This window comes from Onychomys torridus, chromosome 7, assembly GCF_903995425.1.
Source record: "Onychomys torridus chromosome 7, mOncTor1.1, whole genome shotgun sequence".
Classification (NCBI taxonomy): Eukaryota; Metazoa; Chordata; class Mammalia; order Rodentia; family Cricetidae; genus Onychomys; species Onychomys torridus.
In genome coordinates, this window is record NC_050449.1 from 76,896,684 (window position 1) to 76,968,772 (window position 72,089).

The 72,089-nt window shown below is 42.9% G+C and overlaps 1 long non-coding RNA gene across 4 annotated transcripts; it reads right to left on the minus strand.

Annotated features, from left to right (window-relative positions):
* Positions 1 to 472: 472 nt before the first annotated feature.
* On the minus strand, positions 473 to 37,082 carry LOC118586605. Of its 4 annotated transcripts, XR_004945389.1 has the most exons (6): positions 36,754 to 37,082; positions 31,891 to 31,935; positions 23,951 to 24,019; positions 10,173 to 10,234; positions 3,799 to 3,936; positions 473 to 1,209 (listed from the first exon to the last, which is right to left on the minus strand). It is a non-coding gene; the product is annotated as an uncharacterized LOC118586605 (long non-coding RNA). The 4 variants fall into 4 exon arrangements; XR_004945390.1 differs by lacking the exon at positions 3,799 to 3,936; XR_004945388.1 differs by lacking the exon at positions 473 to 1,209 and having other exon boundaries at positions 3,653 to 3,936.
* Positions 37,083 to 72,089: the final 35,007 nt, after the last annotated feature.

Here is a 72,089-nt window from a genome sequence, read left to right on the forward strand (position 1 = left end):
GAAAGAAATAACTAATGAGATAAGAATAGAAGAGTTTAGGAAGAGCATGGGTGTAGACGAATTTCTAAACGGTCTTATTAAACAAGAAACACAGAGCCAAATACAGGGGTGCAAGCTATAGAGATCAGAGCAATAGCCGCCAACTAACCTCAGCTCACCACGCTGCCACCATAGCTTCCCCAAAGAACCAGCTTCTTCCGGTCTAACCTGTGCCTTTATTACCTTGCTGTTCTGCCTTCTCATTGGCTCTTAGCACAGCTACCTCACTTCCTTGTCATTTCCTGTCTGTCTGTACAGACCTCCAGGTCTCTGTGGTTGGTACTGGGATTAAAGGCGTGTATCACCACGCTTGGCTGTGTCCTTGAACACACAGAGACTCTGCCTACCACGTGATCGGAATTAAAGGTGTGCGCCACCACCACCTGACTTCTGTTTATGGCTGGCTATGTCCTCTGATCTCCAGGCAAACTTTATTTATTAACATACAAATAAAATCACATGTCAGCACAAATAAAATATCCCCACACATGGGGCTTGGGGCCATGCCATACATGGTTGTGCTGGCCCTAGGCAGTAAGGACTTTTCTTTGAATGAGATGGGAAGCATTGGAAAGACAGAAGATGCAATGGTACCTACAGGTGAAAGGTGACCTAGTTCCACAGAGGCCAGGGCGGTCCATGGAAGGAGGGCAGTGGCTGGGGCCAGACTGACCACAGTGAAGGGGTCAAGATGTCAAACTCTGGAGGTACGCAGGAAAAGAGCACATGAAATCTGGTGGTACATGGAATGAACTGTGTTTAAAAAAGAGAATGGGGATAAAGCTAAGAATGTTTGGGGACCACGGAGGTGGTCTTTGCTAGCTTCATTTGAACAATTAGTAACACGGTGTCTGAAGTTTACATTTTTCATAGCCTCAGAGGGGTGTTGGAGGAACAGTGTGGACCGAGTCCAGGCTGTGGGAGCCAGTGGAGTGGCTGACCGCTGGCTTCCCAGTACTCGGTGGTATGACCCTGGAAAACCTTTCTTAGCTAGTCCCACGTTGTAGAAGAGAGGTGGTGAAAGGCTGTTTGTTGTCAGGTCAGGATGCTCAGAACAGAGCTTGGCATGTTGTCTGGCTGTGGACCTGAACTCAGCTACTACTCACGTCCATGCACGCTCCTCAGAGGTTAAGAACGCTGACCGAAAGGACACAAAGGAAAGGCAGCCTCCTGAAAAGAGACAAGACAAAACAGAAAAAACGCCTCAGCAGGACTCATCACGCAACTTACATGGCCATCTGTGAAAAACAAAAATGTAGAGCCTCCGGACAGTGAGTGCAAGGCCAAGGACGGGGGCACATGCCTGTAATTCCAGCGGCTTGGGAGGCTGAGACAAGAGGATCCTGAGCTTGAAGCCAGCCTGGCCACACAGTGAGACCCTAGGACCCTATCTATATAAAAAGAGAGAGTGTGTCAGGTACTTCTGCCTGGCTGACAAGCACAAAATGTAACCGGAAACAGAAAATTACCTACTGCATTCCAAAGTTAGAAAAGGGTCATGATCCATGTACGGCCTGGGCTTGGATTCCAGGGAGTTTATTTCTCTCCCATCTGGCTGGGTGTAAGAGGGCATTACCAGCACAATTTGTGTGGGGGTGGGGCTCTCTTCGCCACTAAAGGAAGAGATCTCTTATTAGACCGGATCGCAGTGAAGGGGTGCTGACGGGTCCAATTTTCCCACAGAATGTGGAAATGTAAACATGCATTATTAGCATGATTAAAGGAATGTAAACAGCAACTAACCCACCATCCTCCACCACCATTCATCAGTGTTTGCAATTAGCGCTCTCTCCTTATTTGTGGCCAGAGGAAGAAAGAAGAACCAGGAATAGAAGAAGAGAAACCTCAGGATGACAGGCAAAAGCAACGACGCGGATGATTGATGCAAGCAGACAGCTCCCCTGTGGTTCGCGTTATTAGTTTCTTCTAAATGCATAGGCCTAAGTAATTATTTCAAGATTAAATCAAATATTTAAATTAAGATAAAGATAAAATTAAGGCCAAATGACTAGAAGCAGAATGGCTACATCAACTAATCAGCTCAGCGTGAAATTTGATCCATATTTCTGGATTGCCGCCGTACATAATGTCCTGATCTGATTGGTCTGAGTAACAGTTCATGCTGTTTTCATTTGCATGCCTCTATTGTCTCCCCGTCCCCTTTAGAAATTAACCGTGTGGGTTTCTTCTTTTATCAAGCAGCCGGTGAAGTGCTTTGATATTTTTTTTCCCCAGTGTTTTCCATTGATTTGAAAAAAAAAAATTCTTTGTAGAATCGGGGCCATGTTTGTAATCTTTTTCCTTTTAAATAGTTGCAAGTATATTTTTCCCCTCTTGATGTAGATTTTTTATGTTAGGAGTTAAATACTTGGGGGCTTGGGAGATGACTCAGTGAGTGAGGCGCTTGCTATGTATGCATGAGGACTTGAGTCGGGGGTCCCCAGCACCCATGGGAAAAGCCAAGTGTGGTGACACAGGCATATACAGCCATTGCTGGGAGGCAGAGGCACAGGATTCCTGGGGCTTCCTGCCTGCAGTCTGGCCAACTGATGAGCTCCAGTTTTCAATGAGGGACTGTCTCAAGAAATAAAGTCAAGAGCATAGAGGAAGACACCTGCTGTTGCCCTCTGTGTGTGTGCATGGGCACGCATGGCACACACACATATATGCAGCACACACAAACACAAACAAGAAAAAGAAGTTGTGTATTTTTTATATATGCAATTGTTTCTGTTTCTTTCATTTTTTTCTATATAGTTTCAACGACATATCAGAAGACTATAACAACAATAAAAACCCCTGTATCCTCACTTACTTGATGTTTACTCATTCATTAAGTGACTATGAGGTCATTTCTAGGAGGCAGGGACTACTCAGGCAGCAGAAGTGTGGTGACAAACAAGTCAACCATGTCCTCACTAGTGGAGCCTGGCTCTTCCTCTACTCAGATCTCGGGATTCCAGCAGTCTGCACCAACCAGGGCCTCTGTAGCTAAGCTCCCAAGGGCTGTAAACAAGGCCCACATGTTGCAAATTTTGACAGTTTAAGTTCAGCAGATGGTGATATGGATTCACAACACGCCCCCACAGTTGGGCATGGTCATGCATGCCTGGCAGGACCTGGTCACTTCCGCCTAGTCATTTCTGGGTCAAAACGTTTGTCGTGACCAGGACCCTGTGGCTGTGTGTGTGTGGTTGCATAAAGCATGCAGTGCAACCATGTGATCTACGCGCATGCGTGGAATAGCCACATGGGCCTGTGTGCGCAGGCGCCCTCAGCCTTTATAAGCTGGAACCATGATTCCCGGTCCACTTCACTCAGATGTCTTTTCACAGGCCTGTGCACATCTGTCCCTCTCCCTTATCTTAATAAAACTCGGGCTGGAGAGATGACTCAGAGGTTAAGAGCACCTACTGCCCTTCCAGAGGTCCTGAGTTCATTTCCCAGCACCCACATGGTGGCTCACAACCATCTGTAATGAGATCTGGTGCCCTCTTCTGTATACATAATAAATAAATCTATTTAAAAAAAAAAAAGCTGGGTGGTGGTGGCGCATGCCTTTAATCTTAAACAAAAACAAAAGCAAACAAACAAAAAACTCTTGTTAGTGGATTCTGTCATGTTTCGTGACGTTTCCTTGCAAGGTAAGAGCGCCGCAAAAACCAACAGATGGCTTTTTTTCTGGTGACACACCGGAACCTGGATTGCTGGCTGTAAGTAATCTTGGAATCTTCTGGAAGAGTGTGGAGTGCTACTGACCACTGATGGAGAACGCTTGACAGAGATGCTTTTGCTGTTGCCATGTTTTTGTTATGCTGTACACTGGAGAAAAGAGCCATGTCTGATCTTGCCTTCAGCCTTGGCACCGCCTTCCAAAAGAAAACTGTGGGTTGTATCCTGTGAGGAAAAATGGAAAGTGACTAAATCTGCATCGACACCGAAAAGACGTGGATGGATTTGGGTCTGCACCACAAGGAAGGTTCTATGGAACCTTCCTGAAGACTGGTGGTCTTCGCTCGTCCACCTTTTGGCATTCTGTGTCACAAAGTACTGTGGGGAGCCTTTCAAAGAATTAGAATGTCTCGGGTTTTCACTTAACCAAGAATTAATAGAGGACATTGATCCCCCTTGAATGGTGAGCCCGGAGATAATCCCACCACCAGCTGGGGCCTCTGACCCAAACCAGCAGGCACAGGGACACCTGGGCGAGTTGCACAAGCAGAAAGCCAGCTGCAGGAACAGCTCAAGGGGCAAAATGACTTTGCCACATTGCAAAGGGCAACGATGAAAATCCTCCTCCTTCAGCCGACAGGGCTCTGCCAGAACAATGACTGACCGCTAAAACAAAGGCTTGTGAGGAAGCATGCGTCAGACCGAAGATGTGCCACCAGCACTGCCACCAGAACACCAAGACCAGCTCTGCCACCGAGGGTTAGAGCTCCAAGGCCTGACCTCTCTATCTGAGAAAGCATTTATCAAAAGGGGATTTTTATGATCCTCCCACTTTAAAAACCGATTTTTTGTGTGTGTATGTGTGTGCATGGAGTATATGTATGTGCAGCAGATGTTTGCAGGTGCCCGAGGAGGCCAGCAGAGGGCATCAGGTCGTCTGGAATTGGAGTTACGGAGATTTGTTGGGAACTGAATTGGGTCCTCTTGAAGAGCAGCAAGTGCTCTCAGTTGCTGAGCCGTCTCCTCAAACCCCTCTCCTGATTGCTTTAAACGGAATGATCGGTTCCAGCCTTTCCCAGACAAAAGACTCCAAAGGAAAAGGTAAGTTTGGGGATCCGTTCAACACTTCTACTGCTATTTCCAATACACAGGCCAACCCAAGCAATTTTTCTAACTCCAGTGTTTAGTGTTTAGGAAGGTATGCCTGGATGGGCAAGAGGGAATCTGAGTGACAGAAAGCAGAGGATGAGTCTTCAAGAATAAGAGGACTTAGGATTGGCTGTTGGGAGTGATCCAAAGTGTAAAGACTTCTCTTGTCCTTTGACTGCAATACAATATCTTCCTGAACACTGGTATTTACCACATGCACCAAAACTACCAGTCAGGGACTAGAAAAGATGACCCAGCACACTACCTGCTCTTCTAGAGGGTCTTGATGGATTCCTAGCATCCTGTATGTGGTTCACAACTATCTGTAACTCCAGTTCCAGAGGATCTGATGCCTTCTTTTGGCCTCTGTAGGCTCTGCATGTACATGGTATATATACATACAGGCAAAACACCCACACACATAATTAATAATAATACTAATACTAAATATGCACCTGTCAGCATGACTAATTTCTAAAACCAAAAACAAAGTATAGCTTAAAAAAAATCTATTGCAAATATTTTTTGTCTTCCTCTAAAAGTAGTAATGCCATCAGACATTCTCACTTGGCCCCTGCTCTGGCCTGCGTTTGCTGCAAGTATTTTGCCACATTGATTTGTAAAGCCACAGCCCCCAAGCTAAATTCCTCCTGCAATTTAGGGGAAGCAGTATCAGGCAGCACTACCTTTGTTCTAGAATTATGCTGTGGGGTTCTTAAGGTTCACAGTGTTCTCCTCTGGTTTTAAAGAGGGAAAGGGAGGAGCATACTGCTTTTCTTATGGCCAATGCATATTGGCTAGTTGAAGCTCTGTGTGTTTTATGGGGGTTTGCAGTACTGGGGATTGAACCCAGGGCCTCAAGCACTCTACCACTGTGCTGCACTCCAGTCTAACTTGATCTTTAGCCACAAAGAGAATATCATGCACAGCTCAATTGTTCCACTTTAAAAAAAAAAAAAAAAAAAAAAAAAAAAAAGATGCCCTTGACTGAACCATCAGGTTCAAATTTAAATGCAAACATGAAAGCCACTGTGAAGAGATGCCATGACCACACTGATTTAGTCCATTATCCTCATGGTGGGAAGCATAGTGATATGCAGGGTAACATGCTGCTGGAGAGGTAGCTGAGAGTGCTACATCTGGATCAGCAGGCAGCAGGAAGAGAGAGTGACACTGGGCCTGGCTGGAGCATCTGAGACCTCAAAGCCCGCCCCAGTGACACACTTCCTCCAACTAAGCCACACCTATTCCAACAAGGACACAGGTCCTAATCCTTTCAAATAATACTACTCCCCATGAGCCTATGGAGGCCACAGCCTCATATGTGAAATAGATTTACATATACTTTTTCCTATCTTCATGACGCGCGCGCGCGCGCGCGTGTGTGTGTGTGTGTGTGTGTGTGTGTGTGTGTGTGTGTGTGTGTATACTCATGCCATAGCACAAGTGCAGGGTTCAAAGATACCTCGGATGACAGTCTTCGTCTTTTTACCTTGCTTGAGACAGGGTCTCCTGTAGTTCACCACTGTGTACTGCAGGATAGTTGGTCCCTTACTTTCCAAGGCTTTTCCCATCTCTCCTCTTTTGTTTCCCTAGAACACTGGGGTTACAGATGCATGCTATTATAGCTGCCTTTTTCCTGAATGTTAGGGATCTGGATTCAGGTCCTCATGCTTGCACAGCAAACACCACTGAGCCATCTCCTCAGCCAGGGAAGTATATTTAAAAAAATATTTCCTTCTGGATTTAAATGCCTTTAGGTCATCATACACCTTTCCATGTGTTTGCTATTTGCAAAACCGGCTTCTTAGAAACGAGGTTGATAAATATTCATTTTAATCCTGGAGAGTGGAGAGAATTTAATCACTTAAAACATGTCCATCAAGGCAGAGCCAGGCAAATCTCTGTGAGTTCAAGGCCAGCCTGGGCTACCAAGTGAGTTCCAGGAAAGGCGCAAAGCTACACAGAGAAACCCTGTCTTGAAAAACCAAAAAAACAAACAAACAACAGCAACAAAACAAAACAAAACAAAACAAAACAAAAGAACAAAAAAGATGCCCATCAGTCCAGGGTAAGGCGACTTCCGGCCTTCGCTGTAGCGCTGTTCTTTTCAGTCTGGGAGAGGCTTATTCTCAAACGCCAATGGAAAGGGGCTTGTATTGTATATATTTATTTTTTGACTTAAAACAGTTCATCTCCTGTCTTAATCATTTTTACCTATATGAGCAGCAAGCTAACAAAATGTTTGCTAGCTTTTCAGTTGGTAGGAAAAAAGCTTGCCAAGTAATTAGAATTCTTCTTGTATTAGAAGCTCATTTTTTGTTAAGCTGACCTAGAAGAAAAGTGGGGTTCAGACTAGAGTGTGAAGAGGCTGAACACTGTACAATAATCTGATTTTCTTGACATGACGTGCTGAATGACATAAGGTATTGGATACCACAGTGTTTGGGGGAAAAAGTACCCACAGGACTAATTAAAATTCCCTGGGGTCACCACGTCAAGGCGATCTTTATTTGTCTTAACCAGAGTAATTTACTGCTTGACCTATAAATAAATACTAAAATATTCTAATTCATTTCATCCTGAAATGGTGGTCCCTCCCCATGGCCTTTCCACACATCATTTAGATGTTTAAAACCTGCTTCACACAGCAAATCTAAGTGACTTTCTTGTCTATCAACTTTTTTTTGTACTTTTAGTAAGTGGGACGGTTCACTCGAACCCTCATCCATTTGAAGCACCGTGCATAAACTGATCTAACCGTCCTTTGCACTGAGGGAACAAACAGATGTTTGAAATGCTTTCAGAATATTTTTAAGAAAACCCTGGGAAAATGAAGTGCCTGTAACTTATGCCCACAGAATTTGGGTGTAATACATGCCTGCTCATTTTATGATGTTTAGGTGGATCGTACAGGTGTTTATCTTTTGTTAAAATACATTACTCAGTGGACCAGCAGAATGTCATGGTGTGCATATGTTATATGGCTGTATCATTTCTTCATGCTCATTTGTGTTTTTTATTGTGTTGACTCTGGCACCTGCCTGTGCTTGTTCTTGAAAGGGACATTTAAGTATTCCTGATGCTAAGTGGCATCATCTATTTACCGGTTCAGCTATCTTTGGACTGAATCTCCCCTTATGTTTCAAACTTACAGCCTGTGGTCTTGAAAATAATAAACTTGAAGTAATAGTAAAACATTAAAAAGTAGAAAAGAGCCAGACTCACGCCATCCCCTTCCTCTGGAGAAGGTGGGGCCTGAGATTGGCCGTTGAAGGTTGTCATAGTCACAAGCAATGGATGAAAGCTAGGGCTGTTCTCCAGGTGTGTGTGAACAGCACCACAAAGCATGTATGTCTCTAACAATCATGAAAAGGCGCAGTCAGTACAGAACACGGAACATGGACTCAGCCCAGTGCCTTCTGGGCCTCAGATCCCTGCACAGGGTCCACATTCTCCTCTCTGGTTTTTTTTTTTTTTTTAATTTTAAATACATGTTTTGTCTTCAAGACACAAAGCTCTTTTAAAAAAAATTCCTATTTCATTTTCTACAAATAAATAAGAAGTAGCATAAATTATGTTAGGCTAGATTCTAGGGTCCCTTCCTCGAAATTATTTGTATAGAAACCTTTAATTGGGCATGGTTGATGGGTTGATAATAATCGATATATTTGTTCCACTGTGAACTGGGAATCAAATCCCTCAGTCTGAAGGAATCATTTATGTCTCTTACAGATTCATTAAATAAAGCAAGCAAAAAAATCCATAGCTGCACAGTATTACCAAAACATTTCCCAGAATGAATTGTGATTCTTCAGTGGCTGGTGCAGTAATTAAATCATATGCTGTAAAGTAATACTGAAAATGAGTTCATTCGTTTTTAATGAAATTCATTATTTTCAGCTTTAGACATTAAAACTAGAAAATTTCTCTATTTAAGGCCAAGTGCTTTCCAAGCTAATCCCAGGGAGCGGAATTCTTAATGTGGCGGAGTGATGCGAAGTTCCTCCCCACCAGGCCGCTCTGAAGCCCCAGCCCCAGCCCCCAGCCCTTTTATCGGATTCTGAAACTGCCTCACACATAATTGGGTTTCTTAAGACCCGCTTCCTCACTGGACGCGACTGTGAACAAAGAGGACTGAACTGCGGAAATAATTACTTCTAATGAGAGAGACACTGGGGAAGAGTATGAGCGGCTTCCTCTGTTCTCTTTGATCTAAAATAATGAACGCTCATGCAGCAAATAGAGCGGAAAGATTACAGGCAGCGAGTCCTAAACACAGGCGACGCTTTGGGGTGGGGAGGGTCTAAAAATCTAATGAAATCTCTTTTTCCTCAAACGATGTTCACCACGGGGTTTGCTCCACCACGACCCAGCATCCTGCAGCTTTGGAATCCTGCAGCTCTATGAAATACATTCTGTCAGAGGTGCATGAAGGGGAGGGCCCGGGTCTTTCTCTTTCTTTGGGGGGCCACAATGTGGGATTCTCCCCTCTCAATGTTTAAAACCTTCTTTTGTTTTATTTAATTTTTCAGCGTTTGCCTGAAGAGTATTCTACCCGCACTGTCTTCTGCGGTGAAAGAATTATGAGCCTCCCCCGGGTAAAGATAACGCCACCCTCATCACTGGATCCCATTTTACAGTGCTGGAGCTGATGGGCTCAGTACATCTTCGTCCAAATGCATGCTGTAAATAAATCACTCGTAAGCCCACCACTGAAACGTGTCTTCTGTCCACATTTGGTTGTCTTTGGACCTAACCCTTTGTAAGTCTGAATGTATCAGCCTGGAGAGACTACACAGGAGGAACAAATAAGCCTTGGCATCTTGGAGGCTAAACGTTGTGTTCGGTTTGGGGGCAGGGGAGATGGCTCGGCAGTTAAAGCAATTGCCCCCAAGCCAGGACGACAAGAGTTCAGATCTCCCAGAAGCTGTGGCCATGCGGGTGGGTGTGGTGACCCACCCCTATGTAATTCCAGTCTCACAAGATGCAGGCGGGATCCTAAAGGTGAGTTGGCTAGTAAAGCCCTTTGTATAAGGAGACTCTGGCTTTGACTGAGAGACTTTGCTTCAAAACATAAAGTGGGAGAGCAATCTAGAAGAGTCCCAACATCAGCCTAAGGCATACACACACCCCTCCCCTCTCTCACACACACACACCACATGCTACACACATGTATATCCCCATACATGCAAACATGCATACAAACATGTACACCATTCACATATAAAGAAGAAGATAATAAAAAATAGTTTGTTTTTGCTTTCCATGATAATGCAAATGCTATTGTGGACAAGGTGACTGTCCCTTACCTCTCCAAGCAGTGACTCAGGAACCCAAGATGCTTCCATTCAAGGCCATGTTACTTCAGCCGCTGAGGGGAAGTAAGAGATGGCACATGAAACCGGACTTTTAACTGTGTTGACCTAGAAATAACACACTTGATACTCTTGGTCACCCCACGCCTTACTGCCCACCTAGCTTCCCCAGCAGTTGGGCTAGAGCCCAACATTCTGAGAGTGAGTTTGCCCTGGAGATGTAACTTCCATACAGTATTCTGCCCTAGAACTATGCCACGATTGTTTAAATCAATACTTTATTGTTAGAAATGATGATTATTTTAAATTTTGCATATTATAAAACCATATGCTGTGGATTCCAGAGGAAACTCAAAAACTAATGCAATTTCTGGTTATTTCAGTGTAGTGTATTAAAAATACATTGACTTCCAAAAGTAGGTTTCCTCTCTGAAGGAGCAGAACCCTATCTAGGTCCAACCTTGTCTCCCTGGGCACCTTGAGCAATGTATGGGAGTGTTTTGGTTTTCCACCTAGTGGGTAGGCACATCTGGCATCTCTACCCAGAGTCGAGGCCAAGCAGGGATATATGGAATGTTTATGCAGTCCAAACATCAATATGAAAGGCATCAGCAATCCTTGTGTGATGGTGAGAGATACAATTTTAATACTTCAAATTGCAGCCATCTTCTGACTGCCTAGCCCAAGAAGGACCAATGTTTGGATCACCAGAACCAACACAAAGCAGGCCCTGTGGCTGCCTATATTTCCAGTGCGGGGAGGAAGAGACAAGAAATCTTTAGAGCAAGCTGGCTAGCCAGACCAGCCTATTGGTGAGCACTGTGTTCAACTGAGGGGCCCTGATTCAGTGAATAAAATGGAGAATAACTAAGGAAGACTTCTTCAACCTTGGGTCAACCTTGGGTCTCCAAATGAGAACACATACATGTCCATTCCCACTACCACACACATTTGTTCCCATACATGTAAACATGAATGCATGCACATCACACACATGCCCCCCCCCTCTCACACACACACATACACACACAGTAACCCAGAGATGACCCAGAGAACACAGTCTTTGATTGGCACACAAACAATCAGAAATGTATGGAATCTCTGATTCCATATGTGCTGGCAACTAAATCCAGTTTTCTGGAAGCTGCCTCAGGATTTATTGCACAGTGCTCAGCAGCTTCGGGTTAGACAGCATCCTGGCTTTTCGCTCTGTACCTTAGTTAGTGAGAGTGACCCTCAGCTCCTGGGCACAGAAATAGATTTAGGATATGTACCCCTAGAAGATGCCTGCTTCTCCCCACAGTTTCTGTAAACTTACTGGATACTGTGTCATGGAAAATGGTAGCAGTAATGAGGTTAGGTTTACAGAGTCCTTACTATGTACTATCTTGCAACAATTGTGTCCATTGAACATTATTGTACATATGACCCTTTGCATATATGAGAGAATATAGCATAAAAGCATTTATTTGTAATCTCCTAAAAGCAGAGTCTGAGTACACATTTTTCTTTTTTTTTTTTGAGCTGAGGATCGAACCCAGGGCCTTGCGCTTGCTAGGCAAGTGCTCTACCACTGAGCTAAATCCCCAATCCTGTGAATACATTTTAAAGCTTTGTATTATAAAACAAATTCAGACTCACAGAAAAGCTGTAAGAATAAATAATTTTATCCTAAGCCATATGAAAGTGAGTGGCTGACATGATGCTTCAGCTCAGGCCCCTAAGTATTTTATAAGGCATTCTCCTTTCTATCCACAAACACAGCCATCAGAATGAGGAAGTTAACCCTGGCACACCATTCATCTCCGATCCCATTCAGATTTATCAATTGATTCAAATGGCCCAAATATCTAAAGGATCCGGGTGGGAGTCACAGGGTGCAGTTAATTTTCTCTTCAGTCTTGTTTAGGCTGAAGGAGTTCCTCAGGCCTTCCTTACCCATGTGACTTTGCTGCTTCGAAGGTCAGGTATTTGATAGTCTCTGGACCGGGGTTCACACACTATTTCCCTGTAATTGGATTCAGGGTGCAGCTTTGCACACGTCACAGATGCCATGCTGCTGCTGTCATTATGTCCTATCAGGTGGTACGTGATCCAGCCTGTGCTGTCGGTCACTCTGCTGGCTCTGCCTTTTAAGGGAGTTGATCATGTCTCTACTGTAAAGCAGCTCTTCCCCCTTTCAATAATAAGGATTTTGTGGGAAGGTATTTTGGAGCCATACATTATTCCATTTTTCTTCAAATTTCAAATTCATTCATTTGTTCATTCATATCATTACAAACACTTGGATTCAGTAGGCTATAATTCATTAGCATCATAAATTATTTTTATATTTATTTATTATTGGTGTGGGTATGTGTGTGTATATGCTCGAGTAAGTTTATGGGCACCATGTGCATGAAAGAGCCTCAGGAGGTCAGAAGAAGGCATTGGATCCCCTAGAACTGGGGCTACAGGAAGTTGTAAGTAGCTCTGTGGGTGCTGAGAACTGACCTCGAGTCCTCTGCAAGAGTTACAAGGGCTCTTAGCCACATCGCCATCTCTCCACCCCATAACTTATTTTGATTCACTGATTACCCCACACCTGTTCATCCTACCCAAGCTGCCATTGTTTTGGTACACACTACTTTCAATCTTTAAGCACTTCTTGCTTTTGGCATAATAAGATAATTCAGGCTTGGTTTCTACTTTTCCTGCCTAGATCTGGTACCATTTGCACAATGATCTTTGGCTCTTTTAGTACTGAAAGCTGTTTATAAACCAAAATCTAGACACTAGATATGTTTATTGCTACTAATACTGCAGAGTTTTCTGAGTTCCTAGTGAACAGAGAGAGTGGGTCTATGGTCAATCTATAAATAGACAGGTGTACATGGATGTACACACACATACATGCACTTGCACACTGTTGTGTAAGTTTCCTCCAAGATTGAAATAGTCCATGCTGCAGGGATACTTCTTTAGCAGGAAGGTAAAGAACTCAAAATAGCTTAAGGAAGTCCCTGAAACTGACTAGATTCACTAGGCCCCTCTCTGCCAGAGTAAGCTATAAAGGCTGAGAGTCCCTCTCAGAGGAACCACACTCAGCTGCAAAGAAGACTCTGAGACCAGCTACCTGAAAGAAATAGAGACCAGTGGAGCTGCCTGGAAGAAACAGAGACCACTGGAGCTGCCTAGAAGAGGTTTAGACTAGAGTCACTTAGAAGGAACACTCGCCAACAAGGAGCATGCTGTTCAGTGAGCTCCAGGTTCCCAGCTTTTGTGAGCTGCCACTCATACTGGGGTGGACTTTAGTAATGCAGTTGTCTTTGAGTTATTTCTGCTTCTGTAAGTAATCCCTCTCCCATTTCTGTAACTAACCCAAATAAAACTCATAGTTCACCAAGCTGAACTTTGATATATCAGTACTTTGGTGTGTTGTAGGCTCCCTATCTGGGGTGAGTTAAACATGTGTGTTGCATCTCCCCAGGAAAAGTTTTGTCACACAACACATGCACACACATATAAATTCTACATTTACTTGTTCCTATAACTATTGGCAAAAATTTTAAATCCTGAGTTCATGCCAACATTCCCAAGTCCAATTCAAAAGCATGAGGTTTATTTTAGGCTCCTTCCAATGGCTACCACTTTATTCTCCAACCACAAGAACCATATCTCACAGTATCCTCCATTTGTTTACTAAAGTGATCAAAACCTTCAGCATGCTATCATTTTCTGTATAGTTCAGCTAGCATTTTCCTACTGACTATGTGTAGACATCATTTTTTAGGGCTTTGAAACCTTAAATGTCTATTCTTATATATGCTTCCTTCTTCTCTGCTTGCTTGCTTGAGACAGGGTATCACTATGTCACTAAGGCTCTCCATGAACTCATAGGCTCACTACACTTCCTCTCACAATTGACTACAGAAATGGGACAATAAGCCCATGCCACCTCGCCTGACTTCTGTGTAGTTTTGAGCCTTGTTCTGGGCCAATCCTAAAGACTTCTTTGTCTGGCTTGACTCTGGGACCCTGCCAAGCACCTCCACACTCCATGGATGACTTCCCCATTTCAACTTGGCTCTCATGCCCTATAGTGGACAGCTGTTACTCCCTTCTCACCCTGCTTGGATTCTTAACTGTGTATATGTCTTGGAGGCACCTCTCCTTACTCTGTTCAGACTACCCCAACTGGCTCATCCTATTCCTGCATTTTAGCCTTATCTAACACTCTATAAAGCTTAAATCTGGAATGATTTTGTTCAGCTGCCACTCAGGAATATTCTCCCAGTTTACATCTTATACCAGTATTAAGAGTACCTACCTCCCTGCACCCTCACAAAGCATTTATACCTAATTTGAGAAGTGAAATTTTTATATATCTCATTTTACCTTAAACTGTACTTGATGGAAAATAAAGTACTTCTAGAAAAAGTGGAATGGATAGTCTTAATAAAGCCCCAAATTACTATCTCACTAGGGTTCTTAATCTTTAATAATAAACACCAAAGTTTATAAAACAATAAATTTACTCAGCTGTATAATAACATATTTCCTTGCTAATAACTAAATGGAGTCCAAGAAACATATTGTGGGACCCAGATTTAATTGAAATAATTAGCAAATTTAAATTCCAAATGGGACAAGAAAAACAACACATGACAGTCTGTTTTGACTAGAACAGTTGTCAAATCAATAATTAATTATTTGTACTTATGTTACTTTGCCTGAAAAAAAAAAAAAAGATTGAACGTAGGGGTTTAGGAAGAGCCCATCACATAATAGTAATAGAAGATCACAGTCATGTGATCTTGTGTTCCATACTTTTGAAGCAAGTTACAGTATCACAGTGTGTCCACATTATGAAGTTGCCTGTAGCCTATATTTCATGAGAGCCAGCAGAGATCTCTGTGGATTGTGAGTGGCTTCCTTGTGGCAGCATCATTCATGAGGAAGCGCTTGGCATACCACCAGCCATCTATTGAGGGCTGTTCTCTTTATACCTGTAAGTGGCTCTAAAGCATAGATTTCCACTGGCTAGACCAGAGCAGACTGATACAGTGACCTGAACAGACCACAATTTTATACTTCCAAAGTGTGGCAAAGCTGAGCATGTATGTTTCAACATCTACAAATGAAATGTACTAGTTCCCAGGAATTACGCTATTTGTATTTACAGTTAACAAAATCTTAAGGAAATAAGCTTTAAATCCATGCTTGACAGTTCTTGTCCGAAATCCAAAACTTGAGAGGCACAAAGAGGAGGATAGCCATGACTTTGAGACCAGCCTGAGCTACATAGTGAGTTCTAATCCTAGCCTTGGCTACATTGTAAAAACCTCTCTCATCAAACAGTGGGGCCAGGCATGGCAGTGCATATCTGTAATCCCATCACTACAGAGACTGAGGCAGAAGGATCACGAGTTCCAGATCAGCCAGAAACATCACATTACTCCTTAAAAATGTACTTAATGATGTATTAAGCTTTGCATAACTTTCTAGAATTCACCAGGTATTCAGAGATTGCCCAAGACTGTGCATTGTGAAAAGATATTCTATCAACAACCTTGCATTTGAGTCTCACATGGGTGCCATGTGGTACTCAAGCACATCACCTGGTTCGCGTTCATGAAATTTTAGAGCTAGAAAATAATTTAAGGATTATCCAGTTTAAAGTTCTCACTTTTCACAAAAAGAAAAATACAAGACACTAATATTAAGCAATATTCCCAAAGGTTTAAGACTTCTTGTCTCAAGAAAAATGGGGGAAGATAGGCTATTATCAACCACCAGCCAGGTTATAGCTTCATTTGCTGTGTGCAAAGGTCAGGTCACAGGCCACTGGGGCAAAGTGCAAGAGGTTGTAATCAGGTGATGCAGTCAAGGTTGATGGGAACTCAAAGAATCTGGGATCAGTGTAGAGTTGGAAGACAGTGATGTTTATTGGACAATTCCTACTCATCCCTCCAAATTTGTCTGTATATTTCTTCTTAGTAGTTTGTCCAAGATCTGTCTCAGAACCCATCACTTTGTTGTGTAAATATGTGATCTGAAGGAAGAAGTATTATTGAATTAAATATTTGTGTCCTCTGAACACCCAGAATGGTCCAAATATACAGTAGAACTCAAAATTTATTAGTTGAATAACTCAATAAATATAAGGAAATAAAAAATGAAGACAAGCTATGGTTTGACTCATTCTAAACAGTGATTGGCTGAAGATAAATCATCTGGGGAGACCTTTCCTCTTGTATCTAGGCCATACAGACTTCCCAGTTGCCATTGGTTTCATTGCAGTTTTATTGTTAGTTCAAAGTCCTAGAAACTATGTTTATTAACTCATTAGTGCTAGAGAGAAGAGCAGCATCAAGAACCAGAGATGCCTGGATACTTGCTGAGAATCTGCCATGTACTGGGTGCTCTTATAGATTCTGTCGATGTAACGAAGGCTTGGGTCTTACCTTCTGGTGGATACCACAATAGACAGATGAATAACCCATCATCCTTGGATGAATAAGATGAAGACTGATCAAACATGTTAAAGGGCTTGAGAAAAGGAGAGCATAATGTACTGGATAGTTTTATGTCAACTTAACCCAAGTTGGAGTCATCTGAGATGGGGGAACCTCAATTGAGAAAATGCCTCCATAATTTGTGGTTGTAGGCAAGCCTGTAGGACATTTTCTTAATTAGTGATTGATGAGGGAGGGCCCAGCCCATTGTGGATGGGGCCATCCCTGGACTGGTGGTTCTATAAGAAAGTAGTCTAAGCAAGCCATGAAGAGCAAGCCACTCTGAAGCACCCTTCCATGGCCTCTTTATCAGCTTCTGACTCCAGGTTCCTATACTGTTTGAGGTCTTGTCCTTTCTTCCTTTGATGATGAACTGTGATGTGGGAATATAAGCCAAATAAACCCTTTCCTCCTCAACTTGCTTTTGGTCATGGTGCTTCATCGCAGTAGTAGTAAAGCTAAGACACCTAATAGTTGAGATCATCCATTTGGTGAATAACATCTCTAAGAGGAGGTGCCTTTGAACAAAGATCCATTTTGTCCTGTATATCTCAGGCTTAAAGTCCCTACGCTCCAGGCTGACTTGCTCTAAACTGTCTTCTAGACTTGCCCAAATCTTATTTCCTGGGCATTCTATCTACTGGTTGACTGAGATCATACTGAACATAGTGGTGATGACCCAGGCTGGCAGAACCTAAATGACTCTTTTCCTGGTTCCTACAAAGCATGGAAGATCTCCCTCCCACCCATTGTTTGATACTCTCAGAGTTCACTGCCTCCTATAGCCTGGCAAAGCCTTTGAGATGCAGACCAGGAAACAAGATAGAACTTCAGACTTGGTGAAATTACATATTAATGTGTGGTGGTATTGTATTCCCCCAAATATTGTGCACCCTAATAAACTTATCTGGGGTCAGAGAACAGAACAGCCACTAGATACAGAGGCTAGAAAATGGGGGGGGGGGGACTCACGCCTTTAATCCTAGCATTCCAGAGGCAGAAATCCATCTGGATCTCTGTGAGTTCAAGGCCACATTGGAAACAGCCAGGCATGGTGACACACACCTTTAATCACAAGAAGTGAGCCTTTAATCCCAGGAAGTAATGGCAGAAAGCAGAAAAGTATATAAGGTGTGAAAACCAGGAACTAGGCTGGTTAAGCTTTTAGGCTTTTGAGTAGCAGTTCAGCTGAGACCCATTCAGATGAGGACACAGAGGCTTCCAGTCTGAGGAAACAGGATCAGCTGAGGAACTGGCGAGAACTTTTAAGATTCGTGCTATATCAGTGCATATAGCAAACACCTAAGATCATTATGATTTTCACAAAAGAGTGATACAAGGTCCAGGAGAACAAAATCCAAAGCAGCCTTCAAGCCTGGGAACTGGGAAAGATATTTAAAAGAACAGATGCTAAAGATGTCAAGGCACACTATTTCCAAGTAGGGCACCTGCTGTGGGATGTCTTTCTGTATGCTGTGAATATGTGTTGCTCTGATTGGTTGATAGATAAAGCTGCATTGGCCTATGGCAGGGCAGGATGGAGCCAGGTGAGAAAATTCAAGAGAGACAGCGAGAAGAGAAAGGAGAGGAAGGAGACGCCAGCTGCAACCAGGAGAAGCAAGATGTGAAAGTAGTGGTAAACCACGGCCACGTGACAACCTATAGCTTAATAAAAATGGGTTAAGTTATAAGAGCTAGCTAGCAAGAAGCCTGCCATATGTCACAGAGTTTGTAAATAATATTAAGCCTCTAAGTGATTATTTTATTTTATAAGTAGCTGCAGGACTGCTGGGCATGACAGACCAGAGGAATTCAGGACCAGAGAAAACTTTCAACTATAGGCACCTTGAGTTATTTAAGCTGAAGGAACCTCAGGAAGACACAGAGACGGAAGTGTCCCCACTCTTTTTCCTGAAGGAGGTCATAAAACTTTCTTTCTTTTTCTTTTTTTAAATTTAAACCAAACTTCCCCCTTCCTTTCTTCCCTCCAGGCCCTTTAATTTACCCTCTCTCAAGCTCCCCCATGCTCCTCACTCTCAAGTTGATAGCCTCTTTTTCTTTGATTATATACATACATACATATGTGTATATGCATTCACAAATAGGTATAAATAGATTCCACTGGTTCTGTTTTGCTGTTTGTGTGTATATGATTTCAAGACTGATCACTTTGCACTGGACTACCAATAAGGGGCTCATCCCTGAGAAAGAGTCTGTCCTAGAAATGGCTGCATAAGCAAGACCAAAACAATAGCAACGTCAATGGACATATGTAGTCGGATTGCTTTTGGACAGCCAGCTCCCAAATAATAACACAGAGACTGCTTATTAATTATGAAAGCTTGGCCTTAGCTTAGGCGTGTTCCCAACTAGCTCTTATAACTTAAATTAACCCATTCCTATTCATCTATGTTCTGCCACATGGCTCATTACCTCTCCTCCATTCTGTACATCCAACTCCATGTATGTCTTGCTGGTGAATCCCCCCTCTCTTCTTCCCACAGTTCCTATCTCTGTCCAGAAGTCCTGCCTATTCTCTCCCACCTAGCTACTGGCCATTTAGCTCTTTATTAAATCAATCAGAAGGTGTGTTGGAAGAAAGTGCACAAAAAAATTATCCCACAACAGATATATTAACCTAAAAGGGGGGAAATTTGAGTGGTTCTCACTCTACACAAAGAACCATAGGCAACTAATGAGTGCCGGAAGAGGAAAATAAGATGTTCTCGTGAAGTTCCCTCATTAGAGCCAGGAAAAGGTCACATTCTTTTTTCTGGAGATGTAGGGACACAGAAAGAAGTTGAAACAAACAGGTCTTATCAAATTTCTCCCTGTTTGCTACACTGTCATTACACTATGCCTTAGTACACTTCTCAGAATATCTACCCTTCATCAAACCCACTTCATACATGAAACTCTCAGGCTTGATTGTTTCCTTAGATTTTTCTGTTTCTTTTTCTTTCTTTCTTTTCTTTTCTTTCTTTTTTTTTTTTTTTTTTTTTTTGAGCTGAGAATTGAACCCAGGGCCTTATGCTTGCTAAGCAAGCACTCGACCACTGAGCTAAATCCCCAACCCAGATTTTTCTTTTGAAAAGATAAAACATGAAATAAATTTGCTAACTTTTCCCCATCTTTTGTAGTAGAGGCTCAGCATAAACCAATGAGAGTAACGGAAAAGATTTTTCCTTCCTGCCCAAGCTAATATGTAGAGGAAAACTTAGTGTTTCCCCACCTGTCATTGGCACAAACCAAGAGAGGTGACAACCAAACGAACTAATAAGAAATTCTCCTTGGGCCTGCAGGCTTGTAGTCTACTTCATTCAAATCCTGTGAGGCAGACAAAGGAAGCACAGTTAGTGATGTGACTCCAGGGATGAGTATGGTTTAATTGTGAAATAATGGAGCTATATGGAGCCAAGGTGTAGGTCATAGTAGAGTTGAGAGTTGGCATACAGAGTGATCCTTCTTATAGAAAACCCCCAACATTATTGGGGAGATTGTACAACACACATATAAACGTTACACATATAGTCATACCATACATCTTCAAGGTAGTACAGTCACAAAAAGTGTTAGGACAACTGATCCAGCAGGGGTAGACTGCATGAACTAGGGATGAGGGAAGACTGAGAACTGAAAGGCTGGTTAATTAGCTGTTGCCATAGTCTTTGAGTGGCTAGTCAGGATGTCCAGAAAATGAAGCGAGAACCATTATCATTATAACATCAAAGCATCAATGCCAAAGCTGAATCACAGTGTTAGTTAGGCCTTTACCAGGTCTGGTATGCATAAATGAACACTGCAACAAAAAAAGTTTTGTCCCTAATGAAACCTCATTCAGCTGGGAAGAAGAATGAAATTATGCCATTTGCAGGAAAAGAAGGAAGTGGAGAGCACTACATTAAGTGAAATAAGCCAGATTCAAAAGGACAAGTGTTGCAGGGTTAACAATAACAAAACATTACATTTTCTCTTACATGTAGAAATGTGTATACACACACACACACACACACACACACACACACACACACACACACACACACAAATATGGAAACAGAAGCAGGTTGCTGTAGTAAGGAGGGGAACCAGCAGGAAGAGGGAAGATGGATGGTAGAGGGTTGTAAGAGGGTAAATACAAAGTACAGTGAAAATGTCACAGAAATCTACCTTTCTACACTAAAACATGTACATAACAATGAACAAAACAAAAAGGCCATGTTTCCTCTCTTCCTCCTATCCACCACAACGTGAGCAAGCTTTCTGCCACCATGCCCATTCATCATATTTCTGCCTTGCAGGGGGCCTAAGAGCAATGGTTAGCCAGCTGGTCAACCAAGATTCTGAAAACGGACCCAAAGGAGAGCTTTCCTCCCTTAATTGATTTTGCCATGGTGACAAAAGTCACTAATAAGAAGTGGGACTGCTGCCCTGACTATCTGACAATATGGTTGAGAAGCTGCAGTGACTGTCTGGTCGGGGGAGTCAGGAAAAGACGTGGAAACACGGGCTAGAATGCAGTCGGGCTTCACAGAGAGCTCTGGTGTTAGCTCAGAAGAACAGAATTCTGACAAACGTGGACAATGATGACGGCTCATGAGCTTTCCAATGGGAACAAAGACTCTACTAGGAGTTGAACTAAACTAGACTACTAAGAGTCCACTCTTGCTATACTCTGTAGAAAATCATGTCCACAGTTTATTCATATCCTGAGATTTTGTGGGAGTCTGAGTTTACAGGTGGCAAATTAATCTGGTGGAGGCCATTTTGAGGAATCCCGTCATTCAGAGTATGGTATGGGCACTGCCAGCTGCTTTCATGAGGATTTATAGTGAGGATTAGAATCCCCCCCCACACACACACACAAAAAAAAACTAGAGTGGAAATTTCTGAAAAACTTACAGTTGCTATCCACCCACAATAATATATTTTAAGCTGGGACTAAGAAAAGTATTGTTAGCTGAAGAAATTATTACCATTAAAAATGAGGCAAACACATTGCCCTAAGACAAAAGGAACAATGTCTGGAGGTCATCTCAAGAATTGACTAGACACTACTCATTGTAGACTCTAGGTATAAAACTTGGAACTCGTTTCAAAAGCTTTGTTTTGAGAAGAGACCTCCAGAGTGCCCTGCTTGCAAGGGGCTTTCTAGGAAAGCGTTTTCTCATGCTCTGCAATCCAGGCATTCTAAGGTCACTATAGCCATGGTCCAAGGGATGCAGTTACCAATGCTAGCATGGTACCAATGCTAGCAGTCTTTGGTGCCACCTGTGTGATACTGTTTTTTCACAAATCCAGAAAGCAGAAGTTGTGGGCTTCCAGAAACCTCCACAAAGATTTCAAAGAAGGCTTAGAGGGGCCTGTGATGTGTGTCTGGGCCAGGATCCAAGCAGGCAGTTTCTTAGAGGTCAATATGGTAGGTGGTGGTTTATCCCCACATTGCTAAAGATGCAGTAGAGACTCCAGCAAGTTGGAGAAGTCAGGAATGTGGAAAGTCTGTCAAAGAACACAGAAGGCGATGGGCAGGGTCAGCCCAAGAGGGTAGCCATTGTAAGGGATTGCAAGTAAGGCTATAGGAATGGTTTTTCCTTAGGCCTTTGAAGCTCACATCTTCCCGCATGTGCCTTAGATATCAGAAGTGAAGATAGATTTAATGTTTTCCATGGTTGGTCTGATCTTGACTTGCCAGTTTCTCATTCTTCCCTTCGGGATGGGAAGAAGTCTCCCATCTCATGCTTGTATGTTACAAGCATGTAACTCACCTTTTGTTTTACAGAGCCTCATGACTAAGAGTTAGGAGACATTAAACTTGGATTTTTGAGCAATGCTGCTGCTGCTGAGCCTTGGGGGACTCATGGAGACAGACAATGCACTTTTCATTATGAAATGGACACAGCTCTTTAGGAAACATGGGCAGAATGTAATGGTATGGATATAAGATATCCTTAAAGACTTATTTGTTGAAAGAGTGCCCTCCCATAGGTGGTATTGCTGTGAGATAATTGGACCGTAAAGGTGTCAAGTTCATCAGTGGATTCATTCAGTCATTGATGAATTCTTAATGGATGCTATTAGGAGGTGGAGCCTAGTCAGAGGACTTAGTGGGGATAATATCTGCAGCCTTTCCTTCCCCTCCATCTGCTACGAGGTGAGCAGCTTCCTGCCTCACCTCTCTCCATGATATTCCTGCCTTGTCATGGAGCTTAGGCTCTGGAGCCAAGGGGACCGTGGGTTGGCACTTCAGAAACTGTGACCCTCAATCCATCTTTCCACATTGAAAAGAAAAGGTTCTGCCTACTTTTTCTCCTAATTCTCAGTTTCCCCTCCTAAATATAAAAAGACACCCTGGCTATTAAGTTTCAGTACATACTACAGAAGGTAAAATTTTCATTAACTGACAAATGACAGCTGTGCATTCTTTCCTGCCTGTTAGGCAATATTTTAAACAGGAAATCAAGACGTTCGGAGTCTGGTTTCACATGGCTGCTTTAATTTCTTGTCTGTCAATGTGTATAGATTTCCATGCTGTACAAATGAATAGCTGCTGGGCAAGACAGCACAAGAGTGCCTGTGATTCCTTCTAGGGAGCTGAGAGAACGCTTTCTGCTTATATTTACTGCAGACTAATTTTATTCACCTACACAACTGATGGAAGGAGAAATTGCCCCCCAGTTCTTTGGCTCCCCCAGTCCCTGTCCTTGAGCTCTTATGAAACAAAGACAACTGTGTCTAATGTGAGACGCTTCATGTGTCAGAACAAAATGGAAAAAAAGTTTAACATCCTCTGGAATTATTCTGGAATCAGTAGGCTCGTGGTTGAATTTAGACATGTCTGTGCGTCTTAAGCACCTAGCATATAAGTCAAGAAGGGCATTTAAAAGAGTCAGCAAATTCAACTCATCCATTCCATTGTCTGTCTTTCCACAAACATGTGCATGGGCACTTAGCAAACATGCTGGTACTTCCCTCTCTGCCTCTCTCAAATGTTCCTCTTTATAGCAAAGAGCCAATTGTTTTCTCTTAGCAGCAAATAGCACATCCAGCCTCCTTCAGCTACCCGTGGAAGCCCAGACTCTAATAAAGACTGAAAGCCAGTGAGTGAGGCTGATGGAGTGGTTAAAAAAAATCACTGCAATGTCAGTTTCTTAAATGGGTTAAATTAGGTTGAGGACTATATTACAGAAGCAGTTTCTGTTCTGAAATAACCTAAATTATTTCAACATTTCCTATGATAACACTTCCTAAATAGAACTTGAAAGACAATTATGTACTTACTAAATGCCATATGTCAGATATGTCAGATATCAGCCTGATATCACGTAGGTCCACTGCCCAAGGTCGACTCTGCAGGATAGCAAAGACATAACTCCTTGTAGACACCAGTACAGACACGAGACTAGGATACCTGAGAGGTCTTTGAGATGCGAGAGGAACTTGTTCTCTCCTCTCTGCTCATCCACTGGAGTTTTCCCTTCTGTCTGTATGACATGTGTCTGAGCGGCGGACCTCTGCCACCGCGCTGAGGCTATCCTAGAAGGTGGTATTTGTCTTAGTGGGAAGAATGAGGCAGGACCATGTGATTTTGCATTCAGCACACCAGTCAGTAGTCCTCAGAACTTGTGTGCACATCAGAATCCTATGGAGGACACTGCCCCAGGCTTCTGAGACAGTGAATCTGGCTGGAATAGAGCCTAAGAGTTCTCAATTTCTAAAAAAAATCTCAGGGCTGGAATATGGTTCATGGTAGAGTTGTTGCCTACTAGGAGCAAGGCCCTGGGTTCCATTTCTAATGCCTGCCTGTTCCTCACCTCACTTCAGGTGATGCCAATTGCATCACATAGTGAGAACCACAGCACTACAGCATCCCTTTGGATCCCTTTGGAGAACACTAGAGACAGCCAGGTCCAGCACCCAGGTCCTTCATCCCCTTGAGTATGATTTTTCTTCTCTCTCTCCCTCTCTCTCCCTCTCCCTCTCCCTCTCCCTCTCTCTCTCTCTCTCTCTCTCTCTCTCTCTCTCTCTCTCTCTCTCTCTCCCTCTCTCTCTGTCCCTCTTTCTCTCTGTCTCCCCGCCTCTCTATTGTTCCTTTTAGAACATTGGATCATCTTTCTGTTTCTTTACCTCTCTTCTTCCATTCTCAAAAGCTCAAGCCAGGTCCTATGCTCCATGAAAAGATGGTTCAAAGCAGCTCAAGTCTTCATCTTTTCTTTTTCTTATTCTGGGTTTTGTGCTCTGTAGAAAACTTTAATTATCCTCAAAATGACTCACAGGGCTTCTCTCCTCACAGAAGCTCTTGTGGAAGGAACTATTCACAGATAAAGTAGTAATAATTTTTAACATGCTTAGCATGTGCCGTGTTAAAACAGACACTAGCCATTTTCCATATATTAACCCCATTAGGTATTATTACTATCATTGCTCCCTTTCGTGAGTGAAGAAGACTGAAGGGAAGAGAGGATGCATAATTCACTCAAAGTCGGTCACACAGGAGCAACTTGCTGGGATTCAGGCTCTGGCCACCCGACTTCTTTGTAACCATCAGTGACTTTGTTGTGACAGCCCCTGTGCACTTAGGAAATCACCTGACAGTGGATGATTTGTGACTTGTTCAGCTCTCAGTAAACAGCCATCATGACCCCTCCAGGGGAAGGGCCAACACCCAAGTGGTTACTGAGGGAGCTGACACTCAACTTCCATTCTCTTGTGACCACCTCACATTGATCAGTGTATTTGACATTGCTTTAAGCAAACAGACATGCAGCTCACAGGACAGGTGGGCACGGTTGCTGTATAAATCTTAATTGCCTTGTACTACGTTAGTCATCTTCTGTCATTAGCATGGACAATGGCCCCCTGTTTGAACAGTGGGAGAGAGTTATAAAGGCAGACACTATTTAATAAATGATGAGTACATGGTAAACGTTGTTGCTCATTTGGGGCCCCAGTTAATAACCTGGACTTAATAGCATTGCAGAGCACATGGACTATGCCAGTAGCCAGGGGTGACCACAGAGAGTATAACGCAAAAATCCGTGCTTCTGCCTGTTCTCATAGCAGCATGTTTACAAGTTAAAGCGCTAACAACAGTGCAGGCCACTGATAGTGGGATACTCACTTGGTGAACTCTGCAAAACAGCTGTTACTATATGGCTGTCTCTGCGCACAACTGAATCTCTTCCTCTGGCGGATCTAGTGCTTTCCCAACAAATAAACATGTTTGCAGGTTCACTGAAAGCCTGCAGTCATAGTTGGAGTGGCCTCTTTTAGCCTAAGAAGACGTAACACTCTTAAATCAGAAACCAGGATTCATCACACATCAGAATTGTGAAGACACAGGGCAGTTGTGTTTGTCAGCACAGCGATCTTTCCGTACAGATAAACAACTTACTGAACTCAGACTTTTCAGTTCTACAGCATTCATTTCTGTGCATGGCTTCCTTCTGCTCCAAAGAGAAAATGGTCTTAAAGGCAAGAAGCACTGAAGCCATAACTGGGGAACACATTTCAATCTGTCACTGGACAGTATGAGCACCAGTGTGTTCACACAGAATATGCAACTCCGGTATCACCAGGCTCCACCCCAGGACCCCTCAGGGTAATACAAACCAATGAGCCCTGATTTGTGACACCTGAGCCATTTTATGTGAGATACGTTAGGGGAACAGGACCCCTTGGGGAGCACAGAAGCAAAGGTCAGCCTAATCTCCTCGTGAAGCAGCCTGGCCCACTCCTGGGAGAAGGGCAGCAGAGGGGTCGCAGTGGTGCTAGCAATACAGGAGGGAGGGAGGTGCTGACTGAGCAAAAGATTTCTTGCACAGATGCAAAACGCACCACGCCTTGATGAGCAGAGCCCAGACCTGACAAGACCTGGCTATAGCGCTATCCAGCTACTTGCCTGTAAGGCCATATGCTTGGCCTCATCTATGAAACAGAATGCCGTTAGCTACTTCTAAACCTACCGCTGAACTCTTAAACATACAGGGCAGGTCCTTACCCATCATCCGTACTCATTTTTGAGGGGAATGGGAAAATGAGTTGTACCTAGAGTTTTCCTGGTCCTGCCTGGCCCAGTCAGGACAAATCTCTCTCACCCGCCAGTCCCGCAGCTGCTCAGACCCAACCAAGTAAACACACAGAGACTTATATTACTTACAAACTGTATGGCCGCAGCAGGCTTCTTGTTATCTAGTTCTTCTATCTTAAATTAACCCATTTCTATTAGTCTGTAAGTTGCCACGTGGCTCGTAGCTTACCGGTACCTTACATCTCACTTGTCATGGCGGTGGCTGGCAGTGTCTCTCTGACTCAGCTTTCCTGTTCCCAGAATTCTCTTCTTTGCTTGTCCCATTTATACTTCCTGCCTGGCTACTGACCAATCAGCATTTTATTTATACAGAGTGATATCCACAGCAATGAGTCATTGACTCCAAACTGTATATTCCTTTACTTGAATGTTTCGCCTGTTCTCCACCCTCAGTTATTATACCAGGGACTAGCAAACTAAGTTTTATGCTGTACCCAAATGAATTGTTGGGGTCTCTGACTTCTCAGTGCTTGGGTGTTGATATGTTTGCTGCTGGGGTGGCAAGCCACTGGCAAGTGTCTAGAACTTCCGTGTTGAAGGGTCTTTGGGTGGCTGAGGCCATTACTGGGGCTCCTTTCTTACAGAGGCATCTGGCTTCCCCTGGAAATGTGGTGATCTCACTAAACAGCACAGAAGCTGACAGGCTGTATTTAGCTTTTGGTCAATTAACTATTCTCTCTCCACCACAGAAAGGAGGTTAGTTGCAGGTGTGGGGATGTGTGCACATTTCGAAGCATCGACACTTTGCCCCCCAAATATTTATTCCCTCTTAATTCACAAAGGGTGAAATAGCTACCTTCTTGGTTGACATCATTTCTGTCCTCTTAGTCTGTGCTAGATACTATGGTGATCAAGTGTGTGGGTGTTTACTGTGCTCTTCAGCTTTCAGAGCTGAGGGGTTCAAAAAGTCTCTGCAGACCTTAGGCTTCTGAAGAGCCTTCCAGTGAGATCTCTGCTGCACAGCTGGCTCAAGCATCCTATCCCAGATGCCCAGGTGCATTTTGACAACTAATAGAAGAAAAGTCTCTAATTCTGCATAGTAAACACTCCACCAATTAAATGAGCACCAAATGTTTCTTGCCAGGGTGACCTTGTCCTTAGGGTAATTTAAAGGCAGCTGCTCATCGATCACTTTTTTCCTTTGTTTCTAGTCCTACATGAAAGGGTCAGAGCTCCTGGGTGGTCTGTGGACAATCCAGCCACATTGTTGCATACCCTCAATTATTTGCTCTCTATTATAGAGGAGAAACATGTAAAAGAGTTCCTGGGAGACACTGTTCTTCCATGACTAGGTTCTTGTCCATACTCCCTCCAAGAACAGAGTAGGCACCCAGCAAACAGGAAGTACTTCATTGTCAATTCAGGATTAACAACTTTAAAACAGATGGCCTCTGGAGATTTAGATGAAACAGGCTTGACTTCTCTGTAGTGGTGGTAGCAATGGGAAGCTCCAGGGCCATGTTACAGCCTTGCAAAGTGTTACTGCTAGAAGTTCTCAGGGGCTTTGGGTGCCAGCTGAGAGAAGACCTTTGTAGAGCAAATTTGCAGGTCAGGATAGGAGTTGCAGAAACAGGTTTCCTGTCTCTTGCAGTTATTGAAAAGTAGAATCTTGGAGTTCTGGTGGTGGAGGCAGGAATGAGTCCCCCTGCTACTGGCTGTTGTTTGGTGTAGGAGTGAGCTCCCTGGCAGGCCAGAAGCCCACGTGCTTCCCAGGGTAGATTTGACCAGGGAGAGGCACCACCAGGCACTGTTCAAGATGGAGAAGGAGGAGAAGCCATCTTTTTCTGGTGTCCATTGTGAGCAATGAGTTGGATCCCTGCTTTCTGGAGACCTTCCTAGAGAAACCCAGTTGGAGCAGTTGGAGCACGTAAGCAGCTCCAATGGTCCTTGAGAACTTTGCATTCCTAGGTTTCTTCTAGTCTTTATTAACCCAGTCCTTCTAATGGATGAGTGAGTCTAAGTCCTCTAGTAACTTTAGGGATCTAGACCAGTGGTAGGGAATTTGCCTTACACATGCTGGGAGCTAGATTTGAGTCTCAACAACAACTACAACCACATGCACGCACACGCACACACACAAACACACGATTATTTAAAGTATCTGAACCCACAAGTTTGAAGCCAGTCTGGGCTACATAATAAGACTATTTTTGGCTAAATAAATAAAATTGCCAGGTGTGGTGTTTAAGAACTATAATTCCAGCATTTGGAAGACAAAGAAAAAAATAACTATCTAAATAAAAAATTTAAAGTACTTTAAAAATCTTACTAATCCAGAGGCAAGGAATTCATTTCCTCATGATTTTCTTTCCTTCAAATTCAAAAGGCAGGGCTATTAGTCAACAAGTCAACCGACTGCAATAACTTATGTTTTAATGTGGTATGGAAGGGGATCCATGACATAGATAAAGTCTCTACCTTCACATGAGCCCAAATGGAGATAGAATGTTGGTGATGTATATATAAAATATACTTGCAAGTACAATAACTAAAGGGTCCCGCCTACACACACACACACACACACACACACACACACACACACACACACACACACACACACACATACCAGGGAAGACTAGGTCTATTTTTTTTTTTTTTTTTTTTTTTTTTTTTGGAGCTGAGGATCTAACCCAGAGCCTTGTGCTTGCTAGGCAAGTGCTCTACCACTGAGCTAAATCCCTGAAAGCAAGTAAGTGGAATGTTCCTTTCATTCTAAAACCTGCTATTTGATGAAGAAATGCTCAATAGGCAGTCTTATTGGGTATGTGCTGAAGCCTTCCACTTTCCTTAGTGGTTCTGATGTGTTGTCCCAAAAGATCAGCATGCCACTGCGTGCCTGGTGTGCAGGAAGAGGTGGGGCTGTGAACAAAGGGCATAGTGTTTAGGTTCCTGTCACTGCTGCACACAGTTATTTCAAACATGAAAAAAATGGCCATGGATAGCCAAGCTTAAATGGGCACCTGTCAGTTGAAAAGACTTGGGCTTCAAAAGACAGAAAATATTGTGTTAAGCTGGCTTGCATTACAAGGAATGTTGGCTCAGTGATACCAGGACCTAGAGTCCTGCCTGCCCAATTCTGTTGCCTCGTACTGGTATCAGTTCTGTTCTGAGGCCATTCTTAAATAAACAGGACAAGTGCCATTTCCCCAGATGATATATCCAGTGATGCGACATGAAATGTACAGTACCAGGAGAGCTCAAAGGGATCCCAGCCTCTGATGTTTGTTTCCCATGAATCCCACTGCATTTGGTTGTTCATAAGAACAACATTGGCCAGAGCATGTAACACATTCACCACTAAACCTATCATGAGAAAGTGATCATGGTCTAGTTCCACCAGGATTTAAGCTCACACCTGAGCTAAAACCTCTCCTTTGTGTTGTGTTGTTGGATGCTGGGATTTTTATCACTAAGAAATAAGGAAGTAGGGTGGAGAGATGGCACAGTGGCTAAAAGTACTTGTTGCTCTTGCAGAGGACCTGGGTTCAATTTCTAGCACCTACACAATAGCAAACAACCATCCATAACTCCAGTCTCAGGGGATCCAACACCCTCTTCTGACCTTTATGGGTACCAGGTTCAAATGTGGCACCCACCTGTACATACATGCAAACAAAATATAAAATACATAAAATAAAATAAAATAATACATTTTTTAAAAACTAACAAGGACAAAGGACTCATTTTCTCACGCCCTTCATTCACCATAGAAAAAGAAGGGCCATTAGTAAATGGGAAAATATTTATAAAGCTCAAGACACACTTCAATGTGCTGTGTATGAGGACACATGTCACAGATAGCTTCCACCTTCAAACAGTCATAAATTACATAAAATAGTGATGGTGCACATTGGTTTCTTATGAGATGGATCCAAAAATGCAGTTACTGTGACAGGAAGCTAGGAGGGATTCTAGCACCTGCCAGAGTTGTGTTGTTCTTGACAACCACAGATCTCTGGGGTGTCTCTGCAGGACTCATACCTTGTTTTACAGTATCACTGGTGCCTCCACCTCCCGTGGGTATCACAGCCTGTGACAAAGTCTTTTGAGTATGTAGGCTTTTGGGGACATTTAAGATCTACACCATAACACTGGGTAAATTTGCATTCAGTTGCTTTCAGAATTCCAGTTACAGTCCTGATTTTGATAAGAGCTACTTTACTACCAAAAAGTCAGGGGACAGAAAAGCAGCTCAGCATTATACTGGGCATGCAGCAACAGAATTCTGTTAGTCTGCTGGCCCTTATTCTTCAATATTGTGGCGAAGTCAGTAAATGTTACCAACATCAGAAACAAGCCTAAGAGACCTTCCTAAAGGGTGTGACCTTGTCCCTAAAGGGTGTGTCCTAAAGGGAGCCCCAGGGATGATCTGGCCCAGCATTTTCTAGACATTATTAGACATTCTCCAAACAGAAATAAACAACGTACCAGTGGTTCTGTAGCTGTGTTAGGGAAATTCTAGATTAAATAAGTTCATTGTCTTTAGGACCTCATCAAGCTTTTGAAACAGTGTGATAAGTTGTGGCTTTTCTAGAGGATTATGTTCATGATTTCCTAAACACATCTTGCTAGAGAATACAAAATGGACTATAAAGGTGGGCAGATAAGTCATCAGATAAAAGCACTTGCTGCATCTTATGAGGGTCCAAGTTCAAATCCCCAGGACCTATGTAAAAACTGAGCATGGTTACAGGTGCCTGCAACCGCAGCATTGCAGGAAGGCCAGGAAATGGGGACAAGGGATTGGGGCTAGCTGGTCACTAACCTAGCTCTGGGCTCAGTGAGAGAACTTGTCTCAAGGGAATAAGGTGAAGAGTGATAGAACAGGGTTCCACGTCCTCCTAAGGCTTCTACACATACATCAAATATGCATCTGCACACATAGACATTCTCATACACCACACAACACACACACCACCACCACCACCACCACACAACACACACACACACACACACACACACACACACACACACACACACACACACCATGACCACCACCACTGCCATCACCACCACCACTAGAATTTGTTTAGTTGTTATGCAGAAACTACATTGGGAACGTTGCCCACAAGCTTCATTTTATGGCTAAAACAACAAGGTCTGTTGGTGGAAGGGAGGTTTCTAGGCTTACCTCCAGATAGATCCCTTGGGAAACAGGCGGGATAGTCAAAAGGAGCTGAAAATAACACAAAGTGGTAAATTTAAGGGAGCAGGTAAGAGAAACAGCAAAGCATACTGAGACCGGGGAACCAGCAGCAGGAAGCAGCCATCTTGGAACAAGCAAGGGCGGGAGCCTTGTCATGGGGCCCAGGGAGAGCGGAAGCCCAGAAGAGGGACTGCCTGGGAGACCTATGCTTTGCCAGGTAAGGGGATAAACACACAGCCCACCTTGCTGTTCTTCTGTCTCTCACTAATGACTCCTGTGAGCCAAACCTAGGAAAGACTAGCTGGAGGTCAGGTGCCAGGACATACAGGTACAGAGGTAAGCCTGAGCACAGACCACCCGTTTCTACAGGAAACTGCAGAAGAATTAATTGCCACAACCTCATATCACAGCTACTTCTGCTTTACTCTTCTTACTAGAGAAATGTTTGACCTCTGGCTTCCATACGCACCAACATACAGCTATGCTACACACACACCCTCGTGTTCATGCACACACAGAGACACTTCATACAGAGAAGAAAAAAAAACTCAACATGAAAAAAGAAAAAAAGATTAAAAACTGAAAACAGAGCAAATAAGTTTCAAAGTGAGGTGCAAGGATTCTTAGGGTCTCCACACACTAGATCCCCAATGACATGGTGGTTGATGTTAATTAGCTTTACACTCTGACTCTCACAAGCAAGCAGGGGTTTTTGAGAAGCTTAGTGTGAGCAACACTGTCACTGTTCTGATGTCTGCTGAAGGCTGTGCTGTGCATTATAATTGAGTGTCTAGTGCAGTAGATGATAGTCATGACCCAATCAACCAAATCTCTGTGGCGTCCTGCCTAACTTTTCATTACTGACTTTGCGTCCACACATTATATAACTACTGATATAGAGACGGCAGAGCAGGCATGCATGTCCATGAGAGTGAAAGCAACTGTCGTTTCCAGACACCGAATCTCCCTTCAGGTTATATGAAAGAAAAAGTCTACTGGAAGCATAGAGTTTGAGTTAAATCACATCTGGTGCTCGAGGCATGAGTTGGTCAAGTTTTCTAGCTACAGAGGACAAGAAACTCCTTGGGCATAGTTCTTGCATAATGGTCTTCATATATAAATCATGCAACAGGGCCACTGAGTCATCAAACCAAACAAACATCTTTATTGCAAGGCTAGTATGTTAGCGTCCTGTTTCCACATAACAGATAGTGACACAATACCAATTACTATTGTCTCCCTACATTGTGGATCAGGCTCAGAAGATATTGCATGGAATATTCCTTTATACTGTGCAAATATATGTTGATGTGATTGGTTTAATAAATAATCTGAATGGCCAATAACTGGACAGGTGAGGGTTAGGTGGGAGAACCAGACTAAGGGCACTGGGAAGAAGGAGGGCAGAGTCAGAGGAGTCATCAGCCAGATACAGAGAGGAAACAGGAGTTTAAGAGCAAAGAGAAGTAATACCATGTGGTAAAATGTAGATTAATATAAATGGGTGTAGATGTAACCGTCTTGTTAAATAAGAAACACAGAGCCAATGCAGAGATGAAAGCCTAAGAAGGCAGAGTAATAGCTAAGAGCTAAAAACCTTACCCTTCACTTTACATATAAAAATAGATTAACTTAAGAGTTAGCTAGTAACAAGTCTGAGCTATAGGCTGAGCATTTATAATTAATATTAAGTCTTCATGTTGGTTATTTGGGAACTGGCAGGAGAGAAAGAAGAGTCTGTGTACGATATTGGCCATTAACCTCCTCATCTGGAGCCAGGCAGTGGTGGTGCATGCCTTTAATCCAAGCACTCGGGAGGCAGAGCCAAGTGGATCTCTGTGAGTTTGAGGCCAGCCTGGTCTACAGAGTGAGATCCAGGAAAGGCACAAAGTTACACAGAGAAACCCTGTCTCAACAAAAAAAAAAAAAAAAATGAAAACATCCTCATCTGAAGGCTTGACTGGATGTGCTGTTGTTGACAAAACTCATTTCTTCGTGGCTTCTGAGTCCTGACATAGTATTTCCTCAAACCAGCGACAAAGCCAGCTTGCTTTATGGAAGGCCAGGATCTCCTTTTTAAAAGGAGATCTAGGTCAGACACAGCCAGGATAAACTTTTTTGTTTAAAAGTTGCTGTGGGATGTTCTATATGCCAAATGTGTTCCTCTGATTGGTTAGTAAATGAAACACTGATTGGCCAGTAGCCAGGCAGGAATTATAGGTGGAAGAAGAGAGAAGAGAATTCAGGGAAGTGGAAGGCGGAGGAGAGACACTGCCAGCTGCCGCCATGACAAGCGAGATGTAAGGTACAGGTAAGCCACGAGCCATGTATAGATTAATAGAAATGGGTTAATTTAAGATAGAAGTAGATATCAAGAAACCTGAGCCATTAGGCCAAACAGTTTAAATAATATAAGTGTCTGTGTGTTTATTTTATAAGTGGGCTACTGGACTGCTGGGACTTGGTGGGACCTGGAGAAAAGCTCTCCAGCTACAAAAAGTCAATTGATTAAGGAACTTAATCATATCTACAAAACCCTTCACATCTTTCCTGTAAAACAACATGATCATCTTTGCCATATTTCTCAGTGAGAAGCAAATCACAGTTTTACCTCCTATACACATGGTGAGGGGATTATGGGAGGATGTATGATGTCCTCCTGCGACATGTTTGTTGCAGATGGGGACAAATCTAGCCACGAATACAAAGGAGTTAATGTATCGCACTGGGAGTTAGCAAAGGTACATGATTAAACCTAACAATAAAAATCCAGAAAGAACTCCCTGGCTAGATCCCACTTGTGTTAGCAACATTCCAGATGTTCAACCAAGGCACTGTGGCCAACTCAGAAGTAGAAAAACAGAAGCATTGTTAGTTCAGGGCAAGTGAGGCAGAGACAAAGATGATGGGCACAGAGAAGATGAAGAGGCACCAGCAACCTCCAGCTCTGCTCCTGGTTGGTGGGGTGATGCATCATCTCTAGCCTAGTCATCCTGGCAAATTTGAATCACGCTGTAAATGTCAGCTAGGGTTAAGAAGCAGCCTCAAGGGGAACCGGTCCATATGAGGTTTGTCAATCACTGCTGTTGTCTTTGAGTTTGCTGGGATGTCTTATACTATTTCTCTAGTTTCTCTTTCTGAAAATTACTGAGAAAAAAAAAAAGCCAAGGTGGGATGTCACAGGAACTTTTAAGAAACAAACTAGTCTGTCATTTAACGAACACAGAATTTCCCCAGGTAATCACTAATGAGGACACTCTGTTCATGTTGCAGACACCTGTGGAAGTAATCAGGGTGACTGATTCATCAAGAGGACAAATGTCACCTCATGGGTGGGAAAAGATGGCCTCAATCACACTCCTACATTCTACACACTGTCTATTCTCAGGAAAAAGAAAGAAAACCAAGACAGTGAAAATAATGACAGCCTTGCCAAAAAGGTCAAAATCTTAAGTCTCAGCCGGGCGGTGGTGGCGCACGCCTTTAATCCCAGCACTGGGGAAGCAGAGCCAGACGGATCTCTGGGAGTTCAAGGCCAGCCTAGTCTACAGAGTGAGTTCCAGGAAGGGTGCAAAGCTACACAGAGAAACCCTGTCTTGAAAAACCAAAAAAACCCAAAAAACAAAAAAAAAAACAAAAACAAAATCTTAAGTCTCAATAGCTGTTTGTACATCCTGTTATTGACCAGGGCCACTTACTGTAAAGTACAGGACTGGACCCAGACAGAGGAGAAGAGTGGGTTAGGGACCAGTGGGGAAGAAGGCAAAGGGCTTCAAAGGCAGAGGTGACCTATTTAAAGTGTTTCCCAGTGGGCTTGCTCATTTTTGTTCCAAATAAATTTTTTATGGCCAAAGTGAATATTTTCCAAATAACTATCAAGAAATAAACCCCCCTAAACTCTGTCATTAATATTTTACTTTATTCTATAACAACTCAGTTTGGGTGCATTTGTTTTAGTTAATTACTTGAATGTGAAGGGGAGCCCATTAGGAAAAAAAAAAAAATCAAGCAAATTGACAATATTTGCCACATAGTAACAGGGTCATTTATTAACAAATTCACTTATAAGATGGCCTGGCCAAAGTTTCAAAAATCATAAAAAATTCAGTTAATGTCAGCAGTTACGATTCAAGCCTGATTTCATAGACACATTATCATGAAATCTTGAAAGGAATTTATATTAACAGAGTACTTTAAGTATTGATTTTTAAAAATCTAAAATTCACCACTGACAGATGTAATATGATCCAAATTTAAGATTTATCAATCAGAATTATTGTCTTTCTAATTCTTTTTATAAAGTATGGCAAATAATCTGTCAGTCTAATAATTTCATTTGGCTACATGTCTACCAAAACTTTCTAGAAACATGACAGTTCTTTATCTTAATTATTTTTTCAATTAATCCCCTTCCATTTTAATGCATTTTTTTTCTAAAGGCAGCCATGCGGCTGGAGGCAGATGCGTTATATCCAGGGAGATACAACAATTAAAGTATTGTGCTGCTGCTCCGAGCAGCCAAAATTTTAAAGATGAAAGCTTCATCCACCCCACCCCACCCCACCATCCACAATGCCAAGCTGTTGTGCTGAGTGCCACATGCACTTAAAAATTACATGTTTAAACTAATCAGGAGCAAAGGGAATGTAAACCCCTCATCATAATAACGTGGGTGGACTGTAAATCTATGGAGCCCTTTTATGGTCGAAAGCTAGGTCTATTCAAACCATAGTGTTCCTAGAAGTCTGTCACGCAAACACAACAGTACAGATGCAAAATACTCACTGTAGGAGCTTAAGGCAGCAAGGTCTAATAATTTAGAGTAAATAGCAGCTGAAATATCCTCACCTTGGCATTTCTGTCCAAGCTAGCACAAGAAGAAAGCCCGCATTAATTGGTATGCTCAAAGAAACAGGCACTTAGAGCAATTAAGTCAGATGCAGGAAAACAGGCCCGCATTGAAAAGCTGACAGCAGGACCCGGGCACAATATCCGTAATGAGTGGCTGAGGATGTTAATGGATGGAGGCTTGGAGACTAATGGACAATTAATGTAAAACAGATGACTTCCCTCGGAGATGACGGTCTTTTGAAAGGCGCTTCACCTGCTGCTCGAACAAATGCAGCTAAAATGAGATGGAGGGGGAATGAGGGCTCGCTGAAGTGAGCGGCAGCCAGCATTGGTGCCCGGCTTTCTCCTTGAATATTTTCAGAATCTAGGTCAGAGATCTAACGAGTCTTTGCGGCGGGAGGTGCAGCCCCCCTCCTCTGGCCTCCTGCCATCAAGACCGCCTGAGATGGAGGGCTGCTGTGGGAAGCCTTCTGAGGAGAGGCCCTGGGGCCTCTCCTTGTGTCCAGGGGGAAGAGAGTGCATGTCCTGGTGTTGCAGAGGGGGAGACAGTGCATGTCCTGGTGTTGCAGAGTAGTTCAGAATGACACCCAGTGTCCTGAATGTAAGCCCTGCGGTGATTCTCAGCCTACCTAATGCTGTGATCCTTCAATGCCGTTCCTCACAGTGTGGTGACCCCCAACCATAACGTTATCTTGTTGCTACTTCATAACTGTAATCTTGTCACTCTTATGCATCATAACGTAAATATCTGATACACTGGCTATCTGATATGCAACACCTGTGAAAAGGTCGTTCGATGCTCAGAGGGGTCATCACCTACAGGCTGAGAACCACTGCTGTAGAGAATCTCATGGAGATTTGAGAGCAGGGTTTCTTTTCCAGTACTAAGGTAAGCCAGAGTCCTCCACACCTGAGCTTTATAGTCACAGATAGGCTTGTCCCAAACGACAAGTTAAGCATGAAAACCAGAGAGTGAAGTCAGATGTCTGGGAAGAGAGATTCCTTTCCTCTAGGGACATGCTGCAGTGACACTTATTTCATTCCATGTGACCCCCAAAGCCTGTCCAGCCCTGCCCAAGACTTGGAGCCAATTTGACTGAGCCTGAGTCCCAGAGGCAGCAGCTAGTTGCCAATGCAGAAGAGCAGAAGAAGAGAAGATGTGCTGAGCAGGCCAGGACAGAACCATGATTCTGAGGGACAAGCTCATCCTTGGCAATTGTCTATCTCCCAGCACTCTGTGTCCAACCCTGAGGACTCAGTGCCTCAATGTGGCCCAAGTCACTGACACTGTACACTGTGTGCGGCCCTTGTCAACCGAAAGGTCGTGGTCATTTTTCACTTACCGTCCTCCATGTTTTCTTCCATTTACTCAAAACCGTGTATCTGGGCTGACAAGTACAGGACAGCAGTCTGCATGGGCTAATGAACACGCTCGAGCAGTGGCCTCAATACTCCCGGAAGTCTTTGCACTTGTAGAAAATGGGAAAATGATTCTCAGCTCACACATGTTTCCAGCTAATAGACTTTCTGTGGGAAAAAGTCAACTGAAGAAAACCAAGTGTTAGCTCCCTCACAAGTATTCACCCAGACAGCAGGGCCGAAGAGTCTTGCCAAAGACCTGAGTTGGGTGTCCAGGACCTACACTGAGTGGCTCACAGCCACCATGGGATCTGACACCTCTGGCCTGCACAGACACCTGGACCAATATACACAAACCCACATTCACACACACACATAATTTAGAAATAATACAAAATGACTCTTTAAAAAAGCCGGGCGGCGGTGGCACACGCCTTTAATCCCAGCACTCAGAAGGCAGAACCAGGAGGATCTCTGTGAGTTCAAGGCCAGTCTGGTCCACAAAGTGAGATCCAGGCCAGGCACCAAAACTACACAGAGAAACCCTGTCTCGAAAAAACAACAACAAAATAAGTATTTGTATAAGAGGCAGAATGTGTGAGCATGGTAGTAAGAAGGAAAACCCTGTGAACATCAACAGGACAATGTCTGAAGTATAGCACGTTCCAGCACTGCAATCAGATACAGACGTTAATACAGCATTAATACAGACATTAAATGCAACATGAGGATATTAGAGAAAGTCTTTGGGTCCTACAGCCTGACTGGATTCAGTCTTCATGTTCATAGTACTACTGGGCAGAAGATATTTATACAGCAAGCAAGCTGGAAACCTGCCTGGCCTTCTCAAGGGAGCGTGGAGCTGTGGCAGGAACAGACCTGGTTTCAAGTTACAAATATCAAGTTAAAAAAAAAATGTGGCATGGGGAGAAAGAGAGAAAGAGAGAGAGAGGGGGGGGGTGCTCTGTGTGTATGTGTGTGTGTGTGTGTGTGTGTGTGTGTGTGTGTGTGTGTGTGGTGTGCTCTGTGTGTGGTGTGTGCTTTGTGTGTATGTGTGTGTGTGTGTGTGTATGGTGTGTGTGCTCTGTGTGTATGTGTGTGTGGTTTGCACTCTCTCTCTCTGTGTGTGTGTGTGTGTGTGTGTGTGTGTGTATTAGTTGCTCTTATCACTGTGACCACACACTTGGCATAATCAGCCCCAGAGAGGAAGGGTTTAGGCGGCGGCGTATGGTTGCTGGGGATTCAGCCCTGGTAACTTGACCCTGTGCTTGTGGGAAGAAGAATCTCAGTGCTGAGAGCATGAGGTAGTGGAACATCTGCACTTCACGGCTAGGAGACAGTGAACAGGGGAAGGGAGAAGAGAGAGAGACTGGGGGAAGACGTGGAAAGCACCTCTCAAAGTAGCACCACCGACTGTGATCAGCCATTGAACACATGAACCTGTAGGGAACAGTTCATAATCAAATTGTGTGTGAGAAACCAGAGACCTGTGGAGTGGGGGTGGCGTTTGCCCCAAGATGGGTAGGAAAGAAATACATAATTCTGTTTTGTTCAGATCATATTAAATCTGTCTGCCAACCCCATGGCACTGAATTAGTCAGACATTTAATCCTAGTTGTCAGCGGTCCTTTGCCCTGGGTGGCCATAAAACCCGAAAGTTGTAGTTGTCGCCTTGAATAACATGAGTCAATCTGTCCTCTGGTGCACAGATCTCTGCTGACTAAGGCTTCCTTTGAGGAGACTCTGAACCAAGAATGGGCAAGCCCGTTCTCACCCGAGCATTGCCCTGCTTGGGGCTGGCTGAGGAAAAGGTCCCAGGAATGGTTCTTCCTCCATTGAAATGTCTTGCTTGCTCCTTGGACAAGCAGGCATTCAGCTCTCCCCGACACAAACACAGCACCCAGCACAACTTCTCATGTGAAGGCAGCTTTCAAGCTTCTGAAAGAGAAGAGATTCCAGGGTTGCTAGGAAGTTCAGTTACCCGCACATAGCAGTTCTCAGGAGGGTGCTGGTCTGACCTTGTGGCACCATCATAAAAAGGGCTTGTGGATAGTGATCTGGATTCTAGACTTACACCCCAATTTTGCTGCAGCTGAAACATCAAGGCCGGCTGTAGCTCCAGGTGCCATAAATATGGGTGTTCTGCTACGGCATCAGAGCAAGCCACCCAGAAGCAAAGGGGTCTCAAGTCCTGCCTCGTTATATAGCAGAGACAGGGGGCTGGAGAGAAGGTTCTGAAGTTAAGAGGACCGGCTGCTCTTCCAGGAGACCTAGCCAGCGTCCCAGCACCCAGCTGTCTGTAAATCCAGTTCCAGAGGATTCGATGCCATCAAAGTTCCCAAAGACACCAGGCAAAGACGTGGTATATACAGGCAAAACACCCATAGACATAAAATAATTATAATTTTAAAAACATTAAGTGGAGGAGAGATGATAGAAAGAGAAAAAACCAAACAGCTCTTATTTAGTACCTAGGCAATTAATGATTAACCCCTCCCCTTTCATAAGACACCGGGTGCAGCCCAGTCTAGCCTTAGGAAGGATGAAGGGAACCCCGAGAACTCTAATAGAGCTCCAAACCTCACCTGCGATCCTCACCTCTGTGTTCCAGTTGTAAGAATCCAGGAGGGTTTATCCCAAGAAAAGAGCACGCTGGGAAATAAGGGCCACATGCAGACATGGAATGAGGACTGTGGGCAGCCCTGGGATATGAATCGGGTAACCCCATACAAGGGTCTTTCTACTGAACAAGCTTAGACGAGCGCAGAGCAGAACTTTGGAGCACCAAGGTCTCCCATTTTAAGAAAATGCAATACCTCCCCAAATTATGCAACACAAACGCTAAATGCTAATTTGTATCACATTGTCCTGTTTCAACTGTGCCCTAAAGTTTTGATTCATGCAGAAGTACAGAGTCCTCATGTCCTTATTGTTAGTTATTTGGCGCTCTTACCCTGCAAGGAACACATCCCGAACACGACAAATCCACAGAAGAGCTGTTTATTAATATAGGATAGGAAGAGACAGTTGTGACAGGCCTGTGGGAAACACACACACGTGGTCAAGAGAAAGGGGAGAGAAGAGAAGAGACCGGTGCAAAAATGGCGCCGGCTTTTTAAAGGGTGGGCAGCGCATGCGTACAGGAACGCATGTTGCTACTCCACGCATGCGCGTAGATTACATGGCTGCGCGTGCTTTACGCAACCATGCAAAGCCACAGAGAGTCACGAGAGATGTTTTGACCTGGAAATGGCTATTTTGAACCAGAAATAACTAGGCGGGAGTGTCTCGGTCCGCCAGGCATGCCCAACCGCGTGGGCATGTTGTGACTTCATATCCCTCATGTCCATTCTGTTTTTTTGGGGGGCGGGGTTTCGAGACAGGGGTTTCTCTGTGTAGCTTTGCACCTTTCCTGGATCTCGCTCTGTAGACCAGGCTGGCCTCAAACTCACAAAGATCCACCTGTCTCTGCCTCCCAAATGCTGAGATTAAAGGCGTGCACCACCACTGCCCGGCCCTCATGTCCATTCTTAACCTAACTAAACATCATGGTTTCCTAATGTGTTTGGCATCCTAGATATTGCTAACATTTTGATCCTAAAATCTTCTGAACGGCTTGTTTTCTAAGTCATTTTGAGAATGTAACATTAAGGACATAATTATATGAGCAAGAAATACTTTCAAAGCTTGCTCTCAGTATAACTTTTTTTTAATAGTGAGGTTTCCGAATTGTATGCCTCAAAGGATGATTTCCTGAGTCGGATATAACTCAAGAGTGTCTCTGCAGGCCCATTAGTCACCTGGCAAAATTACATGAACTCTTTCAGGGCTCCCACGGTGGCTACAATTTAGGAATAAATGAATGGATTATGCCTCACACAGCTTTGATTTTAAACGGTGTATATTAACAGCCAGCAATTGGGGGGTAGTTTGGGGCTTTGGAGATTACGGTCACAATTATTATAAAATGGAAGATTCTCCTTACAAAAATAGAAAGAACAAAAAATACTAAGCCAAAGGCAAACTTGACCTTCAGTTTTTACTTGAAGAAATCCAGACTACAGATCAATTCAAGTTTTGATCAGGCTCATATTCTGGTTTCCGGGCAGCAGAAATGGGATTCGGGTCTCCACACTTTTCAGCACCTGTTAATGAATGGGTGCTACCACCAATTCTTAATTGCTTGCCTAAAAGACTGTATTCGTTACCTCTCGTCACACGATTGCCATCTAGCGGTAACAGTGCTTATTGTCGCTCATTCCGTGACAAAGGCCAGACCAGCAACAGAGTAAGAATTCATTTGTCTTTCCAGCTCCTGGTTTTTGTTTGTTTTGTTTTGTTTTAGAAATTTCGTCTGTGTTAACTTATTTAGTCCTCACAATACCATGAGCTGGAATTTTTTTTTTTTTAATCCACGAAGAAACGAGGTTGAGAGAGATGAGGAACCGGACAAAAATCATGGCGCGTTGCTCCTGGTGCAGTCGCTAGATGGCGCGCTTCCCGGGAGGGCGAGTGGGGGGTGGCGGGCATCGGTCAAGCTGCATGGAGGCTGGATTCTCTGCAGCAGCAGTTTCTTGGGTCTCTCAGGCTGCAGCGCCTGCCGGGGACAGCCAGTGAGGTCCACTGACACGTCACCCCGAGGGGTGAGGAAGAGGTGTGTGCTGTTTTCCACTCACACAGCCGGTGTGCCTTGGAAGCCATCCAAGCTCAGCCAAGAATGGGCTGGAAACCAAGTCATCGCCCTGCGGGAGAAGCAGACCGGCAGGAAGAAACAGGATCCCGTGGCATGCCCTGAGTCTTCCCTTTGGGCTGCGTTTGGAAACAGCTCGGTCTCAGACCCCAGTCGATAGATGCCTCTTTGAAAATAAACCCAGTTTGAGATTGATTTTCTGTATTTGGGCTGAAAAGTCTTAATGTCAAGAGTCTGCCTTTCCTGCATTCCTTCTTTTCTGCTGTCCACTGTCCACACGTCAGTGTTCCTTATGCTCCTGCCTACCAGGAAGGGGTTAGTTCCTAGAACCCACTGCTGCAGCCTTGCAAGTACAGCACTGAAGTAAAAACATCATTTGAAAATTTTATAAATTTAAAACGAAGGTTTTTTTTTTACATAATTACATAAATTAAAATATTAAAAAGTGTTGTAAATCTTTTTTTTTCCCTTGTGAATAACCAGCGTCTCAAGAGCAACAAAGTTTACAATGCAAAGCAATCATTCTTTCACCTAAACAAAATTTGAATAACCTCTGGAGCTTGTGAGAGGTCCTAGCCAAATGTCAGGAACTTGTGTGTCATTGTGGCTTGCAGGAGCAGTGTGAGTTTGTCAAGATGTTAGGCAGCTAGAGAGGCATCGGCAGGCTTGGAGACAATTGAAGATGGACCCCTCCCTCATAATCAGCATTGGACCCCACGTCCTGTTTCCTTGGTAACACTAGAAAGGGAACCCCCTCCTAAACAGTTAAAATGCTCTGTGGAAAGATAGAGGTACTAGGCTTTGTTGAGGCTCATTAGAAAAAAACTACTTGCTCTCACTCAAAAGATGGAATCTGAGTTCTACCTCAAGCCCTGGAAGAAGATATGGCAATTTAAGCTGTTCAAAACACTACCTAACAGTGTCCCCTCCCTTAAAAATTAACACAGCTGGGCCTGTCAATCACATGGCCAGAAGACCACCCCTCAGAAAAGTACATCTACCTGAAGATATACTAAGGAGGTGTGTGGAATAATCATCCTTTTAATGAGAAAATGGATTTATTCTTCTGGGAAGCCACTCCCTTGGGCAGTTGCTTGCAGATCTTCAAGGCTAAGCCTGCTTTTCTGAGTTCCAACTTAAAAAGCACAACTTTCCTCCTTCTCTGTCTCACTTTCTTACACTGGATGAGAGCACAAACATGCTTTCCCTGTTGCTTTGGGCTTTCTCACTCTTTGCCTGCAGACCTCACCCAGCCCCCTTTCTACAGCTGTTTGCTGACTTCCAGGCTCCACTCAATAAGTATGCTTTTCTCTCTTCCTTTTCCTGTCTCTCCTGGCAATTTCCCCCTCCAGGCAGCTGCAGGGATTTATAACTTTTTTTTGTCTAGTGTTTTTCTTCCAAACTCTAATAAGTGGTCCTTGAGTTTCCTCCTGAGTCAATTTTTAAGTTCTTTTATCCACACACAAGACTGAGAATCCACAGAAGCCAGCCCTCATTTCTCAGTAACAAAAGCAGAAATATTCCTGTGACAATTTCATATACTATTCTCAAGGCAAAGTCAAGACATAAATATATGAGAGAAAGTAACCCAAAAGTCATTTAAAAAATGATCACTATTTTGGATGATAGGAGAAATTAATATTTTCTGTAAATTATTCATCTTTTTTTAAAGTTCCAAACCAGAGACATAAGACATGCAACTTTCCCAATCTTGTTGTGTCTGGTCCGGTTGATGGCTACACCAAGGAATGTCCAAGTGCTAATCACAAAACTGTCTGACAAAGCTGTATTTATGCAGCACAGGAACTGTCTGGTTCTGTCTGTTCCTGAGGCTATGTCTGAGGGGTGGTCTCCTGTCCAGGTGATTGACAGGCCCAGTTTTATTAATTCTTAAGGGAGAGGACCATAGTCTGTAATGTTTTAAGCAGCTTAAAATGTTATGTCTCCACCCAGGGCCAGAGGTAGAACTCAGACTCTAACTTTTTGTCTAAGAGAAAGCAGCATTCCTTTAACTGGATACAACAAAGCCCCATATCTCCATCCTCTGCCCTTTCCTATGATATTTTAAACCCTTATGGGGAGGGGAAGCTGATAATTCTCTTTCTAATATCACAAGGGGAAAAGGGAGAGTCCAAAGTTCATTATGAGGAAGGGTCCATCTTCAATAGCCTACAAGCCTCCCAATAATAGCCTAGCCTCCTAAAAATGGTGGAGGGATATATTTGAGACAATTGAAGATGATAACAGAGATGGGAAGTGATAGGATTTTTTAAAAGAGTTGGTTTGCTTAATAGAAGAAAGCAAGAAGAAACAGGGGGCAGGGAGAGAAGAAGGGAGCTATGGCCAAAGGAAGTCAAGACAGTAGGAGTCAGTATAGACAGAAATGGATACCTTGTGGCAGATTTCACAAACTTGCAGAATTTTCTGGTGGTTTGGATGTTCCTAGAAACAAGACCAAAGTCTAAAACGCAACTAAAACTTCTGGGTATCATATATAAACACATGACAGATTATTATGTGACTGTGATAGGTTTGATTCAGAAGAATAATTACTATAACACTTATGATAGTTTGAATGTAATTGACCCCCATAGGGGGATGGCTCATAGGGAGTAGCACTATTAGAAGGTGTGGCTTTGTTAGAGGAAGTGTGTCACTATGGGGTTGGGCTTTTGAAGTCTCATGTGCTCAAGGTATGCTCAGTAACACAGAATACTTCCTGTTGCCTTCAAGTCAAGATGTAAGAACTCTCAACTCCTTCTCCAGCATCGTATCTACCTGCATGCTGCCTTGCTTCCTGCCATGATGATAATGAACTAACCCTCTGAACTGTAAGCGAGCCCCATTATGTAGCCAAAATTCTAAGCAGTCTTATTAAATAAAGAACACAGAGCCAAAAATAGGGGCAAAAGCCTTAGAGATCAGGGAAATAGGGAAAGCCACCAACCACCTTACCTCACCAGCTCTGCAGCCTCCAAAAAGAGAGCTACTTCCTGCCTACCTGTGCCTTTATTGCCTTGCTGTTCTGCCTTCTCATTGGCTCTTAGCCCAGCTACCTCACTTCCTTGTCACTTCCTGTCTGTACAAACCTCCACGTCTCTGTGGTTGGTACTGGGATTAAAGGCGAGTGTCACCACACTTGGCTGTTCTCTAGTGTGTTCTTGAACATACAGAGACCCTGACTGCCATGTGATTGGATTAAGGACATGTGCTACCACTGCTTGACTTCTATATTTACTTAAAAATGGCTGGCCTTTTCCCCCTTGATCTCCAGGCATGCTTTATTTATTAACATACAAATAAAATATCAGCACATTTCAGCACAAATAAAATATCACCACATTTCCCTCTTTATGTCTAATAAAAATAAAAAATAATAAAAAAGTTATAACTAATATAAGAAAAACTATATACAATAAGTACAATTACTATATATAATATATATAAGCAATAAATACATCAACAACATCTAGTACATTTGCATTTGACAAATTCAGAGAAAATATTCCATTATCTATCCTATTTTGGTAAGTCCAAAATGTACCTGATTCACTTTCTGTCCTAACTTATATTATCAACAGAGAACTATCTTATAATGTCTTTCAAATTTATACACTTTACACCTCTTAGTGAATTTCTTTTCTGAAATTTCTTAACAAAGAAAATTGTAACTATAACTATCTAATCTTCAACTTCCTCAGAGAACCAAGAAGGAAATAAGATTACTTAGTAAAACAGGAAGTGCAAACAAATGACTTCTTAAAAAATGTGAGTTGACAGAAACAGCCAGCTGCCTGGACAGTCACCCGAGGTTTCGGTGATGGGGGAATGTCTTTCTGTATGCTGTGAAAATATGTTGCTCTGATTGGTTGATAAATAAAGCCGTTTGGCCTATGACAAGGCAACTTAGAGGCAGGTAGGAAATTCAAAAGGAGAGACAGGAAGAAGGCCAAGGGAGAAGCCAGCCAGCTGCCCAACATGTAATGGGATGTAGGTAGAGCCACAGAACATGTGGTGATATATAGATTAGTAGTTATGGCTTAATTTAAGATGTAAAAGCTAGATAGCAAAATGCTTGAATCATGGCCATGCAATTATAATTAATATAAGCCTCTGTGTGTTTACTTGGGTCTGAGTAGCTGCAGGACTGGAAGATGAGAGAGATTTGTCCCAACTGCTGGCCAGCTGGGACATAGGAAATCTTTAGCTACACTATTAAATGTTTGCCTTTATAAGAGTTGCCATGGTTATGGTGTCTCTTCACAGCAATAGAAACCCTAACTAAGACAGCACTGTATCACAAAAAATAATTATCAGTTGGATTGGGTAGCATAGGCCTGTAATCCCAGATACTCAGGAGACTGAAGCCTGAGGACTGCAATTTCAAAGTTTGTTTGTAGTGCAGAGTGAGTTCAAGGCCAACCTGGGCAACTTGTTGAGACCCTATCTCAAAATTTATATAAGAAGAAGGCTAGGAATATAGCTGATTGGTGGAGTACTTGGTTAGCATGTGTGAGACACTGGGTTCAGTCACCAGTACTGTAAAAGAATCTGCATACTGTGATTATATTTTTTAAAATGAGGCATGAAATCAGCAAACAAAAGGATGTAGATACATGGAAGAATGCTTGATAACATGAGTGAGGCTTGGGGTTCCACCCCTAGCACTGCAAAACAAAGCAAAATAATTCCAAATATAAGAAGAGAAAAAAAACATACTATTTGGAGTTGCATACTTCAGCCATGACATTAAAGTGACTTTCATTTCCTCTTCATTGTTCTTAATTTTCTATACTTCCTATAAACATGCTATATGATAAAATGCCATTAATTATTATTTCTATAATTGAACACTTCTATTGTTCAAGCCTAAAAAGTATTCACACTTTAAAAGGGTACTTTTTCATCATCTGCTATTTCAGGTAATGAACATTTCTGTAAGCTTCCTAAAATCTTAATGAAATGTCACAAGCCACAGTCAATGGAAACATGAATAATACAGTGCAAAACTCTTTGGGGGCAGATGGAGAAAAGGCTCAGCAGTTAAGAACCTAGGCTGCTCTTTCAGAGGCCTTGTCAATTCCCAGCACCTACAGGGTGGCTCCAACTGTCTACAACTGTAGACACCATGGGGCCTGATGCCCTCTTCTGGTGTGCAGACCATGCAGATAAAACACACACACACACACATACATAAAACAAACAAACAAACAAATAAATAAATATATAAATCTAGAAAAAACAAACATAATTCTTTTGGTTTGAAAGATAAAATTTTTGTGAAGAAAACATCTTCCCAAAGCTTAACAACAACAACAACAAAATATCTTCCAGGTGTGCCTTGGTTCGGTCACCTGGCTGTCAAGTAATGGGTGAATGAGTGAATGCTGGCGTCACTACTTGCATAGGAGACAATATAAACTGAAGAGAAGAGTAAGTCCACATAGAGAAAATGGTCTTGACTCATGTGACAGAGTCTGCAGTAAGTTGTAAGTGGGCTGGGCCATGTTATTTTTAATACGAAAATGGGACAGGGCTGGAGAGATGGCTCAGCAGTTAAGTGATCAATATTCTCATAGAAGACCAAAGTTCAGTTGGCAATTTCCTCCAACAAAGCCACACCTCCTAATAGTGCCACTCCCTATCACGTAGCTCAAACTACCTATATCTCCAGCTCTAGGGGATCTGACATCTTCTTCTGCCTCCATGGGTACCTGTACTCATGTGTGTGCATGTACACACACACACACACACACACACACACACACACACACACACACAAGAAAGCATAATTAAAAATAAAATAAAGCTTTTAAAATAAATAAAAACTTTAGGGGGTAGAGAGATGGCCCAGCAATTAGAGGACTTGCTGCCCTTACAGAGGACCTGGGTTTGATTCTTAGCACCTACATGACAGCTCACAACTGTCTATATTATAAGTTATAGACTCTATAACTTCAATTTCAGGGATTCTGACACTCTCTTCTGGCCGCCACAGGCATCAGATAGGCAAACACTTACATACATAAGATAAAAATATATTTTAAAAATTTAATAATGGTGTATTTTGGGGCATTTGTTTGAACTCAGAGTTGAGCCATGTGTGGAACATTAAAAAGAATTATTGATGAAATGCTAATACCACCATTGTGCATTAATTATAGATCCATTCATTTGTAAGCCTTGTTATTAATCTTTTAAGCATATACTGAAGATGCCTTGGGTTACTTCAAGCTTGTTTACTTGTGTGTTTAAAGCATGAGTAATTATTCTCTCACCCTTTATTTATTTATCTTTGCTTCTTATTGCCTTTTTTCACTAAGTAACTATTGGCTTTTATTAAATGCATTTCTACAAAACATCTTAAGAGAAACCACTGAAAATTAGAAACATAATTTGTACTTTCCAAACCAGTGGCAGAAAATAAAAGACAGAAAATAAAATAAGACTATTTATTAATTAAAATGCCTATATGCTAAGAAAAAGAAATAGAAGATTGATGAATACACAGCAGCAGAAAAAGTAACTAATGAAAGAGGTGATCAAGTAGAATGTAATTTTTAAAACTCTTGCAATTTTGTTTATCTCATTTTTTTATTTGTAAGATTATAGTGTAATTACAATATTTCTCTCATCTTTTTCCTCCATCCAAACCCTCCCATATACCCTTCCTTGATCTCTTTCAAGTTCATGGTCTCTTTTTTATTAATAATTACATATATATACATATATATATATATATATATATATATATATACATATACACACACACACACACACACACACATACATACATACATATATTCCTAAATATAACCACCTCAGTCTGTATAATGTAACTCATATGTACATGTCCGCAGCTGACCATTTGGCACTGGATAATTGATATGATTTCTGGAGGACCATCCTCTCCTAGCTTTCCTCAATTGCCTGTAGTTCTTTGTGTAAGGCTGAGGCCTCCTGGACTTTTCTCCATCTACTTTAGTATGTCCATTGGTTTCATCCTTGTTCATTTATTTTTATTGCATTTTTAAAGATTTATTTTGTGTGCATGTGTGTCAGTGTGTGGGTGCACACATGCTACTGAGCACCTGTAGAGGTCAGAGGACAGCTTACAGGAGTCAGTTTTCTCCTTCCACCACGTGGGTCCTGGGGTATTGGCAGCAGGTGTTCTTACTTCCTGAGCCCATATCATCAGCCTGATTTTCCCTCCCGTTATTTATAAAAATCTCATCTGCACATTTAAGCCATCTATCTATTCCTGGTTATTCTTTTTTATTTCTTTGTTACAGTATGTTCATATTTGAGTTCCAGGGAGAGGGGTTGTTGTTTTTGTTTTGATTTTTTTCTCTTTGGTAGCCTTATTTGTTTTTGTTTGTTTTTTCTCACTAGAGCTAGTTCAGCCCTATGAGTCCTAGGGAAAATTCTGGCTCAGTAGACCTTTTCTTCTGAGGTGCTGCAGCGGATGAGAAACTGGTTATTTATAAAGCTGTGGGCACAGATATGTGTAACTGAGTTTCCACTAGGCAGTGTGTGAGCTGCATCTAGCCATTCACTTTCACTCTCTCTTTTTTTTTTCTTAAAGATTTATTTATTTATTATGTATACAGTGTTCTGTCTACACGTATCTCTGCAGGCCAGAAGAGGGCACCAGATCTCATTACAGATGGTTGTGAGCCACCACGTGGTTGCTGGGAATTGAACTCAGGACCTTTGGAAGAGCAAACAGTGCTCTTAACTGCTGAGCCACCTCTCCAGCCCCCTCACTCTTTCTCTTGTTCTTTCATTTGTATGTATATATGTGTGTGCCTGCATGAGTTACGTGCAGCACATGTGTGCAGGTGCCCGTGGAGACTAGAAGAATGGGTATCAGGTCCCCTGAAACTGGAGTACAGGAAATTGTGAGCTGTCCAGTGTGAGTGCTTGGAACCAAACCTGAGTCTCCTGCAGGAGAGGTGAGCGCTATTGACCAGTGAGCTGGACCTCATCTTGAAATAAGATCAGAAAGCTAGAAAATGTGACAGTAGTCACACAGTTCAGACCTGCCAGGTAACAAAGAGAGTTCCACATTTCATATAGGACCCAGGGTCTTGGACAGAAGGTAGATAGGTGAGTTCAAGACCTGCTGCCTCCACCTATACTCATTTTACAATATTTTGGACAAAGGTAACCCTTTTTTTCAGAGCCGTAAAAGTCCCTCAGTTGGAAGTAACTGTATGACCTGCATGATCCACTGGGTGGTTATAGAATGTTAGTGACCATCCTGAATTCTAGGGACTGCATTTATTAACAGGCCCTCGTCCTCTATATTTGGCATACGGGTGGTAAAGGGTCCAGAATCAAAAGAAGTACACAGTCTCATGGGAAACTGAGAACACAAGTGCTTGATCTGGGGCTGAAGAGATGACTTGGTGGTGAAGACTGGCCACTGTTACAGAGGACCCCTGTTCTGTTCCCAGCATCCACATGACAGCTCATAACCATCTGCAAGTCCAGTTCCAGGGGCTCCACTGATGGCCTTTTCTAGCTATCATGGACACTGCATGTAGTACACACACACACACACACACACACACACACACATATATGTGCAAACATTCATACTCAAAATAGAAATAAATAAATCTTAAAAGAAAAAAAGTATTTACCAAAATCCCAACCAGACATGAACCAGACATGCACAGTGCAATGGCATGTGTGTTAGCTCAGGCTCTGTTTGGGGAAAAGTTTATAAACATATGCATCTCCATATTGACCAAAGTTGCCTCTAGGCTAAAGGATGACCTCGAGAGGTGTTCATTCTATGGTTAAGTTTTCTCTTGTTCCATTTTTACTTTGATAATTAAGATTGTTTAGAACTACCATAAAAAAAACCCAAATATATCTGTCAGATTTCAGATACTAGCACAATAATGTCACTGACTTCATTAATTCTGGAACATGTGAACTCACAGGAAAACTTCAAAAAGCTCATAGACAGATTTGCTATGCCTGGTCTCTGCTGAAATAAAAATCAATGACTGATTATATTTGAAGAGACCCAAATCACACTGGGTCTGGAAGTGCAGTGTGTGTGTGTGTGTGTGTGTGTGTGTGTGTGTGTACTCCTGAGACAATGGTCAAAAAGGTTGCTCAAAAAATTATATATATATATATATATATATATATATATATATATATATAGAGAGAGAGAGAGAGAGAGAGAGAGAGAGAGAGGGATAGATAGATAGATAGATAGATAGATAGATAGATAGATAGATAGATAGATAGATATGTAGGATACCTGGGGAGTTTTGCTGAACACCATAATCTTGGGAACTGGAAAACCATTTTATTTCAGTGTAAGGCATGTTCTGGGAACAAATGAGACATTTGTGGAGAAACTGGTAAACAGTCTGATTAATTTTTATTTATGGGACCAAAGATCCCCATTTAATGCCAAATCCTCAGGAGGCTATTCTGAATGGAATGAGTCAGACAGCCATATTATTCATTTAAATTCCATATGAGTGTATTGATTCCTTCATCTGAGAAATAAACAATGGTGAAAAGAGAAGGCTGCTGTAGAGTGCTCCCCCACCACACCCCCAGGTCTCCCAGATCCTCACCCCAAATCAAAGGAAGGCATTTGGTCTAAATTGCTTCCATTTGTGCATGCTTTTTGACTGTCCAGCATATGAAAAATCACTTGTCCTCTAATTCCTTTTCCTGTTTTTTATTAAGCTAAGAAAGAAACCTAGTGGATAGCAATAAAGAAAACTAAACTAAAGCATCAGAAAATAATCCTTGCCAACAGACTAGCTAAACGAAGGCATGCTGGGATTTGTAATCAGCAGGCACCAAAAATGATGTTCCTATTACTGTGGGGTGGGGGTGTTGGGGTGTAGACCTGGATGGCCTGTACTTGCTGGGAGCCCGTAGCTGTAGGGAAAACAGCTATGATGAGACTGGTATACTATTATCACCTCCATTTTAGAGATACAGAAATAGTCAGGCAGAGGACAAGCAATTTGCTCAGGATCTAACAGCCTTAGCAGAGGCTCCATGAAAATATCTCCAGGCAGTTCTAAGGCAGCATTCTCATGTTCAGGTGGTAGGTGTGACTGGACCAGATACTCACTGTGGGATGGGGAAGATGGTCTTGAGTTAGATGAACTCAGTCCCATTTAAAGGGTTCTATTCTGATCCAGTGGATTGTTGGCCAGACTTCCTGATTTTTCAAGAGAATGCAGAAATCTGAATTTTCTGTGTGTATAATCTCCTAATTTAAAGCGTTGAATTAATTCAAAAAGAAAACCCACTGATGAGTCAAACAAAAGAACAAATGTTTCTGTTCCTTGGTCCTGTAAGAAACAAAATCTGATGATCATTTTCTAAGGTGCCAGCTTAGGTCAACTACAAGTGAACAGAAAATACTAGACCCCTGCTAATGCCTACTTGTCTCTTATTCCTCTCCTCCAACTCTCCTGAGCTTACCTCCCCCTAACACACACATGCATCCAGGTATACATTTAGAGTAGAAATTCACCAACAGCCAAGCTTGTCTGCAAGGTCATAAAAAACAGGATGTACAACATGGAGATAAACCCAAGAATGTTTTTTGTTGTTGTTGAGGAAAAGACAAAACTAAGCCACAGAGGGAAAGGTAAGACCTAGACCAGTGGTTCTTAAACTGTGGGTGGTGACGCCCTTGGGGGGGTTCACATATCAGATATCCTGCATATCAGATATTTACATTATGATTCATAACAGTAACAAAACTACACTTGTGAAGTAGCAACAAAGTAATGTTATGGTTGGGGGTCTCCACAACATGAAGAACTGTGTTAAAGGGTCACAGTACTAGGAAGGTGGAGAACCACTCACCTAGATGACATGTACAACTGAACTCTCCTGATTGCTCAGACTACGGGGAGAGAGATGGGGGTCTTGCATTCAGGACTACTAATACTGCTCTTTATACTCAACTAGAGTGCCTGCCATTCTGCGCTGACACTCAGCTTTGCAAAATCATAAAATAAAATACCTCACTTTTACTACTCCAAGTCTCCAGTGCTCTTATGAAGTGAAGATCACCATTTCCCACAGTCCCTGCCCTAAGGCCAGGACTGTCTAGCCAGTCAGTATGTCTGAGCCACATAGCAACCCGTGTCTTCATGTCTTCACAGTTTTCAATTTCCAGTCAAAGCTTTGTTGTTTTAAGTGGGGACATATTATACGGCATCAGACTTGTTCCACAGCAGGTGGTTAGTAAATAATTGGAGGTTAAATCATCCTAGGCTGCCCTGTCCCTGGGCTAGAGTCAGAGCTGGAGCTCTCTCACCAGGATGATTTTAGATTTTAGAGGCCAACGTGTGGACAAGGAATCATAAAGCCACATCCCGAGGTTAGTCAACCATCATTCGAATGGTAGAGTCCACCTTTAGAAAAATATTGTTTCCCCCTCCAATTGGCCCTTGTTGGCCAAGTATCAGATAAACAGAGAAAAGACATAAATAGCTGATCAAATCTATGATTTGTCTGTACAAACAATTCAACCTTCCAAGATTCCTGTCCTGCTGTCATCTCAGCTGCATGAAATATGAAACCAAAAGCACATGGCCAGCTTGTTCAGTAAGAGCCCCAAGAACCTTTGCCCCACGTGCCCAGCTTCCCAGGAATTATCATTGGCAGCAGCATCCTTAGAAACGTGCTGCTGGTTCTATAGATAAGATTATGCTATATATTATCCCAGGAAACACACTGGTTTGAAGGCTGTCATTATCCTCAGTTAACTTGTCTGATTTTTCTCGGAAAAGAAACAAAAAACAAAAAACGCCATTGTCTATATATTTAATACTTCCAGTGCCCATGGGCTGGACACTTCCATGTCAACCAGCTGAAAAGGTTGCTTCAAAAAGATTTTTTTCAGGCCTGGGTTCAATCCTCAGCTAAAAAAAAAAAAAAAAAAAAAAAAAAAAAAAAAAAAGATTTTTTTTTTTCAGTAAGATGGCTTTCCTAATGTCAGCTGTTCTGGTTTCTGAGCTGACTGGATCTGTATCCCTGGCTGGTATTCGTACATGGGCTTCCTGCAGCCAGCCTTTCTGTTGTGGAGGAGGGAGCCTCACCACCTCCCCAGGCCCTCTCTTCCCTGTGCCCAGTGGCCTTATCTCTTGGCCCTCATTTGCACCTGAGTCTGTTCCATTTCTTCAGCATAAGTGCATCGTGTTACGCCTCTGCAGCTCTCTCAGGAGACTCAGGCAACTCTACGTCCACTGTCTCACCCGAAAGCAGTGGATTCAGTCTATTTAGAGAACTGTTAATTAAGTGAACTAAGTGAGGTCAGGTATTTCTGAACAGAGAAAATAGGAGGGAAATGTTAGGTGTGCTCTTATGAAAGGACTGAGTAAGCTCTAAAGGTCTATAAAACTTTTATTAAAAACCTGAAAAGAATCTCTCCAGATTCGCCCCCCCCCCCGCAGCCTCCCTTCCTTCCCCCCCAAACTAAACACGCTTGCTCTTGCTCTCTCTGCACATAATAGTATCAGCCTCACTGCAAGTATGTTTACATGCTTGGACAGAATGCAGAGACGAACTTTGGAGAATGTCAATATTGGACGTTCTCAACACTGAGCTGTTCGAGGAAATGCTTCTTAGTTAGAAACAGTTTAGAACGTACACTGATGAGTAGGCTGGGTGGTGGAGGCAGAGGCAGGTGGATCTTAGTGAGTTCGAGGCCAGCCTGGTCTATAGAGCGAGTTCTAGGACAGCCAGGAGTGAAACCCTATCTCAAAAAAACAAAAACAAAAAGAAAGCACACTGATGAGCTTCTTGAGTCCAAAGATGATGACAGCTGATGAAAACCACATCGTTAGAAATGGTCTGGTGGCTGTTTCTGTTCAAAAGGAGGTGGCTGAAGAACTGTTTCCTACTCTTTGTGCATAAAGTAATTGGAATTTGTTTATTCATCACATACTTACTTACAAGACACATAAGGAGCTGCATGACAATTGCAAATTTCTGAGAATGGGCCTTGGCACAATTTCAGCATAGGATCTCATGGACAGATAATGTACAAAGTTGCAAGGACAATCCAGGGGCCTTGGAAGCATCATCGACAGTATCACAGCTCCTTAAAGAAGGAAGCATGCTCTAAGGTAGAGCTAACACTTCACATGGTGTCATTTACATGCATGACCCTGGACATTCCAATTCATTCATCACCAGTGTCCCATTCCTGTAGTCACTTGAATGACATTCACACAGCTTGGCACAATCCATTACTAAGTGAGATGCATAGAAAATAAAATTGTATATGTATCCTGGGCAACTATTCATTGAAAGTGGGTAGTCTAAAACAGAGATCCACCAAATCCAGGCTCCATGGAGGAATTTTGGTGTAGCTGAAAAAGGACACGTTCAGTGTGCTGTGATGGGAACAGAAGGGAAGGCAGGGGATGAGCAATCACCTTTTTAATGCCAATGAAAAGAGGTGATTCTCATATGAAATGGAGTTTAAGAGTTTGTGCAATCAAGAAGATGGAGAAGGGGGCATACAAGACAGAAAACGCAAGTAAAAATAAAAGTGAATGCTCAGAATCAAGCTGGACTTCAGGAGCAGTGAGCACAGATGTGGCCGGACTGCCAAAGACAGAACGTGAAAGTTAAGCTGTCTTTTTCCCCACAATTCGAGACTCAGAGGAAAAGACCCTGAGTAAAAAGTTAAAGATCTCTGTGACCCTCTGAGGCTTTATCTCCCGTTTTTTTACAAAGTCCTCCAGTTCTCAGCTGTTAACCAAAGTAGTTAGTGGTTTCAAACAGTGGGCCTCTGCTTTCAGAGGCTAGCACCGTGTGGCTGCAGTGGTCCCAAATGGGGTGGAGGGTGGGTGGGGAGGATCTGGGTACTGACGGCATCTTGAGTAAACAAGTCCTTTCCAGTGTGGTGCTGGAAAGCTATTAAATTCTCAGACGTTTTTCAAACTAATAATTATATACATGTTATTAAATTTTATTGTTTATAACTAAAGAAACCATCAAAATAAAATAATAGTAAATGTATTTTATGATTATCTATTCTTTAGATAGATTTCTTCCTCTGATTCATGATAGAATACCGCAGAGTGATATGCCACTAGCCATCACCTCTGGTGCTATGCTGAGTGACAATATAGGACTCATGTCAGCCATATAAATTAGTGTGGCCAGCACATCACTGGTTCTTACTGTAATGTTCTACCTTCAGGAGTAGGCCTTCCATTTCCATCAGAATTGGTTTTTAGAAAATTGGCTCAGTGGGAAGTAGATTCGAGAAACCTACCTAAGTGTGGTGGCACATGCTTATAATCCCAACACTCAGGAGTCAGAGACAGGAGGGTCACAAGTTCAAGCCCAGTAAACCCCTCCCTTCACACACACACACACACACACACACACACACACACACACACAGAGAGAGAGAGAGAGAGAGAGAGAGAGAGAGAGAGAGACAGACAGAGACAGAGAGACAGAAAGAGACAGAGACAGAGAAACAAAGAACAAGAATGTACAAAATCTGAAAAGAAGTTTCCAAGATAACATTTGTCTAATCTTGGTGTCCATAATTTTTGGTCATTTAAGAATCCATTCAAGGATGTTCATGAAATACATTCCACCACCATGCTAGGTTGTCTGGGTGTGAGGAAGTGCAAACAAAGCACCAGCCCCCAAGGAAAATGTGATGAACCCACCGTCTGAGGCATGCCTGGACGTTACACTAGATAATAGACTAAGGAGGAAATACAAGGTGTGTGTGGGGGGAGGGGGGCGTGGGATCACAAGAAACATGAACCCACCCACAGTTCTTGAAAACGTTGCTGTGTCTTGGAGAAGTATCGTACATGGCGAGGAGTGTTCCCATAGGCTTGAGGGCGGGTGAAGGAGGATGGAAAGGACCAAGTGGCCACCAATAGCATGGTGACAGGCATTGGAAGCCTTTTGGGGATGGGGAACATCACCCAAACAATGGAAGTTTGTGCATTTCATTTGGAAATTTTACAGCGCTTCAGATCAGCGTCTCAGGGCTGGGCTCTCTGAGGACCTTTGAGTCATCTTAGTCACGAAGACTAAGGGGATTCTGCTGGGGGTGGTGTGGGGGCAGTTCACAAAAGAGGAAATTTAGTCTGAGACTTGAAGGAGACAATGGCGGGATTCAGGGGCTAAACAAAAGCCATTCCACGTGACAGCCACTCTGGCATGTGTAGTTTTCCTCGCGAGAGCTATTCTCAAACATCTGCTTGGAAAGTGAGAAGATGGGGAGACAAGCAAGTGTGGGCGGGGTGTGAAGCATCGCCACCCAGCAGCTGTGCCGAGCTATAGGTGCCCCCGAAACTGGGTCTGGAGTTCTGAAATGATCATTACATTATCATCTAATTCTCAGACAAATACGTCGAGCACCCGGCAACCGGGAAATAAATTGACACGACACGATTAGGAATAAGTGTCTCTATAATCATTGGCAGTCTCGTTGCCAGAATGATCAGAGTTTATCATCTTCATTCGTGGCTTTTGAAAGCGCCAAACTCGGTCCTCTATTTCTTCATGTAGAATTGAAATGTGGAGTTATCAAAAGTTGACAGGCTGAATTATTGGCTATTTTCAGGGCCCATACAAAGAGTTCCCCATGAATAACACTCTCTGTGTGCACTGACAGAAGAGAATTATTTAGAGCTATCAAATGTGTTATTACAGCTTACCCTGTATGCCCTGAAGAAGACTTTTTTTTTTTTTTTTTTTACTTATAGAATAGAAAGAAAAAAGATATTCACAGGGACCTGACAAATGACAAAATACCATTGTTGATAACAAATGGGGGACGGCAACATTGAGAGTCTGCAATATTCAATTAAAATCTTGCCCTCCCTCCCCTTCTTTGTTTTCAATGGGCCTATATTCACCTTACATTTAAAAAAAGATGTAAAAATCAGAAAAATAGAATTCAAACTGATACATTTTCTTGAAATTCTGGTTATTATATGGCCTTCAAATTTTGGCAGAAAAAAATTAATGTCCTTTATCTTGCATCCAAAATATCACAGATTACCCCAGTTTGAGGATGCAATCGTGTGTTATGTGTCTTAGCAGGGAAGTTATAAATAGTCTGACTTTAACTCTTAGGAGATGCTCAGAAGTAAACAAGGGGTTACTGCTAGGCTGTGTGCCAAGTGCTCTGAGGCAATTCACGTAGTCACGGTTCTAGTGCTCTGAAGAGACACCAGGACAAAGGCATGACAACTCTTATAAAAGAAAGAGTTTAGCTGGAGGCCTGCTTACAATTCCAGAGGGTTAGTCCATTTTCACCATGGCAGGGAGTGTAGCAGCAGATAGGCATGGTGCCGGAGCAGTAGCTCAAAGCTTTACCGATCCACAGGCAGAGGAGAAAGAGAGAGAGAGAGAGAGAGAGAGAGAGAGAGAGAGAGAGAGAGAGAGGTCCCGGCATGAAACTTCAAAGCCTACTCCCAGTGACATATCTCCTCCACCCAGGGCACATGCCCATTCCTTCCGAACAGTTCATCAACTGGGAATTAAGCCTAGAGATGTATAATCCCACGGTGGGGGTGCTCTCCTTCAAATCACCACAGCAGCTAAGAACCTCAAATTTCCTTTTTATTGTGGAATTAGCAACACAAATAGTTCTCAGACATGTTGTATGTCTTAATCCATGAACTGTTTTGATAGGCTCAATGCTGTGCAGGACTCTTATACATGACCCAACATGGATATAACTACAATCCGTACTCCTATAACCTAATACTACTCATGCTAGCCCAGGCATGACTGGGCAGAAATGATGCCTATAGCTGTCACACAGTTGATGAGCATTGTATAACTTCTCTTTGCTAAGTGTGATGCCAGGCACTAAGTTAGACATGTGACAAATATCTAATTCCTGTCCTTGGGAAGGTAGAGTCTAGTAGATGGAGAAAGGCAAAACAAACAAACAAACAAAACAAAAAAACCCATCACAGTATGAAACTGAATTACACCATGAGATAGGTCTAGAGGATAATGCTGTGGAATTATTATATAGCATGAAAGGACCCATCTGTAGCTAGAGTTTTCTCCCCAGGTCCTGCCAAGCCCCACAGTTCGAAGGCCACTTATAAAGTTATCACTCAGATGCTTATATTATTTAAACTGTTTGGCCTAATGGCTCAGGCTTCTTATTATCTAGTTCTTATATCTTAAATTAACCCATTTCTGTTAGTCTATAAGTTGCCACATGGCTCGTGGCTTACCGGTACCTTACATCTCACTTGTCATGGCAGAGGCGGCTGGCAGTATCTATCTCCTCAGCCTTCCACTTCCCAGAATTTTCCTCTCTGCTTGTCCCGCTTATACTTCCTGCCTGGCTACTGGCCAATCAGTGTTTTATTTACTAACCAATCAGAGCAACACATTTGACATACAGAATATCCCACAGCACCCATCTTGCCCAGAAACGACGTAAGATCCAAAGAGATGTTAGTAGCCAACAGAGTAGGATTTTGCTAGACAGGAACATTGACAAGGTCTGGAATTGATAAAGTTCAAGTCACTGTAGAAAAGTAAGTGCTATAGGAATGTCAAGACGATTTCCCCAGCACACAGACTACATGTGGAACTTTCATCTGTGATGGGGTATCTAGGGGCATAGCTAGACAATGTTTCTTCTTGGGAGAACATTTCTTCCACAACTTCTGTTCTTAATTCATTGACAAGGTCTTTCTCTTGGCGAGAGTCTTGCCTCCATGTTTCTTCAAAGCAGGAGTTTTAAGCCAGTGGTTCCTACATTTATCAACTTTTTAGTAGAGTATGCAAATTTTTCTTACAATATGGAAAATAAATATTTAAAGTTCTCAGTTGTTTTTTTTCTTCCTACAGTACATTTTATTTCTTGATTTCTATTGAAAGGTGTCTTTTGTTGAGACAACTGCATAAGCATAAGCTCTTTGGGTTAAGCAGAAGCAGGAGGATTGTTTGTTTAAGACTAGCCTGGGCTACATCACAAACCTATCTCTTGAAAGAAGAGAGGGTCTGTTTCAGGTGTATAGTCCTCAAGAATGGAAACCACCCTGGGGCAAAGCTGCTGCAGGAGTGTTTTCAGAGTTTGGTAATGGGCCTGTGGAGCAGTGGTGCTGGGTACAGCCCATCTGGACTGGGCAATCAATGTGCCTCCCACGGTGCCGCTGCAGCCTGATTTGCTCCAGCCTTGGGAAACAGACCAAAGGGAAACAGCAGAGCCACTCCTGGGTGTTCACAATGCCATCTCCTCCTGGCTTGGCTGAGAGCACTCATGCCCTGGGCTCCCTAGGGCTAGATGAGGGCACTTGGTTCTGGACAGCAGGCTCTTAGTGGAGCTATGCGGACCACAGAATACAGCTCTACAGCTTCCCTTTTCTGGTCATAGCCATCTCAGGGCCTAAGACTGAGTCTGTATGATTCAGAGAGCTACCTGATGGAGATTAGGCTGCACATGAGTGAAAGATGGATGGTGATGTTGACTGCTTTTGAGTTGTTAGTGTTCGTGGCCTCAAACAAAGCTGAATCTTTCTTATCCTTTTTGAAACAATAGTTTGGCTAGAACCATACATCAGATGAAGATGGGGGACAGAGTTTCCTCCAGAGGAATCCATGCCCCTAGTGTCCATCTCCTTAGAAAATAGTTGATTCTAGGATTTTTAAAGATGATGATAATAATAATAATAATAATAATAATAATAATAATAATTTAAAAATATTTTTACAAGCAATTTGAGAGAGAAAGCATTCTCCTTATGTTCAGTGTGTCAAGAGTCTGGGATAGGGAGATTCCTAGAGTGCATTTGATGTTGGAATGCCTGTGAAGGATGGTGGGTATGGCACTGGTACAGAGCCTCTACCTAGCCAGGAGAGGCCAGAAGAGCTGAGAGCCACTGGAGAAGACTTGCACCCCGTCCATGTCATCAAGATGCTTCAGCACTGTCTTTCGCTTCTGCTCTCCTGCATTCTTCAATAAGCTGTACTAAGAGCAATTCAAAAAAGACCTGCCCTCTCTTCCAACACACCAGTGAAGGAGAGAACGAGGTTCCTGTCCCCAAGCTCACTAGTGAAGAACCAAGAATGAGAGGAGGAGGTTGCCAGCAGCCCCGTGATTGATTTGATGCCACTGCTCCTGCCTGACACATAAGACAGCCTGAGATGCTTAGCATCTGAAATATTCTCTGTCGCCAGCTCTCACCTTCCCATCCTCGGTGAGTTGAAGCTGCAATTTCGTTGTCCATTTGGAAATTCTCCACGGGGTTATTCAATAAGAAGCGTGTCATTCTGTCCACCTCACTATCATCAGTACCTGCGCTGTCACCGTAAAAAAAATGTGACATGATGCTACAAGCAGCTCTCAGGGGCCTTGGACAAGAATGAGTCATTCTTGATTTGTGCTGCATGCCTAACTCAGGTCAGCGGCGCGCCCGGCTCAAAGTCATCCTCTTTCCTGCATTCACTTGCAGCCACTGTCTAAAGTGTAGCCAGTAACTGTGGCCAGTAACTCGTGGAGAAGGGAAAAATTGTTCCCATATGGCCTGTTACCACACCCTCGGATGCTTCCCACGGGACCTCGAGTCCCTTGAAGAAGAGAATGTTGTTTCATTGAACAGCCGTCATCAAACTTAAAATTTCCTGAGAGCTATTAACTTTTATAACAAAAGAAAGCTTGAGCAGTGGTAAATAAGGTGAAAAGAGACCGACAGAAGAGGCATGTGTGGTGAACAGGTGACGAGGAAATATAAGGAATGAAACAGAGAAGGATGAGAAAGAAAAGGAGAGACTCCAGCCTGGGTGTTCTCAGGAGTTTTCTGTTTCTCTCATTCCCTATTGGTGCTCATTTGTCTAGAAGGTTCTCAGCCTTCCTAACGCTGTGACCCTTTACTACAGTTCCTCATGGGATGATGACCCCCAACCACAACGTGATTCTTGTTGCTGCTTCATAACTGTTATTTTGCTGCTGTTATGAATCATAATGTTATTTACATTATGCTAATTATATAATGTTATTTACATTGTCAGTGTTTCCTGAGGGTCTTAGGTGACCCCTGTGAAAGTGATGTTTGCCCACAAAAGGTTCAAGGCCCACAGGTTGAGAATCACTGCTCTAGATCCTATGAAACCCACTGAGTAGAGAAAAAACCCAGGGTTAAAATAAGATGCAGGAGTCTGGGCTGGAGAAGATTGATGAGCACTGTGGGGAAGGGAACAATGAAGGTCACCCATGGATAGTCCAAAATTCAAACATGTTGGTACCTCGGGAAGATGCCCAGCTACAGGAAGATGATTCGAGCCATTGAGATGCTGATTTCTCTCTCACCATCCTGTCCCAGTCTCAGGAGGTTTGCAGGCACCATCCTTTGAGATGTCTGGCTCAGAGTAGATCATTGGCCCCCGGGAAATGAGTAGCTCAAGATAAAGACATGGGTCCTTTGCAGCATTGACTGAGCCCTGGTCTGCACTACCACAAGGTCTGCTGGCCAAGCCCTGGGTCCAGCCTGTTTCTAATCATTTCTAGACATGTTCACCCTGACCACTTCCAGAGAGCCCCTGGAAAATATTCTGTGACTGCATAGGTATTAGAGCAGGAATCAGGGTGGCTAAGCTGTGAACTCCAGCTAGGTGTCTATGTATGGCAAACACACCACAGCTGAGTCAATTAGTAAGACTTCACTCAGAGCAAACCTCTGACCCCTGAGAAATCACACAAATCTGTCGTTAAGAAGAAAGGAAAGATATCCTTGATAGTGTCCCAAATCTGGTGCTCAGTACACTGTTTTTTATAACAAGAGTGTTTTCAGTGCCGCTTTCCCAGTGAGGACTAGCAGGCGTCACCCTTAAATGTCAGAGTGTCATTTCACAATAAAGCCATGAAATTGCCTAATTTCTGGACAGTGTCTCTTTTCCAGGAGCATAGCTGGGAGGGTGGCAGGCTGTCTGTGAAGGCCCTGCTCAGATCATGAGACAGCAGTGGGCTTGCTCACACTGCAGCCCTGTGTACCAGCTTCCTGTGGCTTAATAGAGGGGCTGTTTTAAGTGCCGAGTGCGACATGGCGGGTATTTCTGAAAGGGAATGCCTCAGTGTTGCTAGATTTTCCTTAAACCTGGTTATGTTCAGTATGTGACTCCCATCATTAGGACATCAGTAGGACTTCAGCTTGACAGACATTAGCAAGTGCCACAATGGATGTGACAGTCTCATTTTTCCCCTCACTCCGTCACTGACATTCTATGACCTTAGGGGAGTCACTTTTGTTCCATCTATAAATGGGAACAGTCCTATTTCTAATAGAAGTGTGAAAATTTTTCTTGGCACTCTAGAACCCTATCACGATAAAAAAATAAAATAAAAAAAAAAAAAGATTGCAAACATGATTCCAGGTTTTCCAAGGTCGGGCTGGAGAGATGGACCAGTGGTTAAGAACACTTACTGCTGGGTTTGGTTCCCAGCACCTACATGGTGATTCACAGCCATCTGTTAGTCCAGTTCCGGGGCAATCAGATGACCTCTTTTGACCTCCATGTGTTTCTCCATGCCAATGTGGTGCACAGGCCTGTAGTTATCACACATGCATCCACACAAAATAAACAATAAGTAACTAAGTAACACCAATGTATTAACATCATTTATTATTATTATTTAAATGAAATTTATTAATACAACTTTATTTTTAATTGTAATGTTTACTTAGTACATAGAAACCATACATATGTATGGGATGCCCTGTGTTTTGACACATGTACATGCTATGCAATGGTGACCAAATAGCAATAAGCCTAGCTATCTATCATCTGAAACTTCCATTGTTTGTTCTTCATGGGTACATTCAAAATCTACATTTTAGTTTACCTTCCAGAACATTACCTTCTTGTTGGAAAGACAAAAAGTAAACAAATATCAAAGGCTGGCAAAGATATGAAGAGAGGGAACTTTTACACACCATTGATGGGAATTGTCAGAACGAGGCCAAAAGAATGACACATGGTACCAATGCCTTGGGGAACTGTGAGAGGCTCCAGGGGAAAAGGCAGAGGGCCTTTATCTCAGGTGCATTTTGTTCCCTGGATTGTTCTTGGATATGTGATTTCATGCCTCCTGTGACAAACATTTACATCCCATTTCTAAGACAAGTCTACTCTTGTTGGAGGCAGAAGACAGCTATACAACCCGATCTAGTGAAAGGCTCTGTGGAGTGCTGTCCTCAGTGTACCTGGATCTGGACATGGTCTTCTGCCTTGCTTCCATGCTTTCCCAGGTATAATCTATAGTACATGCCACAAATACAGGACAGATAGTATATCTATGTATGGTTTTACAAAATACAAATAGACTAGATATTGTAACTGTAATTCTTGCTTGATAACTGTTTTGTTATATGTAATTTTAAAATTTTAATAGATTAAAGTTAACACCTTCCTTTTGTTTAGACAGAAAAGGGGAAACGAAGAGGGAATGTCTTTCTGTACACTGCAAATATGTGTAGCTTTGATTGGTTGATAAATAAAGCTGTTTGGCCTATGGCAAGGCAGCTTGGAGGCAGGCAGGAAATTCAAAGAGAGAGACAGGAAGAAGGCAGGGAGAGCCGCCAACAAGCTACCCAAGGAGCACCATGTAATGGGTCACAGGTAAAGCCACAGAACATGTGGCAATACATAGATCAATAGTTATAGGCTAATTTAATATATAAGAGATAGCTAGCAAGAAGGCTTGAGCCATGGCCATGGAGTTATAATTAATATAAGCCTCTGTGTGTTTACTTGCGGGACACAAGTGAGAGAGATTTGTCCCGACTGCAGACCAGCAGGTTGGGACACACGAAATCTTCTGACTACAACAAATACTCTAGGTTCTCTCCTATGTGAAATCTGAAAAGAAATTTGACCCTAATAAAGAATAGCAATTACTAGAAACTGAGAATGGGGTGAGGTGAGGGATGGGGGAGATTGGGTAAAGGACACCAAACACAGTTAGATGGCAGGAGTGAGTTGTAATGTTCCACAGCAGTGGAGTGACTGAACTTTACAGAGATCTTGTGAAGTGAGCGTCTTAAGTAGCAGAGGAGAACTCAAAGGTTTCCAGCATAAATACATAAGGAAATAAAAATGCTAACGGTCTTGATGTAACCAGTACACAGTGTACACATATGTTGAAATACCACACTGTACATAATAACTATATATAAAGCACACGCCTTTAACCCCAGCACTCGGAAGGCAGAGCCAGGCGGATCTTTGTGAGTTCAAGGCCAGCCTGGGCTACCAAGTGAGTTTCAGGAAAGGTACAAAGCTACACAGAGAAACCCTGTCTTGAAAAACCAAAATAATAACAATAATAATAATATATATAATCATTGCATATTAATAACTTTAAATTAACACTCCAGAAGCATAAAAAGAAGTGAAACCTTTCAGACCAGCATTCTTATGTTGAATGTAGTGCTATGAAATCGAGGGTCCTTTCATTCATAAGAATCAGTAAAATTATTTTTATTTTTGTTTTTTTTTTAAATGTGTGTCTTTTAAACATTTATACTTTTCTTGTACTAGCTCTTGAGGTTTTGTTTTCCCCTGATGAGGACTGAGAATTTTGATAGTTCTCCATGGCCAGCCTAGGAAAATAGCAATTTGAAAATTACAAATCAAATCTCGACATGGTGTTTAAAATGTTAGCCTGCATACAATGAAAGAAGCCTCCTGTCAAATTGCATGTTTTCTCAGCACGCTAGCATTTGATAAGTGAAAATTTTGAATTAATAAATAAATCTGAATACAATCACCTTTGGGCCATTTCTTTGTGAGGATTAGATTAACCCACTGACTGCCTGTCATCTTCCCCCACCCAACCCCCGCCAAAAAAATCTAATGCATTTTCTAGTAAGTTTGTTGATATGATTAAAGAGGACACACAGCAGGTTCAACTCAACAAACAGAAATGTGAGACAATGTATGAGAACAGGATGCTGGAACACTGATCTATGGCATCCTACTGTGGAGTGGAACACCACCCCTGACACACCCTCCTCCCACATGCAGCCAGGTTTGCAAGGCAGGAGGGGACTCGGCATAGTATGGTTGTTTTCAAGCTTGGCTGTAGACTTGCTCACAGTAACTTCTGGGTGATGCTATTGACCATTTCTGGCACCCCTTTCCCTTTCTTCCCTGTTGATAAAATTTCCACTTCGTTCAGATCTCAAGATGCCTTAGAGGCTGGATTACTGCTAATCTCTGCACACTCTCTACTGGAGGTGGCTGAATGACTGCGTGTATCCAGTGTAATGTCAGTGAAGTTAGCTGGGATCCTCTGAGAATTCTGCCTGTGTAAGGGCCCACAGGTCTACTCCCTTTCCTCCTTTGAACATTGTGATAGGAGAATATGATACTTGAACAGCCACAAACCTTTGGGTACCCATGATGGGAAGAAGAGCCAATCAGGGAAGTACTTAGCAGCCACACACCATGGAGATGTTGACCGTGTCCTAAGCTGCCCACCACCAGGTGATTCATTAATGGATTCGTTGGATAAACAACTATTGGGTATTTTTGTTTTTATAATGAGCACCACCCTAATAGAAGGGTCTTCCATAGAGAATTTTCTCCCTCCTTTTCATTTTCTACCCCATAATACATGATGCCACACATGTAGGACATAGAATGACACAGCTGAGAACCCCTCTACATCTTCACTTCACAGCTGGTAAACTAAGGAATTTAGGTGTGGTTTCCTTGTTGGCCATATGTGGTGTAAACATTGTTAGGAAAGAGAAAAGAATGCTCAACTGTGTTGTGAATGACTCTCTCAGAGTCTCTTCCTAGAGGTAGTTTTGTCTAGGACAGAGAACATGAGGAATCTAGAAACCTGGTGTGGTGGTTTGGAAGGAAATGGCCCCCAAAAGGAGTGTCGCTATTAGGAGGTGTGGCCTTGTTGGAGTGGGTGTGGCCTTGCTTGAGGAACTGTGTCACTGTGGGGGTGGGCTCTGAGATATTTTCTGCTCAAGCTTCACTCTCTGTGACACTCAGACCACTTCCTATTGCCTGCTCAAGTCAAAATGTAGGAAACTCAGCTACTTCTCCAGCACCATGTCTGTCTGCATCTTACCATGTCACAGCATGATGATAATGGACTAAACCTCTGGACATGTAAGCCACCCCAATTAAATGTTTTTCCTTTATAAGAGTTGCTGTGGTCATGGTATCTTTTCACAGTAATAGAAACCTTAACTAAGACAGGGGTGGGGGTGTGAATGAGGAGGGAAGACACAGAAAAGGAATCTGATGGGAGTGGAGGGGTGGGGAGCTCCCTTCCCTATTTTCTAAGCCTAAATTGAAAGTAAAGTTTTTCACAAATACAATATGGATGGAGGATGCATTTTTCAGTCTTCTTGGAAGTGCACACTGAGCATTCCCAAAAGCCTAAATGGGCTGACATCACCACACCAGGAGCTGGCTGTCCCTCTCTGATTTCTAGGCACTGGAAGATGGTAAAAGGAAGCCATAAAGATCCCTCCATGAAAGAGATTTTTAAGGGAACAGAGCTGAAATAAATAATATCCAGGGTATCAGAAACCAGTGTTAAAGTCACAGATATTTTCTGAACATTTGTCAATACAACTCTCCGGTGGCCATTGTGGTGGTTTGAATAGGAATGACCCCCACAGGCTCATAGATTTGAATGCTTGGTCATTAGGGAATGGTGCTATTTGATAGAGATTAGGAGTTATGTCCTTGTTGGAGCAGGTACAGTCTTGTTGGAAGAAGTGTGTCACTGGGGATGGGCTTTGGGGTTTCAAATGCTCAAGCCAGGCCCCAGTCTCTCTCTCTCTCTCTCTCTCTCTCTCTCTCTCTCTCTCTCTCTCTCTCTCTCTCTCCCTTTCTTCCTGCTGCCCGCCAATCCAAATGTAGGACTCTCAGCTACCTCTCCAGCACCAGGTCTGCCTACATGCTGCCATGCTCCCTGCCATGATGATAATGGACTAAACCTTTGAATGTAAGCCAGCCTCAATTAAATGCTTTCCTTTATAGGAGTTGCTGTGGTCATGGTGTCTCTTCACGGCAATAGAACACTGACTAAGACAGAAGTTTGTACAAGGGATAGTGATATCATGTTAGGCATAATTATGACCTGGTTAAATGCATTTGTGACTATACATGGAGTAGTTATATTACATTTAGGAATTATTATGACCTGGCTATTATTTTCATTTGGAAATTAGTCATGATATAAGGAGATATGATTGTGTGTCAAGATATTGACAAGGAGTGGATTTGTGAAGGCTGTTCTTGATTGTCAATTTGACTACATCTGGAACTAAAACCACAAAATGGAGGGCACACCTATGAGGCATTTTTTGCTTGGTTTGAAGTTGGTGGTCCACTTCTAATCTGGACCTTTGAGTCAGGAAGACACACACCTTTGATCTAGATCTTGAAGCAAGAAGATACACTTTTAATCTGGGACACACATTCTGCTGGAAGCCTATATAAGGATATGGAAGATGGAAACTTTTGCTCTTTGCATGCTTGCCCTCACCCTGATAACACATCCATTCCTTCACTGGCATTAGTGCCTACTTCTTTGGGATTCCAGAATATACTGAAGACCAGATGAAATACCCAGCCTTGTAGACTGAGCAGTTACTAGATTCTTGGACTTTACATTCACAGCCAGCCATTGTTGGATTAGCTGGACTGCAGCCTATAAGTCATTCTAATAAATCATGTGTGTGTGTGTGTATGTGTATGTATATATACACACACACACATATATATATATATATATATATATATATATATATATATATATGTGTGTGTGTGTGTGTGTGTGTGTGTGTGTGTGTGTGTGTGTGTTCTGTTACTCTAAAGAACTCTAGTATAGCCATAGATGCAACCATACCTCTACTCATATAAGCTGCTAGCCTACAAAATTTTTACACATGTCTACGTACCTGCACATATGTGAATGTATGTGTATAGGTGTACATGCTTGTGTATGTGCAGGTGTGTGAAGGCAAGAGGTCTATGTTGGGTATCTTCATCTACATCTTACTTTTGAGGCAGGCTCTCTCGCCAAGCCTGGAGCTTGCTTATTCATACTATCTAGCCAGCTAGGGCGAAGGGCTGTCTCTGAGCAAGGACAGGCAGAGTGTGTTCTTCAGTATCATTTGTGTCTGTGTGGTGGTGGTTCATCACAGTCCTGAGGCCATGGCCTTCACATTCTCCTGAGGGTCCACCTAGGTTCTATCGAGGTTAAAGAACAACCTAGAACAAGCCACTTGCAGTGTGCAGGTGCTGAGCTGTTTAGAATGTGGGCACGCAGATTCATTTCTCAACATGAAGTCCAAATGTACCTATCTTCTCCCTATTGTTAGGTCCCAAAGAAACCCAAGAAACCAAAGAAACCCAATTCAGTCCTTTTGGCTCTTCCCAGCACTTCTCACCCAACCCCTCCCTCCCAGGAGCGGGGCTTCTGCTTCCCTGCTCTCTTCACTTTCTCTCTCTCTCTCTCTCTCTCTCTCTCTCTCTCTCTCTCTCTCTCTCTCTCTCTCTCTCTCCCTCTCTTCTCTCATGAGCCAGTTAAGTCTGTGACCATACTCAGTCTGGACCCTTCCAGATGTCTCTGGCTGTGCTCTCCTCATATCTACAATAAACTTTCTCCTCAGCTATACCTCATCATTGAAGGGAGCTGACAAAAGTGCCTTGGCCATTTTGATTTGAGACTCCATTTTACCTGCAGAGTGAAATAAAGTTCAGGTTCCCAAGCCTTAGGGGAGCTGAGAACTTTCCAATGGCTGATCAACCTCCTTCCTAAACCATAGAAATAGTCATTATGAATCTTTAGTTCTTTAGAACTACAACCACAGAAGGAACAAATGAATCTGATTGGTTGGACTGGAAGGTTTGCATTGTATGTCGATTGGCAATGATGGAACATTCAAGGAAGCCCCTAATCTCTAAACCCTGATTGGTGAAAATTGTAGCTGTGACTTGGCAACAAATGTTTGTGAATTTTATGCTTATAAACCCTACTTCTGCCCCTGCTCAGGGTTGTCAGGAGAAATAAGGCTCCTTGTTCTGCAGCCTGGATTGATCAGTGACTCGCTTTATGTGGTGGTTTAATAAAATCTTTGGAACCCATAAGTGTTGTCTCTCTCTCCTTCTTCTTGGTGCATAATGGGCTAGGTGTTAACATCGCATCCTCATTTTTTTTATTCACCTACAAGTACCTTCAGAGACAGGGCCACTCCCTCCACCACCAAGGTCACCAAGGATTATTGACTATGTTTGGAGTTGGCTTCCTGTTGGCTCCTGTCAACTCCTTTTTGTGTGTCTCTATTTCTTTACATTCCCAGCAGCCCCTGATCTACTTATCCACTTCTTTTGTTCAGGGTCAGACATAAATAGCTGCTCTTCTCTCTCTCAACTATGTAATAACATTAACTGGGGAAAAGAGAATCTCAAAATGCATTCTAAAAAGCAAGTGACTATTCTTATTGCAACTTTGGGGGAGGGGTTGTTTGTTTGTTTGTTTGTTTTTGAGACAATCAGTAATCTGGCTGACTCTTCAACCCTAGTGCTGGGATTAAAGGTGTGGGTCACCACATCCTGCTTGAAATTTTTATAGTTGTGCTAGTAAAAGCCATATCTGCTGGGGATACATCCTAAGACTCCAGGATAAAATCCAAGAACACAGAACACGGCTACTGTACCATGATTGCTGTTTATAACACAAGATGATGGCAGCCAGCCTGCAGCCTAGCCTCTGATGGTCTGTGTCTAATTGGAGTATCTGTTGTAAATGCTCTGCTCCACCCCTGATGGATGCCCTCTTTAAGGTCGAGGGGAAGAATTTAAATACCATGGCTGAGCTTGTGCACGACCGTGCCATTTCTATTGATCACACAATGAAAATTTACAACATTTAGCGGAGACACAATCCCTTTACACGCACATGCGTGCTGGCTTCCACAGCTCTGCTCCTGCATAACTAGAAAATTCACAGACCGTGAGCTCTCTCTGCATTTATGATTTTTCTAATGGCAGTGAGAGCCTGAGTACTTCTGTCCTGTCATTTCATTACTGAATGATTAAAAACCGAATCAAGACAGTGGTTAACAACGTGAGAAACTATAGAGTTGAGATGCAGAGAGGGAAGCCGGGGGGGGGGGGGGGGGGGGGGGGGGGGGGGGGGGAATAGTCACGTGGTCTTGGGGCAGATTATGTCTGTGGGGCCCTACAGATGTGACGGTTAATAGCAATTCTAGTAATTCTTTAA